A 72,089-nucleotide genomic window follows, 5' to 3' on the forward strand; every position below is an offset into this window, starting at 1 on the left:
TCCTTCAAAGGCAGTAGTGGACCTGCTCTCCTGATCCACAGGCATTTTGCTTCCATTTTTGAGTTTTAGAAAAGAAACAGATGATAACCATAATGTGGCTCTTGATGTCAGGTTAACAAATGTAACAGTGGTAGAAAAGTGTTTATTTGTGTAGTCATTTTACATTGAAAACTGGGGAATGGGAGGGACGTCATTAGAGCAAAATGGCTGTTTGATGCAGGGCCACCCTGTACTGTGGAAAAATTGGGTTTTTTTTCTTTGGTTCTTGTTAGATACTGAGTTGCTGCCTCTATTTATATCTGTGGGTCAGGTCTGAACTGTGACTTACATCAAGGGACGATGAATGTGGAAGGTCTCTTGACTTTGTGGCTGCTGGCATTCTGAGGCCAGGTATCACTCTTGTGGGCTCAGGAGTGCCCTGCCGTCCTTATCATCTTCTGGATCATTTCCTTTGAGGTACAGCTGGTCATCAACAAAATCTCTTAGTGATGAGAGTTTTCTTCCTATAAATTCAGAACTGCTGTGGTGTACCTGTCGGTGTCAATGCAGCATTTGAAACTGGCTGGGAGAAGGAGTGTAGAACAGAAGGACTGTTAACTCTGCCAGGTCACAGGTTCATGTCTAACCATACGAATAGGATGTTCCAATGTTTACTATTGGCAAGTGCAGTGTCACTCTGCTAAGACTTTTGGGGCGTAGCTCAGAAACTTGGTTCTGCAAAACTGTAAGTTAACGGTGTGTGTTGCCAGCTTCACCACACAATGGAGTGATCACACTTTCCTTTAATTAAAGTGCTTAAAGCAAAAAGATAAGCTAAACAGTTCTTTAGCAATAACATAAATAAAAGCACTGGTAGGTTTTAAACATGAAAGCTGAAGAAATCATGGTTTAAAAGGAAAGGAAGCCTTAGCACAGCAAGGGAGCGGACTGCATCTTCTTCTTGTTCCAGGTTCTGGAAATGCTGATTGTAGCCAGCTTCCCTTAGCAAGCAGAGGTCCCACCATTTTTGAGAGGCCGGCTCCTGCCTGCATAAGTCCATCAACATCTGAAATGTTTTACCCATCACCAACCAGGTAGAAAGTTAAAATTAACCTGTGTGAAGAAACTCCTGATGCATTTGCATGAAACTGCACAGTCCTGCTTCTTTTAATGTAGTTAGCTGGTAGCTAGCCAAAGATACACGAATATATTTTTCCACAATAGTTGCATATAGACTGCCTTTTTTCTCCCTTCCTCCTAATTTTCATTCCCATTTTCGAATGCTATCTATATTTTGTGTCTCTTTCATCCCATCTGTCAATCTGCAAGCACTGTATCTACTGCACACCTACATTTGCTTTTTGTCAAGGCATCCAAATTCTAAAAATCCAAACCAAATATTTACAGGTAATCTACTGATCTGGAAGCCAACAACTTTTTTAGAATCAGGTTGAAGGCTATATGCTTCCCCAGAGAAAAGACATAGATATTGATGTGTTTATGCTTTGCAATAATAATATTTGTCCATGTGAGAAAGTGTGAAGTTTTTTTTCTCCTGCCACACCATATGGCTTATGACTATTTACAATCCAAACAGTAACAGCTGCTCCTGTATAAGAGAATCCATTCCTGTGAGCTGGAGATGCGCTGAGTAGGGAATGACAAAGTATATGTCCACAGATGTATTCCAAATATCCTCATTTACCACTCAACATCCTGTCTATTTTTCCACTCTTGGAAACCACTGGAACTTTTTTCATATATGGTTAGCTGATGGGGAGACCACTGACAGCTTTGTTTTAGACTTTGGGAACAGACAAAGAAGCTATGTTCAATAATGAGTATCCAAATGGGAGAAGGGAAGGATGTTTTGGTTGGGTTCTCAGCAAAATGAAAATGTGAATCATGCTCTTAAGCCCTTTCAAAGAAAAAATCAGTTGACTCTCTCAATCAATAAATTAGAAGTTTCTAGTTGGAAGAATAAACCAGGTAGTCTCTAGGCCTTTAGAATGTGTGTCATTTCATGCCCTTCATTGATGGTATGCTTAAAGCTTGGAATTCCATTTTACGAAGATACATTTTGCATTTCTCAGCTAGTATCAGTCATTTTGGACTCCTATCAATAACCTGTTTGAGCCTCTTTTTTTCCTGCATTTTTCTGCTGACCATTTTGGTAATTCCTGAATTTTGTATCAGGCATTATAAGAAAAGAGTTACCATTGTCATTCCTGTCAACAGCAGGAGGACAGTGTCCACATATTATACAACTGAGCTACATGCCTGGCCTTTACCTATAGTACTCTTATTGAAAATGGCATTTAAACAATGTCTGTGCCTGTCAGCAGGTTCTCTCATATTTGCACCAAGTTACTCATGTACCTGCTCTTTCCCTATAGGTTAGACAATTCACGCATTATATTTATTATGACTTATCTCACTAAAGCATGGTCCAGGGAGGATGAAACATTCAGGGGCGTATTCCCTGGGCTTATTCTTCCTGTCACACAATAATCTAATAATGCTCATTAACAAAGAAGAATTGCAGGTTTCTTGCAATGTATGCTTTATCTGCCGTGAAGCTTTGCTGGTAAATAAAACCCACTGGACTTCGTCCGACTTCATAGTATATTAAAAGGTGGCTATGAATAGAAGTGATCACACTTTCTAGCAGCATTTGCTGTTACACTGGAGCCTTCTCATTGAAAAGCCTTAAAATTAAACTAGATTAATTCCCTGACAGCATATAATGATTTCTAACATTTGCATTTCATTTTTTTTAATGTATCTGTGGTTCTCCTGTGTCACTGGGAATTTTTCATGTGAAGGCTAGAGCTACCATAGAAACAAAAGGACTGAGAGGAACTTTCTGAGTCTTACTGGTAATTATGTTGGCAGTCCCAAACCTCACTGTTTTAGCAACCCTTTAATTTGGATACTCTTGTGGTCTTCTCACAGAGGCATGTTTTTAACTCAAATAGTTTGTGCTTGGTGTGAGCAAGTCTCCATCTCAGACTCCACTTACTAAGGTCAACAGTCTCTGCTCCTCTCCTCGTGTATGATAGATGCTCTGCTGCTGTGATTACACTGGCTGCTTATGATTTCTTTTTCATGAAGTGAAAATGCAGTGCAGTGGCCAGAAATGTTTTGAAGAATAGACCCCCACAAGAATGAATACACCCTTGTGACCACTGGGAACAACCTTTAGGGAACATCCCATCTGCCATTTCAGCATATGAATAAAGTGGAGCACCAGGTAGATACAGGTTAAATATCTTTATTCTAGGGCCCAAGCAATGCTGCTTATAGTTAATGCAAAATCTTTATAAATGTAAGGGCTGTAATATGCCACCGTGTAGTTGTGATTCCATAATTCATGTGCTGAGTCAGCTCATTCCCACGTGAAGAAAGGAGTTACTTGAGAACACGCTCCTTGGTGTGAATTTCATCTCACTTGTCACAGATAAAATGGAATTATTTGTATGAAATATTTGTATGAAAAGTCATGAGTGCAGGCTTAATCTACATCAGTGCTACAGGAAAGAACTTCCAACATATTTCTACCAGAAAAAAAAAAAAATGATGATAGGTGCTGTCTTCTGCCCCATTTCTGCTTCACTAGTAGAGACAAATTACTTCAGCTTTCTTGGATCAATGCAGCTGTGCCCGGGTTAAACTTGGAACTGCATGGTGAGAGATCAATATAAACCAACTGACAACAAAAATGGCAGATGGGAAAAATTTCTCTGTATAAACTACAGCTATGTTTTGTCATGTCCTTTGCTTGCCAAAGCTGTTCTGTAAGCAGTAACAATGGGTTGCATAAACAAATTTAAGGGATTGATGGAATTTGATTTCATGCTTTGTTCTTGCTAGCTGTCTGCTGTATTAAGTAGAGAATCCATTTCAATACTAACAATGCAAAATTCTAGAAATAGCTGTGAGTTTTACTTCTAGGGTGCTGCTTAGGGATAGGTGGGCTTCTTGGTAACTTTGTGTTAGAGCAATCATGTCAAGAAATCACTTAGAGAATAAAATTGTTTTGCTGACCTGTGACATGATTCGATGCCTTCAATACCAGATATTGAAGCCTCTGCTCCTCCTCCAGTCCTGTTCTTGGGTTATACAACACTGAGATGAGAATTCGCTTTTGAAAGCTGTCTCTGCTTCCTATCAGGGAACCCATGAGCAGAGACTGAATTTACACCCATTTCTTTCTGCTGCCCCATGGCTTTAGAAACACTGTAGAAATAAAATTGCATAGGGTCTGTGCTTTACTATCAGCTTTGCAAGCCACTGAAATGAGTCTCGTCTGCACAAAGCCAGCCTTGCATACTAAAATTGCTTAGCTTCGGGACTTCGTAGGTGTTGTCTGCATTTTGGCTTCAGACCAGCAAGCCAGAATCTAAAAGAGTAATCTCCCAAATCCCATGTGCTTGCTTTAGCATAGCAAGTTAGAGCAAGAAGCTGTGTTTGGACAGCATCCCAGTGAGATACTATGGAAAGTATGGAACCAGTTTATGACAGAAACCTGTACCCTGATGTGAATCCTGTCCTGGTGCTGCTGAAGCACACCTCTCAGAAGCCTCCTCCTGGAAGTTAGACTCATTGATTTGCCCGGAGACCTCTACCAGGACCTAAGTGAGTGATCTGAATGCACTTAGCAATAACCTTGCAAAAGCACGTCCATTAGCATCGGACAAACATCTCCAACAGCGACTGTTTGTATGGTTTTTAACTGGCATGCCAGAAAAGGCTGAGCAAGGGATGAGGTAAGAGGCCATTTGGGGAGGTCTTCTCTGCATTCTACTCAAAAGCAAAGAAAGTCCTCTTCCCTCTATCTCCTGTCTGTAAGAGATCTTCTTTGCTGTGTTTCTGCAGGATGATGGTATGAGGGCTCGTTTTGTTGGAAAATACAAGGTAGGGAGAATAAGACAGTGCAACAGCAAAATCTTGCAAGAGAAGAATTAAAGCGCAAATCCTGTGTCTTCCTCCTTTCCCCTCCAGAAATGCCCCACTCTTAGTTCTGCCAAAGAGTATGGATCCCGGCAGCAGAGAAAGCTCAGCAACACTGAGACTCTGAGATCCTCGAGAGAGCCTCAGGCCCCATTGTACCATAGGAGAAGCATTTTGGGACAAGAGAGGGTCTGACAGGCTGGGAGCTGTGCACAGGCATTTTAGATTTAAAATGCACTTGAACTATCATCCTAGGTTAATTCCTGCAACATGAATTGCATCTTATAGTGCCATTGATCGCATTATTTCTGCAATTTCATTCCTCTTATTGTGAATTTTATCTGAAAAAAATAAAATGAAAATAAAAAATGTACTGTCCCCCACTTTGTGCTGTCACAGGATAAACTTACTTTCTCCAATACTTTACTAAACCGGTGGTGCAGATCCTCTGTTAAAAACCTGCAGCTGTTACAGGAATTTCAAACGTATATCTTCAAAATCCATCTTTTGCCTCTTGATTTTATAGTCTTCTAAGCCATTACTTCAAAAAGAGATGTTACCTATTTTTTATTTCTTGGGTTCAGTAGTTTAGTGATAAATGAATCTCAAGAGAGAAAATAGCTAAAGATGATGAATAGAAGAAAAATGTTCATTATTAGCTCAGGCAGAAAATTAATCCCTTTTCAGAAATTCAGGAAGTTGATAATAGTGGATTTTTTTTTTATATATAGATAGATGATTACCCTCATGACAAATCTATCACTTTGCCTTCTCAAACAAGTATGATATGTTTTGTCTTTTTTTTACTCTTGACAAGGGAATTCATGACATAATGTCACCCTGTTGGAAAATGTGTATGTTTCTGGTAATTACTGGAAATTATGATGTTCTTAATTTCCATATTACGCAGGGTGGTTGTGATTAAAAAGTTAGACATTGACATGCAAGACAGTGTTAGGATAAGTCAGTTAGTTTCTCCTAGGTGTAGCAGGCATTTCTCTGTGAGGAGACACACTACCACCCATGTGTGCTATTTTTTTAACTGTTTAACAGCAATCCCTTTAAAATACAGACCTGTGATCCCTCACAGATGCTGAATTTCTTTGCTATCTTCAGTGGAAGTGCCTCATCCCTCATGTAATTTTTTACCTGATCAGGAACTCTGGGATACTTTTTATTATTGCTACACAAAGCAAAAAATGAAAGAACTGTCTCGTTATCCATTTCCAGGTCTATATGTATTATTTTCAGAGACACAGAGGTGAAACTTCATCTAAGCACGTATCCCCCTACAGTGATGTGCTGCATTTGAAACTCAGGCAGAAAACAAGATGTCATACTGTCTTTCTTATCTGTAAATCAAAACAGTATCTCTGCCTTCTTAGACATACCCTGCCACTGGACTGCATTAGTATTTCTCTCCAAATTGTTCTGTTACAAAGTCAAAGCCAAGAGTGACAGAACCACTCTGTCACCATGTGTACTGGTGACTCCTCACACTTAATGAGTGAAGTCACCACTTGTATTAAACCTTGCCCAGCCCTTTTTAACTCCCCAGCCACATTTAACATGTCACATCTGGCCACCCTTAGGTGTGGTCGTCATCTTTATTCCAAAAGTGTGATGCTTACCTAAAATGTTTGCCAAAGCAGAAGAGCAAAGCAAAGCCAAGATTTAAGGTTCCCTTGGGAAATGGAAAGAGAGGCTGGCAGCACAGACCCCAAAGGGGTCCTCCTGAAAACCACTGAGAGCGAAGTATTCAGTAAAAGAGGAGGAATCAGAAGAAGGGCTGATCTACTCATGAATGTGCCAGAACAAGGCAAGGTTTGGGTTAATGGGTTGCTGCAACACAGGCAACCCGTTAAAGCTTTCTGAACTTAGAAAAGGGCTTTTTTCTAACTGCTCATGGTAGAAAAGTAATCTTTTAATACAGTGAGAATTTAAAGCATTGCAACACATTTTTCACTCTCAAAGTAGGAGGAAAAGCCTAACTCCTGAGAATCATCATAAATTCACAAACTAAAAATAACTAAATAAAAAGGAATCACAGCATCTTTTTGTTTTCTGCCCCCTTTCCTTCCATTTTGCACCTTGTTTTACCAGTGTTTTTAGTCTAAAATTACTAATTGTAAAAAAAATTTATTACCACAGAAAATACAAACCTCTGCAATGTCAGGTTCTTAGCAAATAGAAATATTTTGTAAAGATAGGATGTGCTTATTGAAAAAAATTGCAGTTGACTTGACTCCCTTCTTGAAAGTGGTCCCTTCAAAAACATGCAAAATGCAGATAATGCCCCCCTTGGTAGTCTCTTCCCATGGACTATGGTTAAGGAGTTTAAGTCCTGTGGGCTCAGGATGCAAGATGAAAGCCTGTTACATAGACTAGACTACAGGATAACCTGGGTTGATTTTTATAGCATGTGACCCAGAGTCTTCTAAAATTCCCTCTCCAAAGGGAAAGGAAGAGGAAAGAAATCTTGTGTTAAGTGCCTAGATTAAATTCTAATAAGCTACTATGTTATAATTGAATGATTGATAAAGGAATAGCACACTATAAAATGATGTGAAAAAGATGAATACTGTTCACCAAGATTTATATGCTAATAAAGGGCAGTTTTTGCTCTAAATTAATTATGAAATCCCCCTCCTGCAAATGACTGAATAGGCTCAAGTTGCTTCTTCCTAGAGTTTCTTTGCCGTTGGTTATCTTTTAACAAGAAAGTTCATTATGTGCAATGTAATGGTATAATGAAAAGCAAGAGAAGGAATTGTCATCAGTTCAAGAGGGTTTGGGTTTTTTTAATCTTGACAAGCTTTCTGGGAGTTTCATGTAGCTTTCAAACATCCAAAAATTGTATTTAGATCTTGGATGCAATGTACAAAAATTTCAAACAGATATTTTTAGCCTGAGCACCAGTGAAGACGAGTGGAGCCCTTACATATGCTCTGGAAACTGATGTGTGATGATCCCTGCCTCTGCTCCAGCAAGGTGTGTGCTGGATCATTTTGACTTATTGAAAAGGTTTTTTCAGGTACAACTGACAAAAACAGGATCTTTTTCATATTATTCCTATGAAACTGTAGACCACAAGGAACTGTCAGGGTGGAGTTGGTGGAAACATAGGATAACTGAGCCAGAGAAAGACAAAAACCCTCCATCTAGTCCTTTACTGGGAAGAGGTGGTAGCAGGAAGCAGGTGGTACAACATAAACAGGACAGATGTGTGCCAACTCTCTCAAAACGTTTCCCTTTCTCCTGCAAGGCCCTCATTTGCAAAGGCACCTTGCTTTCGCACAACTTTTGTCTGATCTCAACCTCTCTCATCTAGCATCAGAGGCCTTTTGGTCCTACCAAAGGCTGCTTAAAACTTGTGCTGCCTGAAAGAAGCCCTTCTTTATTTTTCTGAAGCATCTGTTCACCATCTAATTTCAAAGCATAGCTGGAAATCTTTTTTGTTTGGTTTTGCTCTTTTTTCCCCATGACAGTGCTTTTAAATTTCTTAATCACTTTGTTGTTGTTTAATTTGTAAATTTTTAGATGTGGTCCTTTTCCTTTTTTTCTTTTCAGAGTAAGAATACAACTTCAGATGCTGTATGACAACATATATAAAAAATTTATTAGTTAATAATACTTTAAAAAACCCTAACAACCCAACATTCTTATTCCATTTAAATCAGTGTAATGATCTGGACCTGTGTTGTTTCACCAAACAAAAAAGCACAAGAAAGCAATCAGTTCTTTGGGAAGATGAAATAGTTAACCCTGATGGATTTTCACACATCAGATGTGGTCAATTTTTTTAGGGTATTTTTTTCCCCTAACAATACCAGTCCCCTGTCTGATGGTGGGATGCTTGCCATGACACTATAATTCCTGACATACAGAGATATATGTGCTCCTTCAGGCATAGTAGAATAGCTTTGGTTTTCCTTTCCAATCCCTTACTTCCCTCTCCAGCCCCCCCACTTTTTTCTTCATCCGTATTTATACCAACAATGATGAAATGAGGAAAACTACCTCCTGTGGTTTACTTTAGGGCCTAAGAAACTGGAGTAAATATCCAGGCGGGTTACATTTTTCAGTTTATGTGGATTTTTTTATTCTCTCAATTTACAGACTGAAGTCAAGAAACACCTTCCTCTGACAGCCAACCACAATTCAAGGCTCTTAGAGAAGAAAGGAAGGGCAACAAAGCTGGTGAAGAGGCTGGAGCCCAAATCTTATGAAGAATGTCTGAGGGAGTTGGGGTTGTTTAGCCTGGAGAAAAGGAGTCTAAGGGGAGACCTTATCATTCTCTACAACTACCTGAAAGGAGATTTGTAGCCAGGTGGGGGTTGGTTTCTTCTCCCAAGTAAAAAGTGACAGGAAACATGAGAGGAAATGACCTCAAGTTGTGACAGGGGAGGTTTAGTTTAGATATTAGGAAAAAAATATTCATGGAAAGGGTTGCAAAGCATTGGAACAGATTGCCCAGGGAAGTGGTTGAGTCATGATCCCTGGAAGTGTTCAGAGAACATGTGGATATGGCGCTTAAGAATATGGTTTCATGATGAACATGTTGATGGTGCTAGGTTGACAGTTGGACTTGATCTTATAGGTCTTTCCGACCCTAAATATTCTATGATTCTATGATTCTGAGAACTTCTTCTTCCCCTTCCTTCTTCCCCCACCTTTTCCCTCTTGAAATCACTGGTCCAGACAGTCTCATCTCAGCCAAACACATCTTTTAAATTGCATGCAAACATACCTTTCAGGTCTTTTTGAACTCATTTTTCAAGGAAAAGGATTGGAAAATTCACAGTCCTTAGAGTGGGTGGGAAAAGCCTTGAGAAAGAGATATCGAAATACATCAAGCTGAACTTATGTCAGAGACTGCTTCCCCTGAGTACCTTCTGAGCTGTGTTAAAACTGAAAGTTGCATCTTATTTCTCCTTAAATAATATTTTTGTACCAAATATTTTACTTCTCTTGCTAGATATCTGGGGATAAAATCTCCTTTTAAAAAATGCTAATAATTATGAAAATAACATGTAGGTTTCACAATTCTCAGAAATGTTTGAACTCGGGAAAATTCATGCTCCAAGAACAAGAAATACAGATGATGTTAGTCTAGAAAGTAGAAGTAACTGAAGCTGTAAACGTATGAAGATCAAGAAGTTCCACTAGAGGTATTCTTGCAATATGACAGTTGCTATTCTTCCCTTTGTAACAGATGCCTGTGGTAGAAGAGACAGGCTTCGATATATACACTCAGATACTGTAAAACTCGTCCTACTGAATCCAGGAATCCTGAGAATTCAATTGAGAGGTTGGGAAAAAATCTGTGAATGTTGAGTTACAGCTGTAGAAAGTAAGAATTCTGCATCTATCATCAGCGCAATAGTTTGGAGGGGAGGAAATCTCGTCTAAAAGCAAGTACAACAAGTATGATTTGCCTGAGTTTATCCTTTGAACTTAGAGAAAAATGTTCTCCACCTAGGTGAGCAAGAGCCAGCTGCCTTCTTGCTTATACACATGCATGTCTGATCCTGTAGAGTGGGCAGAAACTGAGCTGATGCACTGAGCAAGTGTAATTTAAACAACAGGTTTAATTACAGTCCTTGAACTGGAGTGTCAGGTTTGTGACAAACGTGTGGTAATTTCCACTGCACTTTATAGTCAGCAAATGTCGATCAACAGGTGCTTCTTACTTGGTATTTTTGAAGTTTTGATTTAAAATAACTGAGATCAAAGCAGCTCTAAGAACAAGATATGCATGCATTAGATTCTAAAAGTTTATTCATTTTATCAGTTTGTTGTTTTTCACAGTACACAGTAGCAACAGACATTGAAAAACAACTGCTATGACAAGATAATACGATTTTAAAAGCCAATACCATTGAGTGCTGGAAAAAGAATGAGAGAAATTAATAGCTTTTGTACAGACTTAAAATTTGTGTGTGGTGACAGTTGTTTTCCTGGATATCAGTGGTATGTCAATAATTGCATTCTATTCAGGGGATATATCATCAAACCATTCTAAAGACTAAGAGTGATACATTTGCATTAATCAGTCAGAGCTGTATTCCTACACCATGTGGAAAATCTGCCCTTAAATCTTCCTTTTAGTTTACAGTATGAAGGAAACCTCTTATATTAAAATTATTTTGCCTCTGTAAACAGAGAATAATGTTATTAATGCAAAAAAAAAGAGTAAAAACTGATGCACAAGCAGTTTCTTTTTAGAAGCCATTTTCTAAACATTTCATTTGTTTTATGTCCACTACCTACCCTAAAAGTGAATGGCAAAGTGGGAATTATATTTTAGAAAGAAACCTTTTTTCCTCATTAAAATATACTTTATGCCTTTTTACGAGGCTCTCTGGAGAATGAAAGCAAATCGTTGATTCTCAGGAGAACTTTCATTTGCTTAAAAGTTAGTTGTTTTCATTTTTTTGTAGAACAAGGTAGTTTAAAAGAAGTTATTCAAGCAGAATGGGTTGTTGAATTCCTGTTCCTTTGTTTTTCCCAGTATCTTTTGCTTTTCCAGAAGACTCTCTAAAAAACCCCCTCCATGTATTTGAGTGTTTTTCTGGTACTGTTAAATCAGTATTAGAAATAAATAAATTATTGAAGGAGATATTTTGAAATTCAAAAAACGTCAATTTTATTTTGTCCCTTCTAATTCAGGTACGCTTTTTCTGTTCCCTCAATTTTTCTTCCTTCTCCCCCTCCCCTAAACCTCTGCAGCATTTCAAAGACTTATATTGACAACTGCAGGATTTTTGCCTTGTTTCTATAGTCCAATATTGGAATTCAAGAAATAAGTTGTATCTAATCTGTTCAATTTAGATACCTCTGATGTCAAAACCCGAGTGAGATACACTGAATACCATCTTGGTCTCCTCAAGATAAGAAGGCACTTTTTGTTGTCTTGTATCTGCCCCTATGATTTCTATAATGCCTCATTCATAGAAAATAAAAGGGCTCATCTCCTATGTTTTTAAATTAATCACTTCTGTTTTCAAAAAAAGAAACATTCACTGAACAAAAAATTTACTATGTGTTAATTCTCTGCTCTTTTTCTTTGGCAAATTTTAGACAACCTTGCCAATTTTTATCATATATGAAAAATAACATTTTGGTTTTATTTTTTCAGCTATGTTGGTCAAAACCTATGAAATAACTGAATATAAAACATATATTTCATTTATACATTAGTAGATTTTTGCTTTTCTATTTGCAACATGAGGATAAGAAATTCCAATAATCGGTTATTGAATACAGGCCCTGATAGCAAGAAAATGAGAGCTTCATGAGCCCTACTGAATGGGATCCATTGCAGTCAATCACAGGGAAAGAGCTGTGGGTCCCATTCTGCAGTCCCCCAGCCTGGTTTTTATACCTTTCCACCTGCAAATTCCCATCCTCACTAAGTGTCTTGGCAATCCATAACTGACAGAATTGAGCACTATTTTTCAGTGCATTGGTTCCAACCATTCCCGACTCCACTCCCCTGGAGGGATCCCCTCCAAGAACTTTTATGTCAGTTCTGCCCCAGAGTATCCTGTATGAAAATGAGGCTTGAATTTTTCCCTGTGTATAAAATGTTGTGAACTTGTCCCAAGACTTAACAATTGCTTAACTCCATGAACAGGGCCCCCTCAAGTCCAGCTCTTCTCGGGATGACTCCAGAAAGAGAAGCTGCAGTTCATGCTGCTCCACCACAGGGAGAATGGAGCGATGTATGGTCCCTCCAGGCTTTCTGCTTCTCTTAAAGGCACTGATCAAAATGCAGCTGTGGAACCAGAAGACTTGGGGGATGATGCTGTAGAGGTATTCATGACTTCCTATTGCAAAGTGGAGGAAAGATCTTCATGAAAGAGCCACAGCAGGACTATGTGCTGGTTTTGCATTCTAATAATATTTGTGTTTCTCCTTGAGAGCCGATGAAAGCAATAATTCCATTAGATACCAGTGATCTCTTTCTGTAACATATCAATCCTGTTAAGTGTTCATCCAGAAGGAATTAAAAAAAAAAACTGGCTGATTAAGAAAGACCCAGTTGTCTGATGTTATAAATACTGGCCTATGGCTTTGCTCTTAGTGACCTAAGAGTTGAATTTTTATTAGCAGTGCTTCCCCAATAAAGCTATTTTCCCTCAAACCTCACATATTAAATTGATTATGCACTATGTAATTTTAAAAGTATGCAGTTGCTGTTGACTTATATGGTCAGACTGCCTGCCAACTCAGCAATTTCCATCCTAAAATAACAGATCCAAAAAAACCCCCAAGTCCCACAGTCGGCTGCTTTATGTTGTAATGAGTCAGCTACAGATCTGTGCAACCACTGATTTTAGCTTATTTGTCCAAAAGGACAAGCAAAAACATGCAATTTCATAGCAATTATAATCAGTGAAGAACTCCACATGGAAATGGTCAGCAGAAATATCAAGAAAAGAATTTAGACCAGGGAACATTTTCTGCTGTTTTCTGTGTGTGCTCAGTTACTCTCTATAGCTACATATATATGTTTCCAGTAAACAATTAAGTGACAATCACTGACCTTATTGGCCAGTTTTAGGAAAAGAAAAAGATGATAAAAAGCCGAACCGAAACAAAACAAAAAAAGAAATACCCAAACCTGATGAAGTCAATGAAGTGACTGAAGGTTTGCAACTAAGTGTGTAGTTAAGCGAATGGATGCTGGCAAGTCAGTGCAAGTTTTAGTAGTGTCTCTTAATACCGTAACAAAATGAATGAAAAATTTTCTATGCATGGTTATTTGAGATGTAAATCAGACAGGCCTGTGTGTGTCATGTGTGATACTTTACTACTTTACAGCACACAGACTAATGGAGAGCAGTAGTAAGTATGGCAAATGTACAGTCGTAACAAAAAGCAAGAAAACATAAAGAGGCATCCCACAAAGCAAAATAAGGCTGCCACGCTCTTCATGTGTATAATATGCATCTTGGTATTAATTACAAAGGAGTAAGAGAAGAAATTAGTCTATGCTTACTTCTAGTAATTCAAGATATAGAACTTGCTGATCTCTTCAGGATATTATTATATGGCTACCTGTGTTGACCACTCAAAACCTACTGCACCATAGTGCTACAGTCCGTTCTTTGTGACTGGAACACAAAAAGCTGTAGGATAAATGCAGAGAAAGAAGTGATATTCTTGTAGTTCTCTAGTGGTAGCAGGAAACACAACAAAAATTCCAACCTATGTAGTATAGCTTGTATGGCACAGGAAGCCCATCTCTGTTATCTTCCCTTTTGGCATTATGAAGGGCAGCAGGCACTGAGGGCCTTTTTTGTTGTGAAAGAGCCAACAAACATCTGACAACCACTGCAGATGCTGACTTTCATCATTCCAATTACTTATGACCATAATCATGTGTGACTTTGTCCTTTTAAGGTGATCTATAGAACCTCATACTTAACTTGTGTATTGTTTCTGTTAATGATGCATAGTTAAGCCTAGAGCAATAATGTAATGAGATGAATCCAACAGAGTTCATTTGTGGGGCCTGTGAAAGAACCATCTTTAACAGACCTTGCATTTAATGAGAATACGGTATTGATTAAATTAGATCCACAATGGCATAAACAATAACACCGAATTTCCGAAGTGTGCTGATTGAGCTACTACTTCAGATTTAGGCTCTAGGGCTAGAAATGGGGTGAATGCATATCCATAAATAGTCTTTGCATGGCATCAGTACTAATTAGTGTAATTATATGCCAATGTCATTTGCTTAATTTATGAGCTGGCAGCATGGCTGAAAGTAGGGGTTTTTTCTTGCCTTTTCTGTTTCAAATTTGGTTATTAGGATGAGATCGTTAGTTTACAATTAAGTCACTTTATTTCCTCTAGCTCTAATATTAATGGAACACTTCATCATAGGAGCCCATATCTTGCCATTCTGGTAAATAGAGGGAGGAACTCCTATGGGGTTTAGCTTCCCACTCCATCATTAAAGCTGCAGGAGGAATTTCTTACATGTGTTATATGAGACAATGAGGCAATTTCTTACTAAGTCATTTTTGTACTCACATTCCCATCTCCATGCCTCCAGTGGCTCTTTGGATCTTCCACTCAATCCTCTGCCAACACAATCCATCAGATCAGATGTGGAACAAGGCTTTGCTTTGCAGGGAGGGGAAAAGTGAAAGTGGCTCTATGACAGTTTTACCAATCCAAATCAGCCCTAAACATTCAATTCTAGGATATGTGTCTGGCAGCAGTTGACATCAGGTCCCTCTGATTAAAGCTTTTTCTCCTTGGTGTGGAAGAGGAATAAGGGAGGAGACCTGTTCTTTGGATCACCCTAAACTGTGAGTGTGCCACATAAATAAACCCCTGTTGTTATCACCATGTGATGCTTAAAAACAAAAAAGTAAAAAAAAAACCATAAAAAGGTAGGAGAGATTCCTTTTTTCCCCACCTATATTAAAAAAAAAAATAAAAAAATTGGCTCAGAGTTTTTTTATTATTGGTACAGCAGGATGTGTCTGAGCAATCCTGCTCTCTCTCCATGCCATTCCCCTCTAGCGGTGGATCAGAGGAGGAGCACTGCTACCTTCCTGCAAAAGCTGCTGCAGAGCACAGCAAGCTCCTTGCTATGGAACTGGGCAGCAAATGTTTTGAGTCGCCTTTTAGGATGCAAGTTTAGAAGCAGTTGTTTTAAATGCTGTATTTTCCGGGTAAGTAATCGTATCCTTTCAAAGGTTTTCTTCTTTTGCCCCCTGAAACTAGATAATCTACAACTGTATACCACTGTTTTAAAGTACATACTTCCCTTTTACAGTTCTCTTTGCCAGCAGTATCCACTCAGAGCACGAGGCATGCTATTACAATAAAACACTGTATTTTAATCCAAATTCACTAGTTGTGTCTTTTATCCTTCTAAGTCATTCTAGATATGTTTTAAAAGAATCCCAAACCTAATGCACCCAAGAATGTGTGCTATGGCTTTTTACCACCGTAGCTGTGTTTCATTTACACACAGGGATATATGTCCCTGCATATAAACTCCGTGCCTGAACCTTATGAACTGGATATCTTGAGTTCATTGAAAAATCCCGTGTGGTTCCTAATAGAAGCCCTGGGCAGCTGCAGTGGGTGACCATGTGAGAATGTGTCAGAGCAGGACTGTTGCCAAGGCTGGCCTCCTTCCACCCTCTCTCTTTGCCCATCAGCCTCTGGAGGAAGGTGCACACTGGAGAGCTTTGCCCCTTGACAGCAGGATTAACTATTTTCTTGATTTGCTGGGGTGGGCAGGACTGCAGAAAGGCTGGAGCTGAGCAGCTGACAGGGCTCTGAAAGCGGTTAAATGGAGGGCTGGGTATATTGCCTGAGAGTGGAAGTCTTGTCCTGGCACTCCTTCGTTCATCCCACATTCCAGCCTCCTGCATTCATCTCAGATGTCTTCCAGAAACCTTCCCAGGAGAAACAGCTGTCTCATGCTTAAGAGAGGAAATACTGAAAGCTCCTGAGATATTAGGTCTTGGAGGATTAAGGCAATCTCTCCCCTTTGGCAATGCAAACAGTGTTTAACTCATCTCTTGCCACTGTCAGGGTCAGAAGAACTACTGTAAAATTTTTTGTTTGTTTGAATAAAGGATGGTACGTTTTGTAGGCTCTCAGTGGTCCTAAAAGTGGACAGCTCTTCGGTATGAAATCATACAGCTTAACAGGATTTGAAAAGCCATGTTGAGAAAAGGATGGCAGTTGATGTGATATTGGCACGTGGGCTCAGATTTTGAAGGTCTCTAAGGTACCTAAAGGTTGTTCAACTAAAGGTGGCCCTTTAGTGGTTCTTTTAAGTGTCCACTAATAGTTAGGACATTGATAGATCATTTAGCAAATATCAATTTTTGACCCTTTGAGACCCTAAATAGCTTAAAAATAAGAACTGTGTCTCTTTCTGTCCTACAATGGCTGAAGTTCTTACTCTAATGTCATTGGAAGGGAGAGACAAATATTAGTCTGGTATAGGGCTGACTCCTAGGGATCACTCACAGACAGAAGTAGCAACCTGACAGGAGTCTGGCAGAGAGAGGCTGAAGCCTGAATGTCCACATGCATGGATTTTTTCATGCTTGTGTTGATGCAAACAGGCAACTTCTGAGTTGGACTTGCAGCAGATTAATGCTAATTGTTAAATAAAGTGGTTAGATTTTTAAGTAGATATTTTGAGTCATAGATGTATGTTCCCATTCTCATAAGAGTATGGGTCAGCTTGTGTTAACACTTACAGTGCTGTAAATCTAGAGTAGCTTCCTTGAGGCAGTGGCTTCAGTATAGATTTTACCAGAGTGTAAAGGGGAACAGATACCCTGAAGAAGGGTGTTAAGACATGGAAGGGAAATTAATTGCTGTGGTATACTCAGTAATTTTGCTAGAGGTAGGTAGGATGCAGAGGAGGCAGAGGTGACTCTTTAGAAAAATAAACAGCAGTTGTTCTTAAAAATAGACATCAAACATCCCTAACTAAATGGATATGAAGCACTTTTCCTTCTCTAAATTTCTTCCAACTTGCTTGCTTCACACATTTGACAGGATTTTGAGGATAGCTGCATCTGCTGTAACCTCTAGCATATCATTTAATCAGTTTTCAGTGTTGTTCCCAGGTCGCTGCTGTTAAGTGTTTGTAGGAGTAGCAGCTGTATACCTGGCACTTGAGGATAACAGCTTGGACAACTCTAAGGCATCTTAAAAATCAATATGTTTTCAAAGCAGCATTTAGGAAGTGAATCTGCCAGGTTCAGGTAAAGCAGAGATTTTGGGGAAATTTGGACAGAAGAGGTAATATGGGGCAAAAGACAAGGAACCTCCAAAAACCTTGGAGGCAGTAGGGCTGGGAGGAAAGGTGGGTGGGCAGGGAAGGGGGCAAGAAGTTAAGAGAAAGCTTAACAAGGGGCAAGAAGTTAAGAGAAAGCTTAACAAGGGGAAGATAAATTAAAAGGACCCAGAATTACACTGAGCTTGGAAGATGCTGACGTGTTATGATTCTGAAGGAAATCTAATGGTGAGCAAAAAAAGACATGGAGGGGAGAGGAAGGAAAAGAGGTGATCAAATTTTCAGGCAAGAAACAAGTACTGTTTATTTGGCAGCACTTTGATTTATATGTCTTCATGCTCATGGGAAGTTAGAAAGGAAGAATGGAGGCTGCAGTAATGAAAACAGGAATATGTGTTAGAGATGAAGTAAAGGATTGCACTGTAAGGATGGAGAGGAAAGGGTGAATTTTGAAGAGGATAAAGAGAATACTGTCAAGACTTGGAGATGGTTTGAATGTGGCTAAGGGGAAAGGAATCGAACACAACCCCCAAATGTGGGCTGGAGTAGTAGAAAGAGGAATAGTATTGTCAGCAGAACTAGGAAAGTTTTGTGGGGAAAGGTGAATTTGTTTTGGCCATATCCCATCAAAAATGACAAAGAATTACACACTTTCTTGGTTAGCTTATTCACACTTAAACAATGAATTTCTTTTTTCGTGGAATTAACAGAGTGTTAGCTTCCAGCAACTGAAACAGTTGCCAGGTAATTTAAACTACTCTTAGGTAGATCTGTAAAAGGCCTCACATTTCATAGCTCTGTTGGAATGGTTGTTAGTTCTTTATTATATAGGTCTTTCATATACCAGTGAGGTAGGAGAAAAGGGAAAGTGTAATTTGAAGATCCTGGAAGTTGGTAAGGAAATGTAAGGCGAAATGCTAGTACCTTAAGTAGATAGTCTGTATATGCAATGTGCTCTAAGATGACCCTGCTTGAGCAGAGAGGTTGGACCAAGTGATCCACTGTGATCCCTTCCAACCTTACCCATTCTGTGATTAGTTGCAAGTTGGTACTGCATTTGTTTGTGCATTCCATGGGCCTTGGCCTTCCTTGTCTCCTTTCTACTTACAATGACAACCTCTCTGTATTCATTCCAAGTGTCCTGACCTTGATTCCATCTCCTGTGTATTTCCTGCTTATGCTTGAGTAATGACAAGAGTCCTTTATTCATCCAGTTATGATGGCTAGTATTACTCTTGATGCCTTCCTGGACCACAGTTCAGGAAAAAGCTGTTTCTTGGCCCCTACTGATACAGCTACATAGAGCCATTTGTTCCAAGAATTTTTACAGTAACACAAAAATTACCAGTTTTAGTATATATCTGAAAGTCATGGCTCTTTCTTTCAGGATTGACTGCAAAGTTTGTTTTCTGCAAGCTGTCAGGTCCAGGGCATCCATGAGAAATCATCTCCTAATGAACCATTATGGACTACCCAAGTGGGAGAGTGTGACAGGTGTTTGACAGACATTCATCAAGAAAGTGGCAGCATCATGACTCAGCTGATAAATAGCATTGAAACTATGAGTTGCCAATATTATCTTGGCATTCACAAAACTAAAAAATCAGTGAATTACTCATTTCTTCCCCTCTCTGAGCCTCTTCTTTTGCCATCCTCTGCTCCCAAAGTGGGATGGTGCTGCTGGTGCCAACCTGGCTGTTCTTTCTTGGGAGGTGAGAGCAACCCCTGCTCCTGAGGAAGGCTTGAGGGCAGCCACACTTTTCTTCCATTCCTTCTGTCAGGCCCCATGCAAAATGAAGTCCCCCAGGAACATGCCTGGATCCTAGCAAAAGCACATAGTTTTAGAAGCAGAGGAGTTAGTATGGGAAAGAGATTCCTTTGTCAGTGGGATACTCATAGTAACCAATCTACGGTGTGACAGTATAGATCTAAATTCTTGAGGAATGTGGTGCCTTTTATTAACAAACAGATGAACATACTACTGCTTTTCAATGTCTCAATGCAAAAGAGAGACTGTAGTGTGGTGGAGTTAAAATGTATTTATAAACCTAATGCTTCCTCCAGCTGGGAGCTGGAGCAATTTCTATAGTTTGTTAGCTACCGAAGGACAGTAGTGCCTGATCTGCGATAAGAGAAAATTGTTCATGTGATATGTCTGGAATACAGATTGTATCCTTTATTTTTAAACTATTAGAGGAAGGACATGTACATGCGGGGTGGAAGGAAGTAAAAAAAAGTCAAAGTTTTAGGAAAGGCAGTCCACCTCCTGCCCCTCCCCTCAGCAAATATTTCCTTCTGCAACATCAAGGCCAGTTTCCATCATTTATCAGCAGTTCTGGCTAACCAGGAGGGTCCTGGTCAACTGGAGGTCAGCAAATGTGACACCTAGCTACAAGAAAGGTCAGAAGAAAAATCTGGGGAACTACAGGCCTGTCAGTCTGACCTGGGTGCCAAGGAAGGTCATGGAATAGATCATCCTGAGTACCATCATATGACATGTACAGGACAACCAGGGGATCAGGCCCAGCCAGCATGAGTTTGTGAAAGGCAGGTCCTGCTTGTCCAACCCTTTCTCCTGTGGTGACTCACTTCATGGATGAGGGACAGGCTGTGACTCTTACCCAACAGGACTTTCGTAAAGCCTTTGACAGTTTCCCACAGTATTCTCTCAGAGAAACTGACTGCTCATGGCTTGGACAGGTACAATCTTTGCTGGGTTAAAAACTGGTTGGATGGTTGGGCCTCAAGGGTGATGGTGAATGGAGTTACATCCAGCTGGTGACCAGTCACAAGTGGTGTTCCCCAGGGCTCACTGTTGGGCCCAGTCCTGTTTAATATCTTTATCAATGATCTGGACCAGGGGATCGAGTGCCCCCTTAGTAAGTTTGGAGATAAAGCTAAGTTGGGCAGAGTATCAATCTGCTGGAGGATATAAGGGATCTGCAGAGGGATCTGGACAGGCTGGATCGAGGGGCCAAGGCCAACTGTATGAGGTTCAATAAGGCAAAGTGCTGTGTCCTGCACTTTGGTGACTTTCAGGCTTTGGAACAGGCTGTCCAGGGAAGTAGATGTGTGACCATCCCTGGAGGTGTTTAACATTTGCGATCATTTAGAGATGGACTTGGTAGTGTTAGGGTAGCAGTTGGACTCAATGGTCTTAAAGGTCTTTTCCAACCTTATGAAATCTATTATTCTATGATCAGGAGTTTTGGTTTCCTAGACAGTATTAAGTGCTATCATCAACTTACAGTATTCATTGTTATTATTATTTTTGAAAACTGAGCCAGAAACTACCATTTTTAAACCAAGCATTGTTTGCTAATCAGGGTATTATATTTCATTTAAGGAAATCACAGTCTAATTTCCTGCTAAGCAGTCTATTATATTGGGGTGGGGAGGAAACTGTAACTGCTGCTTCTGCTACCATTGTTTTAAACTGCTTGTCTGAATTTTCAATAGATAAAGTTTGGGGTTATCTGTTTCATATGTATGTAATGATTAGGAGAAGGTGCTTTAGAAGGTTCTGATGACTTTTCTCATGAACGAGACTGTGCTGTTGCACCCCTTCTGAGACACTGTGAAGAATTTGTGGCAGTCAAAAGAGCAGAGAGCAAATAAAAGCAACAGCTGTGGAGAGCATCAGCAGCAAAGGTCTTCCATTACCCTTTCAGCTGCAGGTTGAAAGTTATTCAGAACGTGATAGCTGAACACTTATTTTCTTTGTAGCAATTACTCTCAACATAAGTTCCTTCTAGGACATAATTGGGTCACTTGCAGTGGGTTTTGCTATCTGTCTCCTATGAAGTCTTGCATGAAATGTATAAATGGGTCAAGAACATTAAAATCTTGTGGGGAACAGTTTTTAGGCTTAGATCAGGATGTGTGAGTATGTGCTCACAGAGACCGGGTTTAAGAAGTGCAGCCCTGCATTCACAGACTGTCTGCTGCAGCAGGGAGGTCTGTGCATACTAAGACAGATTGACTTCTTTCCACCTGGACAGTAATAAGAATACAGGAACATGCTGGGGTAGCCAGAAAAAATTGAAACTAGATTGCTCTATACTTGCTGCTGAGAAATGCAGAAGAAGAGCATCTCCATTCATTTAACAATTCTCCACTCAGGCATTCAACTAAGGAGGCATGAGGGAGTGCAGCTTTACTCTTGTTAGAAGCAAAACAGCCCTTATCCCCTGACTTTAAACCAGTGCTCTTTGGCAGTATTGCTTCTGCTTGGCTTAAGCAATAGCTCCTTTCTTGTTTCCTTCCAGTTTTAGTATTGTGCACCTAAATATAGCTTTGCTTATCATAGTCATCCAATCCTTTACAAGAAAAAGGCTGATATTTTTTAAGCAAAATCATTATCTAAAGCAATTCAATTTCAAAGCTCAAACCATCAAATTCATTGATTTCTTGTCTTACTGAATTTCCAGGTTGACTTGTCAGATCACTTCCAAACATTGCTTTGGGGGAATATTTGGGAACCAGAGCTTAATTTGTACTTGCAGTGTCCAGGACCAGAGCTGAATGATACAGCCATGTTTTAACCACTACCTCTACCTCTAGGGTACCTATCTCTACCTTTCGCTGTCACATTGCAGCCTGTGCTCTGCTTCGTGTTCTCTCATTGTAGTGACTCAGCTTCCAGCTTGGTTCTAGTGCACAGGTCTTAATGCTAGAGAATCACTGGTATCACCTGCACAACACAGTGCCAGGAATTTTGTCATGGAACCCCTTCAGTCTATGGTTTATGTTGGAGCAGTGCTAGGGGTCCCAGATGCAGTCTGGTGGAGAGGGTTCATCTTTGTCCATCTCTTATGTTATGGAAGAACAGTTGTGAAACCACAAATAGTTCAGCACTTTGATTGCATTGGTTAGTAAAGACTGAAATGGATAAAGACGAAGAGTGAGTCAGCACATTCATCGTTCTACAGACAGAATTCGTCAGGAATTACATTTAGGATGGCTGAGCAATAGTGGCTGCCTTGGCCAGCTCTGTCTCTTAACCGTGCGCATGTATGCATATGTATATGCACACATATACACACCCTCAGCCTTTGATAGAAATAAAATTTGTGATGCTTGCTTGGCTCCTTTACCTACGTTTAAGTGCTTCCAGGTATAACATATGGTTCTGGGGAACACAGTAACATCACTGTGCCAGCTGAGATCTGTGAGCAGTTGCCATCCTCTACTAAAGCAAACGTGCTCTTTGTCCTGATGAGATGCCATTTCTCATTTACATCAGTCCTCTTGCAGTACTGCATCCTTCAGGCTGGGGTCCTAGGAAGGCAGTGGAAGGACGGCTTCAGCAGAGGATATGGCTCATTTGGCTTCTGGATGTCCAGGTGCCACTATAGATCCCATTTTTCAGGAGATGCCCGAAAAAATTGTGTATATTTACTATAAAAGAAAGAGATGCTTTAAAGAAATAGGAATGTGGCTTGCTTGTGTGATCTGTATAGTGAAGTAAGTGAACATGAGCACTAATGAGCAAAGTGTAAAGCAAGGTTTGGAAAACATGCAAATCCAATGAATGGTATGTCAGATTTCAGATGAGAAAAAGAAGAGGGAACAAAGATGTGAGTGTTTTCTCTCAAGGCAGTATTGTTACTGTGCTTGGTGAAAAGGAAGAACTGTTCTGAAATGCTGAAGCAGTCCAGACCCAAATGCATTAATTCCATGTTCAGAGGCTATATTATTGTTTGGGTTTATTTTTTGCAACCCACCTGCATGTCAGTGGCAAATCCTGCATTATTAAAAGTTGCTCTTTCTCTCACTGGCAGTGCCATGGAGCAGCAGAAGGCTGTGCTTGGGTTCACTGAGCTGGAACAGCATATTGATATAAACAGGCCTGGGACCTGCTGAAAGAGATGCCTGCTTGGCAATAACACCACCTTGAGTTCAGACGGGATGTACATCTGTGCCTCATTGATAATGTAATAACCTTCATTACATTTTTGGCTGAGACCACCTGTGCACAGCCCGAGATGTCAGCCCAGGGCAACTATTTTGATTGAGGTGATATTAACAACTCTCATTAAAACTGATGACTAGAGCAGTGCCCAATAGCAGTGCTGTACTAAAGCGTCTGTCAGCATTTCTATTACAGAAGCTCTATTTTCAGGAGTTAATAACTCGGCCATAAAAGTTTGCCTACCTCTGAGCTGAAACTTGAATACAAAATATCAGACTGGGGTTTCTTCAAAGAAAGATAACATCTAACTTTCACTTTTTTTTTTTTTTCCTGAGTCTGCTTGTCCTTTGTTAACAGTGCAGTGGCATTTATCTGGCAACTGTAAGATGCCAAAAAAGTCATCTGTCTTCCTAGGCTGTAATGGGAGAGCTGGAAATGCCTGAAAAGTCTTGGGAGTCCATTGGAGGAGGCATCCTCTGTCTGCCCTGAGAGGAACTGAAGCAGGCTACTACCTAACCTTTAACATTAGACACTGTGCTACAGTATAATATTGTGATTATCTTATTTGTACTTGAGCTTTGGCCCTTTTTTTTTCAGATATAGGCTCTATAGTAGTTTATCTGTCTGGATAATTATTGTCTCAGTAATAATGAAGGAATAAGTATTTCAGATAAAATATTCAAGGTTAAATTTCTGTAGACATGCTTATTTTAAAATACAAATATCATCTTCATACTAAGTTTTGTACTTTCAAGCGGGCATTTAAGTAATTTCCAAAACTTAGGCATTCTGATTTTGGAATATAAATTTTTCTACTGAGCTATTCCTGAATTATTTTCAATTTAAATATAGTTGCCAGTGGGGACAAGCCTAAAAGACACTTACATTCATTTAAACATGTAAAGTTAATGCATAAATACCGACCTTGAAAATGTCATCTTTCCCATGCTTAACTTTACTGGCAAGTAACATTAATATGTTTCAAGGGATTAAATTGCAATATTTAATTATACAATTCCTTACAGACACAAAATGATCCCACTAAATCAGTGGGGACTGCAAGACTGCAAATATGTGTCAGCAAAGAAGAATGTGGATAAACAGCAATTATGACACAGATCTGACAAGTCAAAAATCCAGCTGAGCTCTAGAAGTTTATATTTTGGCATCTGGCTCTTTGCCAACACCAGTGTTTCATACTTGACACCTTACATGGACAGTGTGTACTTTTGAGAATATTCTTGCACAATTATATGCAACTTGGCAAGCCAATGTCCGCCTTGGGGAAAGGAGAGGGTGGGAGAGAGAAAGAGTAGAGAACAAATAATGGGAACATTATTGATGCCTCTTATTAGTCATAAATTATATAATCACATAATAATTTAAGTTGAAAGGAGTTTATGGAAACCATTTAGTTCCAACTGCCTGCTTGAAGCAGGGCTAACTTCAAAGGTGCATCAGGTCCTGTTCACTTTTGACTATCTTCAGGGATGCTGATTCTGCTAATTCCCTGTATGTCCCTTTCACTGCTGGACCACTGTCACTGTAAAGAATTTTGTCCTTGTGTCTAATCAGTTTTTCTTGTTGCAATTTATGACTACTGGCTCTTGTTCTGCTGTTGTTCATCTCTGAGAAAGGTTTGGCTCTGTCTTCTCTATGATCTGGCTTTAGGTAGGTGAGGACTTGTTAGGTTGCCCTTCTGCTTTCTTTTGTCCAGGGTAAGCAAACGTGGCAATGTTAGGCTTGGGCCCATCCTCTGCTGCATTTCTCACTACTTTATGAGTATTCCTCTTGTGATGTTTGGCCAAATTGGCCACAGTGGTTTGGATGTGATTTCAGGTGCTAGAGAAAAGAGAAAAAACTTCTTTCTAGACCTGCTGGTTATTATCTTGCTCATGTAATCTGGTATAAAGCTAGTCTCCATCACTGCAAGGGTGCATTGCTGGCCCACATTCCACTTGATGTTCAATACGAGCCCACATTGCTTTTCTGCAAGGCTGCTAGTTGGGCAGGTCAGGCTGTCAAAGTGCCACCTTTAGTCTCTCAGTATATTGATGAGTGATATTTTAATTTTGGGGATTTTGTTTTTTTGAGTTTTTTGGGGGGGTTGTTTGTTTGGGGGGGAGGTCGTTGTTTTGCCTTTTTTTTTTTTTAAGAAAACAATGCAGATGTGAGGACAGACAGGAAAATTAGTTCCTTTAGTCTATGGAATTAAGGCAGTCAATGAAAGAAGGTAACCTCACTTGTGAGTCATATTCATTCTATAACCACTTAACACATGTGTATAAAGTTTCATCATCTATAAAATCTGGGTTTTATACAGATGGGTAAAACAGGATAAGCATCCTTTCCATGAATGTAACTTAAAGCAAAGTACAAGGCTATGCTAATTAAGCATTCCTCCAAATATTTTAGCAAGGTAGGGGGATAAGCATTATGACAAATGTAGTAGGGATAGGAAAAGTGAGACGATGGTTCAGCTTTTTCCAGAGGTCCATGCAGTGAGTCATTAGGAAAAGCAATCTTTCTTCTTAGTGATGTAGCCATCTGTCACCTAAGCTATTCCATACATGTATTTTAAATCTAGTATCTCTACACTTTTAATAAAAATCATTTGAAGATGGTTTGAGGAATGTATGAGTGTTCTGCATATTTAAGTTACAAATTAACCAAGTTGTTCCTATTTTTGGCTAAAAAAACAAACACTTAGGAGAGGATAAATAACCTATAAATACCTATAAGTCTCCGTAAAATCAAAAAGTGTTTTCCATTTTTGCAAATGAAAGTAGGATTTATCTCTCAGTGTTAGAATGACTATTTTCTGGAGAAATCAATCTAAATAATGCCTTTCTGATCAGTCCTTCCCAGAGCAAATAGGTTGTGCTCAGTGTATTGGGTGGTTTAGATTAGTTCACACGGAGTCTACCAGCCAAACCAGAGAGGTGGGAAAGCAGATCAGTTGTTTGTCAATCCTCTGTGGCTGAGTGTGGCCAACAAGCTGTTCATGATGGCAGCAGATGTTCCTGCCTTTGCCTTATGCCAAGTTGCTCTGTGGACTTAGTTCATGGGCCATTCTTCCCAGCTGCAAATTCCAGTGCAGGCGAAAGCCTTTCAAAGCAGAGAAATTGGATGCTGGGGCATCAAGACCTGGCACTAGTCGGTGTTTCTAGATAGGTGAATGATAGAATAACAGTAATCTACAATGTAGCAATGCAGATACAGGAATTGCTTTCCTTTCCAGACTTTTCCCCAGTGCTGTTCTCCTTTGTTTCACTGTATAAACAGTGAGGTTTTCACGGCTGGACCCCATTAAAATTTGCACTTCACAATGTCCATGTTTCTTTTGATGTAGGCCATGGATGTTCAGGGACAAGGTTCCTCAAGGCCATGATCCAGCCATGTGGAACAAATGCTGGATTTGAAAAAGCAAATCATAATATAAGAAGATTTTTTAATTTATACTTCTTTTATCCAGAGAAATCATGGTTTTGTTAATGAAGGGCTTCACAAACAACAAATTTAAGACTAAGGTCAGCTCTGTTGCAGAGATTATCTCAAGAGGGAAACAAACTTAATCATGTGCATCAGTGAGTATGACAGAAGTGCAAACTCCTCTCTGGAAGCTCTACATCCCCTCTGAGCCTCTGAAAGGCAAGCATGTCTTGAAGCCATATGGAAAGCATGTGTGTAGCCTGCTCCTGCCTTGCCATGGGGAGCAAGCAAGGCTGCACTGTCTGGAACAGAGCTCTGCTCAGGGAGATGTGACTCAGACTGTGGGGCTAGAGCCTGCACCCCAGGAGAATGGGCTCAAAAAATCACAGTCTTAAGTAAAGAGATCATAATTTATTTTAATTTGGGGGGTTTGAAGTGTTTTGGTATTTTTTGAAGAAAATTTTTTTTAAAAAAGTAACTGGATGGCATGTTGCTCATAATTTTAAAAGAAATAGGCCATTTTTCCAATTGATTATGTAACCTTGCTATAATAAATACACTCATTGTTTCATGTTTAAGCATGGAAAGTCAAATGGCTAGTTTTATAATGCCAGTTTTTTGCATATTAGAGGAAGAGAAATGGACCCATCTTAAATTTTATATTCCCTTTTGTGTGACTTTTTTCAGCGTATATCAGTTAGTAATGATTTGTCTATTTTGTTTTTAAAAGTCAGAAAACATCATGCAACATTTCAGAAATAAAACTTTCTTTTTTTTTTTACATATTTTACTGCGAGGCATGCTGATTAGTTTCATAGAGGAGGAAGGCAGAAAGCACACATGGATGCTCCTGTGGAAATATGATGACAGTATTTCTACATCTATTATTGTGAGGACATTTTTAAATATATGACACTTTTCAGTTTTCATATGTGGAAATTTTGAAATCCCATTTGGGACTTTTGGCTTTTACTCATACTTGGGAGAAACCTAAGAGTGGTTATACTGCTGAACGGGATTCCAGTTCCTTTGAAGCTCCATTCCTGATTTTCAAAACTGAAACAGTGTTTAAATCCATTTTGAAAATAGGACTTTGGTTGTAAGACCATTGAACTGCTTCTGGAATGTATTGTCTTTCAACTATTCTACAAGAGAATCACAGGGTCTGGTTAGAACACATTTAAAATGTACAGTGTGTCTGGCATCTAATGGCAGCACTTAAAATTTTATTTTTTTAAGAGGATACATAGCAAACCCCATCTTTTTTCTTTAAAATTGGTCAGTTATGCAAGTCTTAATTTTTCCACATACTTACTGACAGTTTGACTGAATCTTAAGTAAGCCTTGCAAGGGAATCAATTCCTCTTTTTTATGCACCCTGTTAAGAGTGATTTGATTATCTCTCTGGCTGAAAAAAAAATTAGTCCTGAATGGAAAACAGATCTACATTAAAGAGCATTACATCAGAATCACTGATACGCTAGAAATGAGTCAGCTGGGAAGTAAATTTTCAAATAAAATATGATGGAATTACAAGCAATTAACTTCTTCCTTTCAGTAACAGAGATATACAAGATGCACATTCTGTTCTTTGAAAATACCTCACACTGTTAGTTGGAGAATAAGATAGGAATAGTGTGCACTAAAGAGTGGAATACACAGCCAACAAGGAAATATGTGCTGCACAGCACCAGAGACTTTTGCTTCTACCTAACTGTGTAAGCAATAGATGTTCAGTCAGTTCAATGGTCATCACTGCTTCCTCCTCCAGTTGAAAATATGGCCTAGCAGTTCTAATCATGCTGGTGCCTTGATAGCATCATATCACACTCTAAATCGTGTTTTAGATTTGCTCTTACTGTGCAAGAGACTAGAACTCTGCAGAGCCAACACATATTTGTAATTCATATAGTACAACTCTTACTCAGAATTGAGCAGGGTTTGGTACAAACCAAAAAAATTACTTACATCATGAGCATTTTTACCTCTCTAAGATAACAAGGAGAACAAAGTAGTTAAGACAACTTCTTAGTAACCATCAACTGTATTTAAAAATACCATAGAAAGGTAGGTTTTCCATAGCCCTGTCTCATTTTAAACGTATGTGTGATCTAATTTTCTTCATGAAAGGAAGCCTCATTTTAGCAAATTAAAATGCAGTATGTCAGTATCTCGAAATTTAAAAACCATGTAAAGCATACTGTAATTGTTATCCAAGGAGGATGTATTTAAGGATCAGCTTATGCCAGAGGTGACGAAGCAAAGCACAGAGAATTTTGCTGTAGCTAGTCATTCACTTTGAAGCTGCCCTTGACTCTTTCACCTTCCTTAAAAGAGTCAAAGAATAAAGTTACACTGCTATGCTATTTTAGTTCATTGTTTTGGCATTTTCACGTAAAATGAAGTCTTTTCTTGGCATCTGGGACAACAGTGACAAAAATTAAAATTGAATCATCTAGATATATGTTGAGTTCAAAAAGTCATTAGCAGAGATGGACAACCACTTTGTTGATTGCTTTTGGATGGTCTGCTTGGGACAGGACAAGACTGTGGGAGGCAATAAGCCTAATTTTAGAGGAAATGAGGCTGTGAATCAAAGCTTGACTCCCTGCAGGAGGTATGAGTTACATCCAGTGACTAAAACCACATGAAGGATAGGGAGCCAAATAGCTGACAAAAGTGGAAAAAAGATTTTTTTTGATTCATTGTAAGAGAAATAATGAAAGCTAAAAAGATTTTGGAAAGCTGGGGCAAGAGTCACTGGGAAAGTTTCTTCGTTTTCTTCAGAGCTGTTGGAAAAGTGGGAGCAAAATCCGATCTAGTCAGCTACCACTTTCATTTTTTTAAGTCCATTGATCATAAATATTGTGATGGTGTTAAGAGAATTTATGTTGCACAAGATTCTTGTAATCGAAGTTATTGTATTGGCCAGGAGGGGATGTGTTCTTTAGAGGATCCAAAATTTTATTTTGAGAACCTGCCAGCATCCCTTAAATGATGTCAGATTTTTATGTATGCCAGAAATGACTGCAGACTACCACGGGACCATCTTTGTCTTAGAATCAACCAGATTTTTTTTTTTTTTTTTTTTTTTTGGTGGCTTATTTGTCTTCACCTAACACTGGAGTATCAAAAATGTTGATTGGTAGAATTAATAGATTACCAGTATCTTGAACCATTTGAGTGATGGGTTGTCGAGGGTCAGTTAAGGAAGTAGATTGATAGATAGCTCTTCCATCTCTTAAAATCCAGATCACCCCAAATCAATAGGAATGGAAAGTTAGCTTTTGATGGTTGTATTCATCATGTTCTTGAATTCATTTTTGATCATGTTAAAGGTGCGTTCCTTGGTTTTGACTCACTGGCACTACTGCTGACAGTCTCATGATGGCAGGGGAGCACAAAAGCGAGAGAGACAATGTTGTCTTGGGGGTGAGATAGGGATGTGCTGTTAGCACTCAGATAAGTCTTTCTGCATTACTTATGTAAAAGGAAGAAAACTGTTACCTGAATGCAGGTAACAAGCTGGGTTTTTTAAGAAAATATACTGTGCTATTATCATTAATTTAGGGGAAGAACAAAGAGCAATGGAATGATGTGGCTGTTGTGCCATCACAAGAACTAGAGTTACTGGATATCTGTAGGATCAGGGAAGAGCACTTACCTTCTCCCTGAGAAATCTACATTTTCCATCATTTAGATTAGATAATGAAAGTTTTGTGTGGAAAAATACATCAACTGTCACATAAATTTTGCTTGGTCATAGTGAGCTGGCTGCACCAGCCCTGACCAGGTTGTGTGATGAGTGGCCCATTGCAAGCCCTGATAAATCTGCCATGATAAATTCACAAGCTAATCGGCTCAGTGTTACACCACATACTCAAGTGAGTCTTTTTTCCTATTCTAACATAACTAGAGCCCAAACTTGCAGGATACAGCACTTAAGGATGAGTTAAATTGTAGTAACATAAATAGTTGAATTGAGATGACCCACATTTTTATTGTTAAATACGTGTAATTGTCCTGTTGGACTGACACCACAGCTCTTTCCAGCATCTTGTCAGAACAAGGCATTGGTTTATTAATCAGCAAACCATGTATGGGTATGTCTACACTACACTTGTAACCATATCATTACATCCAGCTGTAAGACTACTGGTTTTGTCCACCATTATGGGGCTTTTATTTCTTATTTTATTAGTTGTCTGGTTGAAGGAATTTTTGTTTCATGCATGTTGAACCACATTAGAGTGGCTGAGGAATACCCCTGATGTTTAATTCCATTTGTAACTACCTTCAGTGATGGGATCCTGTCCACAGTCAAGTTGCCAGTACTAACAACATACATTCTTTCAACTTTTCAAAAAGTCGATACTCAATAAAGAGTGGCTTTTTAGTTTTGACTGACAAAGGTAGTGTAGAAGAATAAAGATAATAAACCAGATCATTAATTTTTGTCGACCATTTCACCAAAACTTTCTATATCCTGTATACCAATGCATATCCATATGTAGAATACTGATTTTGGTATTGAAGATTTTCTGGGGAAAAAAAGTCCTCATTTTCAATGGGAAACATTTATTTTACCCCAAGACAAATGGTCTGTGTGCTTGTTTTTTCATGCATTAACTTCAGAAATAGGTACCTTTATTTTATTTATATTTTTTGAAGGATTTCTATCATCTCAGCATTTCTAAAGACAAAGGGATGATGTGTGTTGATTAGAACTCTGTCTGTTTTTATTAGGTAGCAGCAATGCCAAATGATTTGAAAGCAGGTTAGTACCTTAGAGGCAGCTATCAGAAAGGTTTTCTTCCTTTATTCATTTATAGACCACATGACACAAAGGACAAATAAGCATTGTATTCTCTATTGTATTCTGCAGTGTTTTAACAGTCTTGTAATTTCAATCTCTGCTTGCTTAACAATATAGCAATTTTTTAAAATTCAGAATATACATACATTTGGACATGCATGTAGAAGTCACATTTATTTGCTGTATTAAGACTATCATGAGCATCATTGCAATTACTGCTGTGAGAAAACCAAAAATTGTCAGGTCTGCAAGAGATGTAATCTTTTTCAGACTGTCAAAGCTAAGGTGAATTTAAATCTGAGAGCTTTCAAAACAGTTACTGGTGACACTTTAAAATTTATGACAGAAAGACAGATTATAAAGTGCTGCCTAAAGGGACAGCACCAAAATGAGGCACTATGTTTGTGTTTTCACAGTCTATGCAATGCCAGCCTCCTCTCAGGAGGGTCCAATGCAGTGTTAATAATGTGAGATCGCTGCAGACAGTTCTCTGGCTTCCTTAGAATAAATTTCAACCTGAACTAGATGGTTTGAAAACATGCAATTTACCCAAGCAGTCTATAACCTCTTCTTTTTCCTAATCTGATCTGAATTCTCACCCCTTTGTCACTCACCTTAATCATATTAGACACTTGATAGCAGTTAATATTGTTAGTGAAACAGAAACAACAAAATCTTTATATACATCAGTGGTCTCTGTAGTGCGTGTTTGCTTTAGGTTTCTCCCGAAGTGTTGATCAAAGCATTTCCTGGTCCCTACAGTTAATCTACTGTGCTATCTTGTTAGGCCTCCAAACACAGGAAGTTTACAGCTCAGGTTGTACCTTGATTCAAGTATAAGATATGTAAGTACAGGGAAGGTATTTGCCCAGTCTTAAGCCAGTAATTACTCCATAGAGTAACTTACATTTTGACTGATGTATCTCTGAGTCTTGCTTAAAAAAATACAGCTTTTCACTTTTGCCTGCATCATTATTTACTGCTGTTCTTTGCATGCCAAAGCTTATCTGGTAAGATAATTTTATAAAGGTATTATGTAAGGAATCCAGGAAAAAAACATGTTTTCTTTTTGAAATGGCTGATGCTTCTGTTTATTCTTTGGGGACTGGAAATTACATCCCTAAGAAAAAAAAAGTCCCTTTTGGAAGAGTTGTTCCTACCTGTTGTACAAAAATGCAGTGTTCTAATTTGGCTACTGCAGTAGTTTTCTAAGCCAGCAGATCTTCTGTCAGTCACGTAAGGTTGTGCAAGCACTCAGAGCAAACCTCACTGGAGAAGCACTGCCCCACACTCTCAGGAAAATATTACTGAATTCCATTATATGAAAAGTTAAGTGTTCTTCATGCACGAAGACCTCTTTGCAAATGTTTTCCATTATCCGAACTGTTGGCCCAGATACACTGGCAAAAGAAACAGTGGGAGTGTAGAACAAGTGGTGAATATTGTTGTCTCCGTTTGGTTTATTACATTTCTCATGATATTTGGTATTTTTACTAATCCGTAGTTGCTGAATATAGTGATTACCTGGGAAAGACAGCTTTCATTTAAATAAAATTAATGAAAAGTTGCATTTATTGCTGTTGCAAAGACTTTGAAAACATATACTTGGGAGATGCAAAACTTTAAATAGAAAAAGAGACCTGAAATCTACCTTTCACACAGCTATTTAAGCCGCTGTAGGACATTGGGAAGTGCAAGATACAATCTTTGAGAGTGGGATGTCCACAGTCTAAGGGTATATACAACACAGACCAGTTGTTCCTTGCTGGCTCCTGAGAGTAGCACATAAAACAGTGGTAGCCAACTCACTATCTATGCAAAACCTCTTTTGCCAAGTGAGATGGGAACAGATGAAGGAGGGACCAGGCACTTGCAGATAACATCAGATCCATGTTAAAAGTGATATGCAGCATCCTCCTACTCTTTTAAAATAACTTTGAAATTCAGAAAGTGGTGATGTTTTCAGAAATGGAAGAATTCAAACTTTTAAATACTAAGCCGGTAAGATTTAGTTGGGAAGATAATGTAGTTGATGTTGTGTCTGTTTGCTAGGACCAAAACAAGACCAAAAAAATAAATCTTAAAACATAGGCTCAATGCAGTGAGTGTTGTGGGTGAGCAGGGCAATTTCCAAAATCCAGCTGAATACTTCAAGAACCGGTGTTGTTTTGACCTGACGCAGGAATTGCCGGCAGGGAGCAGGAATCCCCCGGGCAGCGCTATTCCTCTGTCCCAGTTCTGAACCCGTGCTCCAGGGGGCCCTGCGAGGCCAAAAGTGATGTTCCCTCCGCTCACCATCTGCAAGCCGGGGGGTTGTGCTGCTGCAAGGACCGTGAAACCCCGCTCTGCAGCCCCCTATTTAATAAAGTATCTTGGAGCTGCGTCTTCTGCCCAGGTCCTGCACACTTCCAAGAGTCACCGTGTGCTTTTACCTCTGCACTGATCAGGGCCAGCGGGATGCTGCTCCGGTTGGGAACAGTTGCTGCATTGTACCCTGGAGAGGATTAGGTTTCTGTGCTGAATGCAGAAGTTTCACTTAATCATACATAAATATCAGTTTATATGTCACCTTTAAACTCCTTCAGAAGTCCTTAAATGCTACATCACAGATTGTTGTAGGAGTGATGGTTTATTTAGAGAGAAGTATTTTATTTCCAAATAAGAAGACAGCCAACACGAAGAGCAGTGAAGTCTCTGTGTGCTGTGTTTGCATGTTTGTGATTGTTTCCAGAGTAAAAAAAAAAAAAAAATTAAGTTAAAAATGACCCATCAGGGGCTTGTAGTGCTTGTGATTTATTTTATGGTTGTGGACTGTGGTAGAAAGAAAGCAAGTTTTTAGTTATATGTTTTATATATATGTTTTAGTTACATGTTTTAGTTATATAGTTATATATGATCTTACTGCTTAACAGGTTTAAAAACAATTGTAGTGCCCCTTTTAGAGGATTCCTGATCTGTGTCACATTCTATCCTGTATCTATGCTGCTCTCCTTTTCCCACAGTCTTCCAGGTGCACCTGCAAAACTGATACACATTGCAAAGGGTGAGAGCAGCTGATTCAGTTATTTGTAAAACGTTTGAACTGTCCAACACCTCTTGCTTCCTTTAACTAAAGTGTGTTTCCATATCCCAAATGAACGGAAATTCAGACTTCCACCTTTTCTTTTTGCTGCTTAGGTTTCAGCTGTACTTGGTCATGTGACCTCTAACACTGTACAAGAAAAGCACCCTGTCCTTTTAACAGTTCCTGTCATTAAGACAGGAACTCTTCTTCAAGGAGAAAATGGGAAGTTTTAACCAGCAATACTCCCTGCAACAGGAGAAGAGACTTGAAATGAAGCCTCTCGGAGTTTGGCTAACCTCAAGAGTAACAGACTTATTTCTTGATAAGCTATAGTTACTTCAAAAAACAGTGATTTGGAAGTTGTAGTTTGGACGTTGAAGGTAAAGATTTTTTCTTTCATAGGCAGTCTCTAGATTTTCCATACACAAGTAGACACAAGACAGCTTTCTGAAGTAAGGGGAGGGAATGCAATGAGTCAGGCTTGCCTGTTATATATAGTTGGTTTTGTGCACTAAGATCAATAGTAAATGTGACAGGCCACAGAGTAAGACTTAACTTCTTCAGCTACCTGCAGATGTATATAAAATGCAGGTTGGATGGAGCTTAAAAGTTATAAAACTGTTTAGTCTTAACAACAGTGATCATTCTTGCTTCAAAGCCCTGCAAAAATATCCATGTGGCAGACTTGGATCGCCACTTAAAGATGCAGTTAGACACTGCCGTGGTTGTAGTCATGGCCTGTTTCCACAGGGCACTATTACTAAGCTTATAAAAACCATGCCCAGCTTTATTTAGTATTACAAGGCTTTAACTTCATGCCAGCAGAACCGCATAAGCCTGTTTCCCCACACACCCCCATGAGAAGGAGAGGAAGTTTATAAAGGGGGCTCAGCTCTTATTAATGAAGACCTGAACTATGCCGACAAATCCCACTTCTCAGGGACATTAGGACAGTGTTTTGGCTATGGCTCCACATCCAGGAGCAGCACTGTTTGAATTACACCTCCCATAGAGCAGCCTGCCTTCTTTCCTCTTTTCCACCTTAGGCTATGCCAAAAGTATTCGTGTGGCTTCCTGATGTACCTGATCACATAAGTGATCCAGCCAGAAAAATAGCCTAGAATATTTTTTTTCAGGTTTTTTTTCTCCCTGCACAGATCAGGTCTTGAAACATTTCACCACACAGCTGCATAAATAGTTGGCTTTGGCTGAGCAGTTTGAGGGGAGTGGCGCGGGCATCAATATCCAAAGAAGAAGGGGAGCCAGGACTGCTTAAACTATCCTTGCCATTAGAGAAATGCTCCAAGAATCACAGTCCCAGCTGCATGCAGTGCAAAAGCACAGGTCAAAAGCACAGGCTAGCTGCCTTCAGTGTTCATGAAGAACCTGTACAAAATTGGGAAACTGTTGCATACAAATATGAGGCTCACCCTGATCTGTTCCTTTTGTGCTAGCTGTTCTCAATGTTGTGGTTGTTCAACATAGGATGCCATCAAGAAGTAGCTTTGTGCCTCTTAAAAAGCAACCTCCAGATGTAAATAAAATGACCTTTGGAATGGGTGGTGCAAGCTCTGAGGTCCCACAAACATCCATCCTACTTACTATGCCATTAAGATCAGGTCTGTGCAGCACCAGATCCAGATCAACTGACAACATAGATGTGTCTCATATCAGACTCAATAGGTTTAGTTACTCCATTAGCCTGCAAAATAACCTGCAAAACAGCATGTATTTCAGACTTCTGTTTATGCTGGATTGAGAGGACAGACTGTAACATCTGCCAGAACAAAGAAGTTATCCTTCAGAAATACTTTAAAACGAATTAGAACCAGAAATGAAGGTTTAGGCAGATTCAGTGGTTTATTTGGTACTTTGTGCCCTACAACCAGAGTTAGCACACTGTGTGACAACAACCTGATATTCTGCACAAGAACTACAACATGACTAAGAGAAAAAAAAAATCATAGAATCTTCCCTGCTAGATTTAGTTGGTTAAAATCTAGCTAACAAACTTCAAACCACCAGTAGCTCACGAAGTCTAGCATGTTTTCTCTGCTTTTTTTTAATGCCTCAGACTTACAAAACTGCTCTGAGGCAGCTGAATAAAAAGTACTAAGAGCTTCTTGTTTTGTTTTTGTAGTGCTCCTCTTCTACAAAGGGCGAGATGGTTAATTTTGGTAGCTACAGCAACTGAGAGCAGCATCTCTGTATCTTAATGAGTCAGTGAGTGCGTGTATTTTTTAGGTACCCAAGAAAAAGCTTTTTACATGATGAGTTAAGCAGTTTTCTAATTGAGGTTCTTGAAGATGTCTCTGGAGGTAATTGTACTGCAGTCTGTGTGGACATTGAATACCTGCCGGGTGTCTGCATCCAACTGAACAGGGTGTTCTGCAGAATCCTTCTGGAAGGAAAACTGGTTACAGGGGTCTGTTTGAACACTTGGGATGATGGCAGAAAGGAACAGACTAAATTTTTATGGAGTACCATCCTACAGGTCCCAGAAAGCAATTTGCAAACATTGAAGAAATGTCAGGGAAAAGAGAGGCAACAAGGTCCATCCATCTCCGAAAGCATCTGTGAAAAATTACATAGCCCAGATGGCTAAAATGATTTTCACATTCATTGCACATGTAGTCTGGGCTTAGCTATCTCCAGTGCAGTAATTCTGCTGATCTATGGTAGTTATTCCCCCCTCAGTGCATGAACATGTCTCCCATCCACATAAATAAGAGTTATGTCTTTGTATCCAGGGAGAGGGGATTTTATTTGTCTAGTGCTGAAGCAGCTTCTCACAGGACTGTTTTCCTCCCAGATTCCCAGTTTTCTTCAGCTCTCTTGACCTGTGTTTTCTTTGTTTTCAACTGTTTGGACTTTTATATTTTAGGTAATAAATGTTAGTAAATTATGGAGAAGGTGACATGACTAGAAATGGGGTCCTTAGTAGGTCCAGCCACCTCAACCTAAAATATGAGAGGTGGCTAGAAAGAGAGAAAAAAATCTGGAAAGTTTTACAGCATAGAAGTAATTTTATTTTATATGATGATATCACCACATTTTCCCCTCTCCTTTCCCCTGGTACCTATCAGTGAGAGCTTTGTTTTGCTATATGTGGGAAAGTTACATTTTTATTTACAGGGCTTTTGTCAATTGCTTTTAAAATCTCTGTCACAAGGTATTATTCAAGCAGTGCCAGTGATGTCTATGGCTATTACTGCTAAAAAGCATCTAAGCCGTGGAGCATGGGTTTCTTTTGTATATGAGTTTAGGCAGTTTAATTAATGGAGTGCAATACTAATGACCAGGGTATCTCAGTCTATATAGGCACTGCTGCTGTACTAGCAACACCTGGGTCACATTTTGACACCCCCCATTTATTGTCCAAGACTGTTGCTGAGAAGGTGGAACTGATGTTTGTTCAACATTAGGTTTGATGTACCAGGGTTTTCTGAAGCACAGGTTTGTCAAGTTGGAATAGTCAATTTTTGCTATTTGTTCTTCCCCTGTGGATTTTACTTAGTTATTGCCATGATGTGACAAGGTTAGGAGTGTTCTTCTCCCTATGAGCTTCTGGAAGTGTTGCTGATATGTCTGCTTCTTGACCTCTCATTATTTCTTGGGGGAAAGGGGAGAGATGGGAAGAGGAGAGGCAGCGACAAAATTTTAATTATTTTTAATTATTTTTTTTTTTAATTTTTAAAATTTGTCTTCATTCCTCTGATATTGTTATAAACCAGGCCCTCAACCACTCCAAACTGTTTCCTTCTGTGTGACAGAAGCTGTCATATGACTTCCTCATAATGCTATTTCTCTTTACCTTTTCTATCTCTTCTCTTTCCAGACAACAGTTTTCTTGACATGCTCACTTCCCGGTTAATGAAACAAATTGGCACACAGCCATCTTGGGAAACAATTGTATAACTGAACATACCAGGGATAAGGCAGGGGAGGTTTCAGTAGCCTAAAGTCAGCAGCAATGTGAGAGTAATGAGCTCCTGGACAGCACTGCATGCCTGCTAGCTTCCCCCCATCTGGCTCCTGCATGAATTGGGGTTGGCTAAAGCCACTGGGAAGGGGCTGTACTTGTACTGTGAGCGCTCCATAAGGTGCTTGGTCACTGTAGCTGTAGAATAACTTTGCATCGGGATATGGGTAAATCCTGCTCTTTTGCATTCTCTGTGCTGATGAAAGGCAGTTTTCCTTCAACTTCTTATGATGCTGGACAAGCGCCCTGTTTGCCTGGCCCCTCCCCAGGTTATCAGGGGCAGCAGAAGAAGCAGATTAGGGCCATTCACACCAGCAGTTTCCTTAGTGCCTTTGCAAGACTGATAACCTCTGGTGGAGAGGCAGTGACGCCAGCAGGCAGCAATCTCTTCCCCGGGGAGGGCTGCCTGCCCTGCAAGTGTGTTTACCCCCACAGGTGTGGCTCCTGGAAACCCTGTCTCTCCCTCTGGTTTTTGGCGCCTGCAGTAGTCTCCCAGGCTGGTCATCATGGCTTGTCCAGCTCCAGCCATCCTCCCTGGGGAGCCACTTCTGGACAAGATCTTGTGGAAGTGTTGCTCAATAGCAGCCTCATCCTTCATAGGTACTGTTATGGAGCTGCCAAGGGGGGATGTGCTGAGCCAGCCTGTCTGTGGCAGATGACAGCCCTCACTCCTATTTCCTCTCTGCTGCCTGGCAGCCTGTGGGGAAAGGTGTTGGCTTCAGAAAACAACATGGGCCAGGTGAGAAAACAAGAAGAGACATGGGAACAGCTAGGTTTAATTTCTGAGCCTGAGCACTTCAATGCTGCCAGTCAAAAGGCAGGGCACAACCTGAATAGCCCGGGATGGGTGGCAGGGGAGGGTGCCTACCCCCATGTGCCCCAGCATGCTGCCGCAAGAACGTGCTGCAGCACAACCAGAGCCGTGCGAGGCAGATGCCTTCACCGGCCCAGCTGGCTGTGCCTGGCTGAGTCCCTTTCCACAAAGGCAGCACTAAGTACAGGCATGCCCTTAATCTCCTGTCCTCACCTTCAGGGAAGTTACGAAAGCAAAGTCCTACTTCGTTTGAGGATTTATGAGCACGGCTGTGAGTGTATATTAGCTTGCTTGGCCCAGGATATAGTGAGCCACTGAGGAGTGTTTACTGAAGTGTACCCTGGCATCCTTATCCTTCCTTTGCAGCTGCTATTTACCAGACAGCATTTGTGGTGAATGTAGCTGGCAGGAAACATCGTCTAGGAATGAACTGGATGAGTTAAAGAATTTTTCACACTAACATTGTTACAGGCATTTGAAAATGTTTCACATGAGAGCATATTTTTGTAACACTGAATTAAATTAACATTGCATGAAGCTGGCTCAACTAAATCAGATTTACCATCAAAATGTTTGGTATTTTTGTTTTGGGTCCCTGCCTTGTTTACAGCTCCTCTGTGTTACACTCTGTGTTGCAGAGATATCATCTCCATCCACTCTATTGACACGTACACACGTGGCGGCAGCAGGGCTAATTCATCAGCACTGCGATGCAGGGTGGGAGGGACAGGAGGGGGTGGGCAGTGTTTGGAATGTGGTGTGAGATTTAGACTTTTTCTTGGCAATTAAAGAAACTGATTATGAAAATGTACATATTCCTGTTTTAGTCAAAACGGCCTGCTCTGACACTATTTCTTTTAGAAACTCAGATTGCTTAACTAGAATGACAATGTCTTCTTTAAAAACTGTCAGAATAAAGAAGCAGGATTGTTTCTTCCATAAGCTGTTCTGAGATTCGGAAATCGCTTTCTCCATTCTGGGATTTAACTTGCCAGTCGGGTATAATTATTTTTCTTGTAGTTTGGTAACCCATGACTGGAACTTTTTCTTTTTTTAATTATCATTCCAGAAACTGAGAAAACTGTTTAAAAATAGATAGAAAAGAGACCAGAACCCACAAAAAACAGACATCCATTAATATGCATGTCATCCCACCATGATGATTCTTTCTTTGTAGGTTGTGCAATCTACCCCTTCCTTTACCCATTGCCTTTGTTTTCTAATTAGATCTTTGTTTAGATTTCATGTAGGACTGTTATTCTCTATTTTGTTGAGAAAGTTCCTAGCAGATTGTGGCTGCTACAGCTGTATGGGAACAAACTGTTTTTGTTGAGTTAGTTATTTGAATTGGGACTTTCTAAAACCCTCTCCTTGTCATCAATCTAATAGAGACGTTCCAACAGTGTATTAGTCATTACAGGGGGGATATGAAGCAGAGTATAGTTTTGGAGACGCCCTTCCAGTGAAAGACAGTGAGCTTTAAACCTCCTCACAGATGTGCAGAGCTGTACTAGCCATGCTTAACTCCCTAGCATGCTTAATGGGCTTTTTGCCTATAAATCCCCATGTGCCATTGAGATATTGGATCTTTATAGAAGGGCTGGATTTAATGGGAAGCCTGGATGTCTCTGATTTATCTCACAGCTCCCTCCCTCAGCGTTGCTTATGGGGGTGGGTGGAGTGCGCTGCTCCGACACTGACTTCTGTTGCCACCCTAGTAAAAGCAGCAGAGGGGGAAGATCTCCCTGCCCCGCACCCAGAAGCAAGCTAAGAGCTGGGGCTTTGTCTCCACAGCTCTGACAGCAGCATGGCCATGAAATAGATGAAGTAAACAAACCAACAATACAGGCATTTTTGTACAGAATAGGTCTATTATTCTTTCTGACAGCATGACTTGGATTTTGAGTTTTCATTCTTTGTATTGTTCCTTATTTAAAAAGAAAGAGAAAGCAGAACAAGGAGTAATACAAATGAGACAGCCTAGGGCTTGTGCTTGCCTATAGGATATTCTTAAGGTCCCGTTGGCACTACAAATTGGAACCATTTTGTAACCCAGTCCCTGAGCCCAGCTATATTTTTAAAGCAGTCAGATTCATTTGCCCAGGACTGCTATGCAGACTAATAACCAAGAGGCCATAACCAATCCCCTATCAAGACCAGTTCATTGATCATTCAATGTACAGAGTTTTCCTTAGCCGGAAAACGGTGTTCACAGTCATACAGAGTAGCATGTGTGTATTGGCTCCCCTCTTCATTTCAGCCCTAGGTGGGATTTAGACAGGAGGATGGTGGGTGGGCTGCAGCACAAATGCTTATGGCTGCTCCTTGACATGCTGAGCAGTGAGCCCTGTTTGCAGCAGGCTGCCAGGCTGGGGTCTGCCCTGATTGTTGGTGCTGGGCAGGGTCTTCTGGAGGGAGCCCATGATCAGAGGGCTTCTGGAAAGGTGCATAAAGCTGTCAGGGCTTTCAGACAGCATTTCATTGCAAGTCTCACACTCAATAAGGCTTAAAAAATTGGCATTAGATAAATTCTGAGTACTTTCTCGTCCTTTGGACTGTAATCCATACTGTCTGCTGGACACAGAAAAGCCAAGATTGATTCTGGTAGATAACCTTTTCCTCCTTACTCCAGCAAAGGCTGCCTATGCCTGAGAAACGGGGTGGAGATGTTTCACAGCTGCATCAAAAGAATACGGAGTTACACATTCCTAAAAGCACACAAACTCCCTGTCAAGGCATAAGTATTTTGTCTAATGTGGATGAGGAAGCCTTCTGGGGCATTCCCTGGTCTGGGGGAGGTATGGCTGCAGGGAAGCCCTTCCTGTGGAACAGGAGTGGGAGCATCTGTTCAAACCCTCACACTCTCCTCACACTGATTTTTTTGGATCTTGACACCCATAGCAAGGGACAAGCAATAAAACCATCATCACTGAAATGAGATGCACTGTTATCATAATCATATTAGCAATCCTGATCCTGCTTCTGGAAAGAGCACATCAGGAACACTAGGTAGAAAATGTTTTTATGTTTAAAAATTGTTAGTTACTGACTGCATGTGTGAGAGACATAATTTCTTGAGTTTTTTCCATGCTATTTCTGGTTTTATCTCTGCATTTGTGATTTTCCAAGGGAACACATGGAGTAAATCCTTATTCCACTTTCAAGACTATGTGTAAACCTCAGTTTAACTGGGCAGTCTGGAAGATCTTTCATTCCACTAGACGCCATTTCTGTTTACACATCTGTAGCATTTAAACATTGAAGAATTGTTTAAATGCATTTAACATTTAATGCATTTATGTTTATGTTTAAATGCATAAACAATGCATAGATTTATGTTTAAAGGCATAAACATTGTGCAACCACCTCAGTTCATGGTCTTAAACTTAAATAATTGGAGGTTTTGGCCTGAAACTAACAAACTGACATTGGAGGAATTAAAGAGAACCACAGAGCATCTCCCCATTATTGACAGGTAATAGATAACAGAATAACTTTATTGACAGATAAATGAATTAGTGGCTGAGAGTCACATCCATTAATGGCAACCAGCAAACCAGCTTCCTGACTTAGTCTCTCAATACAGTTTGAGAAGCCAATGCCTGGATGCCCAGGAGTGTTGTTCTTTTGCAGCAGGAGGTAGGAAAACGGGGCATACAAGCAGCAAGAAGAAGAGGGTGCATGAGAAAAGGAGGAGGCATGAGGAACTCTGGTAGGCAAGTCAGCTGCAGTAAAAAATCTTTGTCTGAGAGACATGGAAAAATGAGGAAGAGAGCTCATAAAGGCATTCAGCAAGAGAGGCAAATGGGAACAGACACAGTTCCTGCTACAGGAGGGCATTAAAGTGTCCTTGTCAGGAAATATGGAGGGATAAGATGAGGGAACACACAAATATTGTATCCAGGACAGGCTGTGGCATCCAATGATGGTCAAGGAATGGATGCACAATAGGAGGAAAAGGGTCACACGTGGACTAATAACTCATGATCACAGACCCAGGTATGTGCGACACAGGGATGCAGAGAAGCCCACACTGGGAGGAAGTGGGGTATATACAGAATTGCTGGCACAGGGACACCATGTTCAGCTGCAGGAACATCTTGTGTGGCCCTGGGAGAAGTTCAGTCCCTTTCTCCCAATGTCTTTATTGTCCAGTGCATATCAGAGGCAGCATATGCAGTGAGACTGTCCTCAGCAGTGCACTACACGAGATTGATGGCAATGCAATTTCCTCAGGAAATATGTTATGCATTTGTTATTTTCAATGGATATAAGGTGGGAAAAACAGCTAAAGGTAATTCACTGGCTTACTTCCTTCTCATACTCAGAATGTGGAAGCTTAAACCTTTCGGCAGAGGTTGTAAAGCTTTGCTTTCAGTGGGGAAATTGATCAACTTGACAACCCAAAGTTGTCTCTGTCTGACCTTGCCATGCGAATAAGACAGAGTGCCTAGTCTTTTTGTCCATTTTCTGCTATTGATTTCCTAGGGGGGGGTAGTTGTACCAGATTTTTGGATGCACACGCATGTCTAACTGGATATTTGGTATTAAACATATATAAAACTCACCCACAAACATGAAGCAGATGGAAGTCTTGTTAAGAAGGATTTAGTCCCTCTGTGGCCATATACAAGCATTTGAAATACTTGAATCAGACTGAATCATGAGGTTAAAAATAGATTGTTAAAGTCTTCATATTTACTTTCTAAATTTTAAACCCTGTGCAGGCATAAGGAAGCATTTAAAGTTTTCTCACTTTAATCATTTTCTCTGATACCAGAAGGAGTAAACAAGGGGGTTTTCTTTCCTTGTCTTTTAATGAAAACAGGAGATCTCAAGACTTTAAATGAAATCCTGAGAATAGGCAACAGCTTGTTTCCTGCTTCCTTCCCATGTTTTTCCTGCCAGGGATCCTCAGCTGTTGGGCACAGCCCCTGACCCTCCTGCACCCTCAGCCCACCTGCTGTCCTTTCCCTCAGTGCTTCTGCCTCTTGCCTCCCTTGGACATTGTGCTCAGTCTGCTCCTGCTCACTTTGGCCCCAAGGCCACTGGCACTGAGTAGAAATGTGGTTGTAAATTCCTGACCTAGAGCATGAGGACTGTGGCTGTTTGTAATATGCATCTCACTCAATCTCAGCCATCATTCCTCTTCCCACAGCAGTAGGGATGGTTGCTGGGGTTGGGATGTTGTGCAGCTCTAGCCTGTGTTGTTTGTCCCTGCAGTATGAGGTCAGGCTCTCTTTCTCCTCGTGTAGACCAGACCCTCCAGGAACTGCCCAATTTAATAGCTGCAGATGGAAATGCCACCCATAGCCACTGGAAAGAGCTGCTGCTGCCAGAGCACAGCTTTGCTTTGCAAATACAGGAATTGCTGAGCTGCAAAGGTGAGCTTATGCAAGTAATAGAGTGTGAGGCAATTATTTAAAATCACTGCAGTCACCATCATCTGTAGAAAATGGTTTTCTGCTCTTTCAGTACTCTAAAATAGCAATGCCATTTTTTGCTCTTGTGAGAAAGACATCAAGACATTTTCAACCTGAAAGACAAAGTCTAAGAGTATCAGTGATTTACAACAGTGTGGGGAGACTTCATATATGGCACTCCATCTCAGAATTATTTTACTCCTTTTGAACTCATAGGGATATACGTCTTTGATAGAGTATTTTGGTTTTTAATTTGCTTCCAAATAGAATTAAAAAGGTATTTTAGAAAATCATATACAGGGACCTTTCTAAAGGCCTAATGTTTAAAATCTTCCATGAAGTGTGTGCAGGCATATGCCTAAGGGAAATTTGTCTGCGTATGTATATCTAGTAACAAGTCACAATTTTCAAAACATCTGCTTGCTTTCTGCATTCCAAGTTCACCTTCATTTGCTCAGTTACAAAGCTTCTGCTGTATTTAGTCCTAGATAAGATTCAGAGGGCCACAGCAAATTGGCAGTACAATCCTTATCAGCTGTTTTTATAACCAGCAGAACTTGGGTTGGTCCAGGCTGGAGGGGAAGCTGTGAAGGAGCCAGCACAGGCTGGGCACCAGGGCCAAAACCACGACCTCCAGGTGGGAGGTACCCTCAGGGTGGTGGTGGGGTGATGTTGGGATGATGCCAGGGAGCAGTTTAAGAGGCTGCTCCCCTCTCAAGTCAGAGAGCTCTTGCATTCCAGGTGCAGACCTGCCACACCGGTGTTTTAGCAGTCGGCAACAGTGGGTAGCCGGCACGCAGTGGTGGAAGTGACACATGTCTAGCAGAAAAGGAAAAAGGTGTTTGTCAAAGGGAGGGCTGCAGCTGGGTGGCTCTGCCTTTGTTTGAACTATAGTGCTGGGGAGTCAGCAAGGTCTTTAGCTCAGCTCCTCTGAGCCTTTGTACGTATCCGTCAATATATTTTTTCATACTTCAGGGAGTGGTTACCCAGAGTTTTTAGGAGGCATGGCTCTTCCTCGGGCATGAGGCTGGCTTGCTGATGCTTTTCATCTGAAGTATGAAGTGCTGCTTTGATGGCTGATGGGGTTTTTCACCTTGGTGGGTCTGGAAGTTGATGGAGAAGTGAGTGGCACAGATGTTTTGGAGAACAGTCAAGGCTGTAAAGAAGAATTAACTTAATAATCCCTATCTAGGCAGTTGCTGTTCTATGCGGTCAGATGGTAAGTCACTCAGATCACTCCATCCTCATACATTTCTGTAGCTGTATTTTCAAACTACATTCAGATTACATTCATGCTTTTTAGAAATCTATCAAATGGTTAATTATAGCTGAATTTAGTAGTTACTGGCATTGAATATTTGATTGAAAATGAATAGTTACTTTCAAACTGGTTTCCTCCTGAGAAATAGAAGCAATATATCTGATATTACTGTATGTGAACAGTTCTGCTACTTACTCTCCTCCTATCATGAAAGGTAAGACATTCAATTAGTTATCCTTACAGGTAGGATTTTAGTCTTATACTTTTAATTTATCCCTTAGAATAAAATTTGTGGATAAATATGAAGGTGAGGAATGTTTAAATTGAATGGAAAGAGACTAATAAATACAAATTTTGAGCAGTAGGATGTGGATAAAAAGTCGTGCAGGGTTTTTTTTCTCTCTCTGCTTTAAATACAAGTGAAAACTTGCTTCTTGAATTTAGCTTGAATTCAGATTGTTTCTCTCTTGCTACATCTTCTAATTAGTCACCTATTCACATTGTTTTAGAGCCAAGAGAAACTGAATATTGCTCCTATGTATTCACTTAGTCTAGATCTAATTTTCTGTTCAGGGCACCCGTGTTGGAGAACATAAAAAAACTTCAGTGATTCACTGGGTGACTGAAGCTGTTAGTACTTCCCAGGGATGGTACCAGAAATGAAATCTCAATTAAGAGTGACTTTCCCTTACAAAGTAAAGCCTTTGAATCAGAGTATACCTCTAAGCCTTTTGTCTGCCAAATGGGTGGGGGTAATTCCGTTGAGAAAATGCAGTCAAGATGTGAAAAAAAGTGCCCAGGGGCATCCAAGGCCTGTTTCCAATGATGCACGGATGTTAGCAACATGCTGAGCCTTAAGATCCCAGAGCACAATAAAACAGAATATTCCCTTCTCACTCTCTGGGAATTAAATTAGGTGTCAAACCAAAGGGCTTTAGGAAAATGAGAAAATGTTTGATTTTCAGTTGGAACTTTTGCATGATTTACAAACTTTCTGTATGTGAAAGCGGGTGAAAATATTGTTCTTTGTTGGCATGAAATGAGGATTTGTCACTATTTTTTGTGGCAGTGCCTTTTATATAAGCCAGTTGTAACTTTTAACTCAGAAGCTGTTCAGTTATATGCCTAGTTTTCAAAAAAACTGACTAATCTTCAACAAAGTGAATTCTAAAAATTTTGAAAGTACAAAGTATAATTTACAGTACTTTACAGTATATACTTTATAACAGATGGTATAAAATTGAGCTTAAGATTCTTAATTACTAGAATTATGTGTATAACTGAACCAAGTTATTTTAAAAGTTCCAGAAGAGACTCCTGTTCCAACTAAATAAGTGGGTTTCCACAAGTCTAATCATCTCACATATTGGGGTAATATTCTGTTATGGAAGAATTTTAAATGAAAAAAACAATCTGGATTGTTCAGTTTCACTGTTCCTTCAGTGGTGATAAATACAGAATGCATCCCCATTGACAAGTACTGAAAATATATGTTCAAAGTCCCTATGCTTTCAGAAGACTCATTAGGGAAAATTATGTTTCCAGAAGTAGGACTCAAGTCATTCTGTTTGCTGAAGACTTGTGATATTTGCATCAGTGGGAACTGCTGTGCCCTAAAGGGACTGATGCTAAATTTCTCTGAACACAGAAAATAGACAAAGTGAAAAAAATTAAATACATTGTAGTGGTTCTGTACATTTGATTTAAATGAATTTGAAATATACCTCTTGAACATTGTATGAACATATCACTTTGGAGGGAGAATTATATATCTACTAAGTGCAGATTGTCTGTTTTAAGATAAAATAATAAAAAAATAAAGAAACTAGGCATTATTCTATGATTCTTCATAACATCTGAAGAACATCTTTAACACTTTCAATTTTCTTCCTCTTACAGTCTGTTGTAAATAGGCAGTATTCTTGATCTCTGCTGCATATGTTTAGGTTAGGTTTCCTGAATAATGAGAATTCTTCTTTAAGCAATTCTCCCCCAATACATTTTTTGTATCTTTTTATGCTAGCTGGGTTTATTCATTATTTAAAATATGCTGAAATTTTATTTTCATGGACTGTAAAATAAAGAAGACTAAAATTCCCTGCTTTCTTCTCCATTTCCATTAAAAAAAAATAAATTGTCCGTATAACTTCATGTGTTTATAGAAGGGCAAGGAAATGTCAACTGTCATAAATTCTTAGGTTGAAGATCTTCCAACTGAGCTAGCACTAACTCCTAGGCAGTTGTTTTTTTTAGAAGGACATGTTTTGTAGACCTAATAACTAGGCCTCTGGGTTATTTAAGGTATTCTTCTCTGGATTCTTCATAACTGGTTCAGATCTTTTTTGAAGTGCAGTGTCAGCAATAAGTTTCATAGTCCAGATGACGGAGGTCTTGCAATGCTGGGGAAAGCAAAAGATTTATTTTACGTGCCATCTGTTAGTAAATCTTTATATAATGATTGCTTTTCTGTGACAGCAAGAAAGAAGTTGACTCATGTTCAGCCTGAAGCCCGCAGATCCTTTCATGAGAACTGCCGCAGGGCCAGCTATCTCCCATCTCCTGCTCATTCTCCAACTTATTTCTCCCCAAGTGAAGTATTTTGCTGCAATATGTCCTTTTTGCATACTGCTTCCCCTTTGTCTTAGCCCATTTCTCCAATTTCCATATCCATCTGTATATCTAATCATGCTTTCCAATATGCCTGAAGCTCCTTCTAGCTTTCTGCAATCTGAAAACTCAGAAATCAGGTTGAATCATCATCGGAGGACATGGTTCTCTCTTACTCACTCATGATTTTCAGGACTTTCTGCTGGCCTCTCCAGGCTTGGGCACTTCTTGTGGGTTGCTGCTAAGTGTCATGATCTGGAGAGGATGGTTACTGAGGCCCTGCAAGAGCCTCAAAACAGATGTCCTGGTTACAAGATTCAAAATGTGAATAGTTCCTAAACAAGAATGTTCTAAAAATATTGAATAGTGTCAAAGTACCTTGACGCATCTTTCCAATTTGATGAGGAACCACTGATAAATACTTTTTGATATGGTTTCCCTGTCATGCACTGACATGCACTGACAGTTTCCTATGGGCCATTCTCTTCAGGAATATGCCATGTGAAGCAGCATTGGGAACGATATAAAAACGGAAATGCATTTCATCTCCCTCCTTCTTATTTGTAAGGTATATCATTGTTCTACTGTACAAAAATTAACTCTATTTGACAATAATTTACAACGTTTCTCACAAAGGCAAGTGACTTCAAAATTTTTATGTGCTTACAAATAGTGTGTGTGATTCTTTGTTCCTGAGCATTTTTTCCTGGAAATTTAGGTTAGACTGAAACGTCAGTGGGGACCCTGTGAAACCTACTTTTGGCTCATAAAGATAAGCTTTTACTCACCTTTTTCCTATCTTCTGCAACATTAACCATCTGTACTGTTGTGTCTGGATCTATGCTACTGACCTTGCCAGATTTGTGTGGCAAGAAGATTTTGGTGTCTGCAGTTGAGACAGATAGAGGGCAGAGGCATAGTGGAGCAGGGTGATGATGTAGGGCAGCCCTGCAGGGGCTAGCGAGCCTGCAGCAAGCCAGACCACTCAGGTGACTTCTTTGTGGATGAGAAGGACTCAGTTTCTCTCCCTGTCTTGTGCCCAGGCTGCATCTGCCATGACCACTTTCTTTCACCTGCATACCAAAGATATGCTTAGTGGCCTGTGGCATTTGTGTCTCAGCATCATTTTGGTAGTTAGGTCTTTCTGTTTTATGTGATACTATTCATAAACAATCCTTATTCAACCTGCTTTATAACTGATGCAGTCATCCATAGGAGGTGTTGAACAGTATCAGAACTTATGTTATTTTCCCTTCTTATTAATGCCCCCAAACTAACTGGGCTTTCTGCTCTGTCTTTCCAGAGTTTGGGACTAGTGTAGGTTACCTTTGAAATAAACTGCAGGCGTCTCCCTTGCCTATAATTCCCAAAGAAGCTGTACACTTTCTGCAGTTGTATTTCAGTTTTGTGAATTCACAGAAAGTTTCTCTTATGCAGGTTAAATCAAATACTTTATTACACATTAAGATACACAGTTCCTCCTGGCTTATTCCTCATGGCTATTTTATTAGCACATGGGCTTTTAATATGGTGGACAGAGTGAGCTGCTCTTGTTTCTGTCCCTCTTGTGACCTTACAGTGAACCCCAGTTTTTTCCCTTCTTCCCCTCTTCAGAGTTTGTGCTTTTTTTTTTTCCTTTCCATCACTTCCATGGGTTTTGGCTGCTGTCTACATTGTTTGAGTTGGGAGGGAAGAATTTAGTTCACTTTGTTGTTTTCTGTCTTTCTTCATTAGATGGATAACAGTAGAATAGCAGGGAATCTGTCATGAAGCCATTATCCTGTGATCAAAGAAGTCAAAGCATTCTTGGCAGTGTCCTCTGCACAGCCTCTGCATCCAGCCCAAACATGTCCATATGCATGTATGCCCACATGTCCATGTGTACCCCTCTCCTTTGCCTGGTCTTTTACACTAGCGGGTAGGGTCCAAGGTGATGCTGAGGGAGTCCCTGTGCCTTCTCATTTAGCCCAATTATTGTCCAAATTTGTCTAGCTTTTCCTAGAAAACCATGTGTTTGTTTCTGGGCATTTCCAGTTCCATTTTTTGAAGGAAGAGAAGATTTTTGCCCCTCCTAAAAAAGGCCAGAACTATGCATGGAGGGAGGTCACTAAGGAGGCTCAGCACCTGGAGAGGGGCATGAGCTCTTCCCACACACACAGAGTGTGCCTGGGCTCCTGATAAATTGAAGAGCAAACAACAGCAAGGGAAGAGGCTCAATATTCTAACCAAGGGAAACAAACTTCTAGGTAGTTTTTTAAAAAAACTTGGAAGATGTCTTAAAAGATGTCTTGTGATGTCTTAAAAGAGCGTTTGTCATTTCCTTGAAAATATTACTGCCACCTCCTCCACTTAATTGCTTCTTCCTCCGTACTTTAAAGATGGAGCAGTTTAGTGCAGTGTATGTGTATTTGAGGGCCTCTATGCTACTTAGTCAACTAACTGTTAGGACTTTGTCATGAGAACCGACTACTAAACTGCCCCAGAATAACTAATTATCCCACATATTTTTTGCTTGCAACAGTCCCATGCATTGCCTGTGGCTTCCATTAGTATGTACCATTGTTTAATGGCATATTCTGCATATTTAACCATTGATCTGGCACTGTAACTTATCTAGTAGTTTCAGCCTCTGGTTGAAACTCAGAAAAAGTGATTTGCAATCTTTCTTAAAGATGTCTAGGCACAGAGGCAAATCAGTGTGGTGAATTTAAGGCTATTAAAACTAAGAAATTTTCTTGATGGCTTTATAAGGACTGCATTAAGATACTTAGTAAGGCTTCAGAAGTCCATGAACCACAAGCGGAAAACCACAGCTTCGGAAACAATCTGTTAGGAATTAGTGGTGAATTCACAGTGTTTGTTACCTTCATTGCTGCTAGTAAATAAGAGGAAGCATCTGCTATCTATTTAAGCAGTGAAGATTAGCAGCAGAGGTTTCAAAAGCAATTTTCTACTCCATTGATGTTGGTCTGGAAAGGACTTTGGGAGCTAGATTATTCTAAATGTCTCATTTCTCATTCTCCCCTTTCACCATACTGTCATATAGTTTTCAATATGAGGAGGTAACACGAAATCCAGAAAGATGTGAGAGCCTGAAATGAAGAGATATCATTGTGATTCTTATAAATCTACATTAGTGCAGTTGTAGTTAAATACTCCGTGATTCTCCATCTTTAATACCATGTTAGTAAATGATGGCCATGGGTTCCTGTGATATAGTATCCACTACTTCTATAGTTATCATTAATACAATTTTGTATGGGAAATACAATTGAAATATGACTATCTGTCCCTATGCTACCTCCCACAATGATCATTGTGCTGATGAAGTTCTCCAGACTATAATGCTTTTAGTTTAAATATATCAAGTTTCCTCACAGAAAGACTTGACTTTAAAATTATTTGATATTTCAGTTTCTTTTGAAACTGCATTTTGCATGCACTTTATAGTACAGAAATATTACTTTCCAGCAAACACTCCCACGTCTTCACATGATTTGGGGCTTTATTACAAAGCATTTCCCCTTCCCATTTAGAAGAGTGTCTCCTTAGAGCTGTGTATTTTCTGTGGTTGTTGCTGTAATGTGTTTAGCAGGTTTATTTCTGTTATGCTTCATTGTGTTAAAGATGTGTCCAGCAAAACAGATCACTTCCTAAAATATCTTTGCTTTCCTAGAGTCATGGAGCATGTGATGTGCAGTCTGGACTGGTACATGATTATTTACAGCACAAGGAGTACAGCGTGGTCCAGTCGGCAGTGCCCTGGACCACAACTTAGGAAGATCCTGATTTCATTTTTGGCTCTATTACTTATTTGCCATGTTTCTCATTGCAAATAACTTCATCTTTGTGCCTCTTCACCCTCTATTTCTGACTCAGATGTAGAGTGAAAATGTTCTTAATCTATATGCACTATTTAGTATAATAGGAAAGATCTTGTTTAGGTGAGGTGTCCAAATGCTTCTGTAATTAAAACTAAATTCATGCTAAATAATATTAAAGTAACAAAACTTTTTAAGAAACTGGAACAACATAAAAGATGTATTTGGGCAGACACTTGTCATGAAAAATTTCATCATGGTCCCACTACCTGTCATTTCCTAATTCTGTATTAATTCCTGTCCTATTTACTTCTAGACTTTCCAGAATCCTGTGTGTAGACAAAGCTCCCATTTTACTTCTATGTTCCTCTGACTTTGGTAACTCTAATTTTGGTAACATTGCCACTCATTATTACTGCAAGAATTGTAATATCTTGACTTGTGGATGGCTGTCATTGTGGCAGTTCAGGCAGTAAGAACAACTTGCTTTAAAAAGAGGGAGCTCCCTTTCACAGCTGCCGAGGTAATTGTCAGCTGTCATGAAGTCCAAGCACTGATGATTTTAGATTGAGTTTGTTTTTTAACAGAGAAGATGGGGGGGGAAAGGAAAAAAAGCTCTTTTCAGAAGCTTTGGTCATTTCTTTTATCCATGTCAATACTAGTTTTCTGTGTTTTGTGCAAATTGTGTTGGTTTTCAGACATTTTAAAGCAAGCATAAACAGCTAATACAGAGAGGCTGCAGAAATGGAGGACTGGGATTTCAGAGGAGACCTTGTGTCTGTTCAGTGCAACAGGGAGAACGGACTAGTTCTCCCCATCCTGCCTGGGTATTGAAGGAGAAAGGAAACTTTTTACTGCTCCTTTCCACTGCTCTTTTTTCCGGAGAAGTGAGTGGGTGATTTACAATTGGTATTGTACCTTGTGCATTAGGACTGTGTTTAGGCCTTTCTTGCAGGGAAATGAGATACATAAAATGTAAGTTGACAACTTCATTTCTCTTTCAAAATTTGTATTTGAGAGGGGGGAGTTTTCCTACCAGTGGAGTCTTTAGTTACAATTACTGCATCTTTAAAGTTACAAAACTCACTCTGACTTTTGTGGTAAGGCAGAAATGTAGAAAGGGTTTCCCTTTTTTCACCCTCTGATATAAAATCCTACTCCAAAAAAATATTCCAAACTTTTCCAAATGACTTTTGCTGCAGAAAGCTCTAGCACAAAGAGTCCTTTGTTTTACAGGAATATTTAAACCTGTGGTAAACTCTTGCTCTTTTGTGTTGTTTTTTTTCCCCCAGACAGGTGCCAAGGAGCTCTTTGACATTTGTAGAACAGATGGGATGCCATTTTACTGTTGGATCTAATTGACAAAACCTTAGTCACTCTCACTCTCTCCATGCATCCTGCCTCGGAAAGTGTGGGCTGTGGAGTTTTAGACAGCACTTTTTTCCTCATCAGCAGCTCACTTAACTCACTGCCAGATGAAGAGTGAGAGCGATAACTCGCTAACTGATCTGGGAAACCTTTTGGGAATTCATACCTTCTTGCTTCTGAATTTGCCATTTTGGCTGGTTAGTCACTTGCTGTTGACTTGGTTACCATACATTGCATTACATACATCTGTAGCCACAGATGTTATTGTGTGCATCTATTTTAATATAAACAGCAGTGCTGCCTGTCTATGAAATCCCATAATGACATAGGTAATTGAATATGTGTACAAAACATGGAGATGTCTGTGAAATGCTGTCTCTAGGGATGTGTGAATGCACATCTCTCCATGCCTCCTCCCCATTTCAGACTCGCAAAGGAAGGATTCTGCAAATGTCCAGTTTTGAGATTTCAGACCCAGTGATGGTCTTATTTCCAAAAGGTCTTAGAGAAGAATGTATGCCCCAATCATTTCTGCTAATCTTGGCACGCCACCATGATGCTCAGTTCTTGCACATACATGTCTCATACAAAAAACACAGAGCAACTATTTTGATTGTAGCTTCTGCTAAAGGTTGTACACTCCTTGGCAGATCTGGTTTACACAAGAAAGCCACATTTGCAGTGTGCTTCCAGTATTTAAATCCTGAAAGACACATATGCTTCCTCAGAAATTGCTGCTTTGGAGAAAGAAGGTGATGATTTCACTTTCAGAAAGGTAGCTGTAATTAATAGCGATCGTCACTGGATATGACCAAGAGGGGTAGGAATATCCAAACAAATATTTAATGCATTTCAGTTGGAGTATAAATGAACTAACAAACCTCTTGCCCTTGAGCAGCTGTAATTTTTAAGATCATTCCTATGAAGCATACTGAGTTTGAGATTCTTGGCTTCCTTGTGCAGCAGCCTGTCCCTCTGGCAACTGCCATCCTCAGTCATATCAGTTACATGCTGCCACAGACACTTAAACATCTTGTGCAAATGTTAATATTAAAAGCAGGCCAGGTGGTAGCAAACTCTGGGATAGATCTTCAGTTCACTATCAAAATCACAAGATTTACAAGTAACCTGTATAAAAATTCTCCAGTTCTCCAAGTGATAATGATTTCTGCGGCACTGGCATATAAAGAATTTTAATGCCCTTTTGTGGTATTCTTGATACCTGTAAACTCTAACTTGCAGCATTGTATGTTGGCCTTTTGGCATGAATGCCATTCAGATGTCCTTTTGAGTGAGTGCTAGCTGCTGTGAACTGGGCTTTCACAGTCTGGTTTTAAAGAACTAAAAATACAAAAAAAGTAATTTAGAAAAAAAAAAAAAAAGGACTGTAGAAACCTTAAGAGGTTATTTAGCCAACTGCAAGACCCAGAGCAGAATTAGTTGTACCGAAACAATGGGATGTTGTTGGGAGGCTCTGAAGAACAGGCTAGACAGTGATGAAGGCACTACACTGACCCCAGGCAATCAATTCCACTGCTCTTATGAACCTTGCAGTTAGAAAGCTGTTTCTAGTGTTTAACTGAACATCGCCCCTGCTGCAATTAAACCTGTTCATTCTTGCCCTATCCCCAGTAGATAGAGAAGTTTGTTTTTCTTAGCGAAGCAAAGCTTTTATGTGTTTGAAAATTATTATCCTATTCTCTGGCAATCTTCTTTTGTCTTGGATAAAGCATCCTCATCCTTTCAATCTCTGCTTGTAAACAACTCATTTACATGGTTGTCTTCTACATTTTCTCCCATTAGTCCATGTCAATTTTGATGTCTAGGGCATGCTGGGTCAAAATACAACCCAGTACTCCAGGTGAAGACTTGGGCTTGGTGAGCAGCTTATAGATTGCTACACCTTGCATGTGGTTCTGTATCCTACTGCCTGTACTAGTATGTCCTACTATGAAACTTGCTGTTCTGCAGCAAGATGACATTTTTGATTCATGTTCATGAGTTGTCTGTCATCTGTAAATTTAGTGAGCATATTCTCTATTCTGCTGACCAGTCTGTTAATTAAAATATTGAAGAACAGATCCCTGCAAAACCCCATTCAATATATTCTTTCCCTTTAGCCACCAGCAACTGAAAACTAATCTCTGAAAGTGCTTTTTTAACCAGTTGTGTACCACTTTTTAATGGTATCAGCTGTGTCGGATAAGATAGAAATCTTATTAAATTCAATATGTATTTCATCTGCTGCTACTTCTTATCCACTACCAATTATCCTCCAAAGAAGGAAATTAGATTGACTTGACACAATTAATTCTTGTCAAATCCATTTGGCTGTTTAAAAACTCTTACAGGATAATAAGGTGGAAAAAGAAACATTATATAACTCATTTGTATGTCTTGCCAGCCCTATGATTGCCTTCCCTTAGCCTTCTCTTAGCCTTCTTGAACCTTCCTCTTCCTGAGCCTCATTTGTAATTACCGTGGCACAGAAGTGAGAACAAGAGATGGGGGCAGCAGTCATTATTGCTGCCAAAATCTTTGTATCTTAAAGCCAAGCTTGGGCATTCTTGGAGGAATGTGAACAGGTTACGCTTATTTGAAGACACCAGGCACACTACATACTCTAGTATGGTTTGGCCCTTTGACACTGCCATGACTTGTCTGTCATACATGAAGCCTGTTACAGTCCTTTCTCATACATCCATATAAAACAATTCAGCTATTTAACCTCTGTTACTAGGTACATGCACACTTCTTTAGGAAATAGTAGGTGCTAAAATAGTTTAAAACTCTCCCTCGCTGAAATCTAGTTACAGATTAGGATAATACTGTGCATGTTTGGGGGTGCTGTGAATAACTAGGTCCTTTGAATTACTTTCTGGTTGCAGACAAACATAAACACTAGCTGGGCAAGTACAGGCAATAGAAGGCATAAGTTTGATACATTAAAAACTGCTTTAAGTAACTACCCAAGAGTACAATTATATTTCCTTTCTATTCATAAGAATTCCATATCTGTTAGTATGTACCCAGAAGATACGAGGAGTTAAAAAGGTATCACAACATGATATTTTTTAGGAGGTAAGGAGTTTATCTTTTTGGCAAGTCAAAAGGTAGTCTTTTCTTAGCTGTGTCTGCTCATGAAGTTTACACATACAAATATAATAAATAAATAATAATATACAATAATATAATATTTTTTTCTCCGGGAGTTTTAGATTTCTGTATAAAAACATGAACTTTGGGGAGTAATGAAAATCATCCACATGAGGCCCAATACCTTGCTGGCATCTTACCACGTGCTTATGGATTCCCTAAATGCCTCATGTGTAACCATGGGGAACCTAAGGGCCACATAGGCTTTTCAGACTTCTTAGGCAATTGCTCAGATAGCATACCCCTTAGAATTATCCGTTAAAACCACACAAAATAATTCATGTAGCTGCAAGTCATGTGAAATTAAGTCATGGATTGTATCTAGTCCAGAGCCCTGTGGGCTCACCGCCCATCCCTGATGCTGCCTCCTCAGTGGTAGAGACAGCAGATAATATAAAGTGACTCCATAATGTCACTTGGCTTGTCCTCAAAACACAGAGTCACTCTTGCTCTCTCTCATACTCCCCTCACCAATATAGCAAATTTTTTTCATTCCTTTTAATTCATTTTCACACATTCTGTCCTCAATGACAAACAGCAATGACTTTGAAATTTGTATACGCAAATAATGTCATCGTTTCATGAGCCAGTATTTCAGGGCTTAAAAACACATATATTTATCTCATTGCCCCGAGTTACACCCTCTTGAGCTTTCTTCAGCAATCTGAGTTTCCCCTTGGTGTTTACACACCCTTCATGCTTTCAGATAATCGCTGCATCCTTTCCAGTCCCTTTAACCTTCATCTAGCCAAGCAACAGTTGTTTGTTTAAATTTATTCTCATAAATCACATCTTCCCACAGAAGTCAAAAGGAACATGTGATGCACTTCTGGGATCAAGTGTATTAGTAACTTTCAAAAACCCAAATCTCAATTACTTTTTGTTAGGCATATGTTGCTACAGGATACACATTGTACTGAAGAAGCACATTTGGCCTTCAAACAGAATTGCCTAATTATTAAATCCTTGCAAATGAACATTCATTTTTTCTGAGAACTAGAGATACCAGCCTACTCTACATATACTTAAACAAAACAACTTTATCAACATGGAGCCAATGCAGTAACCTCACTGCCCTCAAGGGCTGTTGTGTCATCATCGATGCAGTTGGTTGAGTTGTGGAGGGTAAATTCCTCCCACTCACACCACCACAGCCTCAATAATCCTTCTGTTCATGAATTTCCCAAAATATTTATTGAGAGAATAGCTTGGAGGTATGTTTTCAGCAATGCTTAAGCCTGTTTTCACTTGTCTTTTTTTTTTTTTAATTACATTTTGGGAGTGGGTTGGCCAGTGCTTAAAAGCTGGAGTCTCAGATAGACGGCTTCCTCTCACTTTAATTAGTTTGACAGGCACTTCTACTTTCCAGCTGAGCTGCCCTAGCTGGAAGCAGCTGCTTGGTGGAATTACTCCCCCTCCTCACTGTGTTACAGAAGTAATAAGTGTCTTGTGTCCCTTCAATGAATTTACGGATGTAAAATGCACAGTGTGTGCCTGGCTGCATAGAGATGTTTCTCTCTTATCTCTATTACTTGATGAAGTTTTATGAAGTGAAACATGTCATTAACAATATAGGAAAAATGAAATGTACAGATCAGGTATAATTCTCCACTCCTTTCTTAACTCTTGTTAGGGAGTGTAGAGCAGGTTTTAATACATTTTTCCATGGCAATTCGAAACTCTGATTTGAGAGGAAGTCTGGAATGATTGATTGTACGGTTTGCAAGGTAGTGAAGAGTCTGGCTTCTCCAGAGGAGCACAGACTCTGTGAATCAAGCTCATGCCCATGTTTACAGCCACAGCTGAAATGAATACTTATCATCTTGACTACATTGTCACTGTCTTGTGAATGCTTCTGATTTCAGCACTGGCTTTATGATTTATTTAACATCCTACAACCTGCAGCCAGTGATGTAAAAAATTCAATTTGCTGCTGTTTTTTTTAAATAATGGAAATGTAAATTCTGGGGTTTATTTTCCAGTAAAAGGATGAAGATGTGACCTAAGTGCACCCTGATGACTTAGACAATTGAAGCTGAAGCACTCCAAAAGTCTCACTTTCCAAATTTCACTACATTTAAATACAAGTGTAATTTTCAGGTGTCTGACATCTGTGAGTTTTGAACACTTATCATTACAACAGAAACTGAAACACCATTTGCAACACAACTGCTTGCCTGCTTGCTTGTCAACTGCCATTTGCTTTCCCATAAATTATCTCTTTATGTACATATCTGGGCTTGCTGCGTGGCACACAGGTCAGCTAACCCAGGGTCAGCTAACCCAGGGTGCAGCTCTGGGATGGGGAGGACACCCATGTTTTAGTCTGATGTGGTACTCTGGAGAATGAGCAGGAAGCATTTAAAAGGAAAAATAGGGCAACTGTTTGCAAAGTGAGGGAAGAAAGCTGATGAGAGCTGTTTCTAAGAGCTGGAAGCAGGAGGAGAAGCTGGTGATGGAGCAGGAGTTACCCCAGCAGAAGCTGATCAGAAAGAAGAGGTTGAAGCCCGTATGTTGTTCTCAAGTGGCTGCAGAAGGGAGAATTGATCCTGGGCTGACATGATCTGCAAGGAAACATCAAATTATCACATCTGGTCACCTGTGGCTAGAGGTGGTCACCTGAGATCATCAGGCAGGTTTCTTTGGTCAGCTTCTGCATTAACTAGGCCCACCTACTCCTTCACTACTAATATATTTATGTTAGGACATAGTCTTAAAAGTGACACGTCTGAGCTCAGTTCTGAATCTTTGTGGAACTGAAAATCAGGCTTTGGTAGGGTCTGTTTGCTCCTTGTTCCGGCAGGTGGTGGTGAGAGGGAGTGCATTAACTTTTAAAGAAACACTTGAGGAAAAATTTGTGCTCTGTTATGTTTTGGGGTAACGTTTAATTGGGAAATAGATGTTAGGTGGAGTGTGGATGAGGTGACTTTTGGGTGGAAGTGATCTGTTCTGGAAGAGAAGTGAAGCAACTTTTCTTCTTTTGTTTTCTTCCAAGTTTCTACCATTGACATGTTTGTGTCACGTGTACCTTGCTGTAATATTTTGCCAAGGACAACTCTCTAAATTTTTATCTCTATATTAACAGCAGCACATAACTTTTTTTTTAAGATCTACATTTGCATTTCATATTTGGTTGCTTTTGCAAAGATACAATTAATGAGATTGAAATTAATGAAAGCTCTTGGGTTTCTTTTTCCAGGAAGTAATACTTTTTTAAAAAGCTAATTTCCCTTTCAAAGGGAGATGCAATAAGCATCATCTCTGAGGTGCATCCATTCTTATTTTAAAAATGTGTGCTGGTCGCAAAGTGAGTAGCAATGTGTTACTCTGTGAGGCTGGCCATCTCTCGGTGCACTTCCCAACTCTACAGCCAACTCGGTGTAATACTTATGTCAGCACTGACATAAGCACTGAGCATCTCCGAAATACCCAGCTATCATACACGATTAAGTTGAAGCTTATGCTGCTTTTATGATGTGCTTCAAGATCATCAGACTCCTTTTCATTAGTAATTCACTAAGAGTTTCAACAAAGGAATCAAAGGGTACTGCATTTGGAAGAAGGAGAGCCTGAAGTCCTATTCCCAGTTCTGAGGCTTGTTTTTCACCTTTTTCACTTCCACTGTTCTAAAATTATTTGGGATGAGAGCAGTCAAAGGACACTGAGCTAAATAGTTCTGTCTCTATGTGTTTTGTAAGTCTCTTATAAAAAAGATTTGTATGCATCCCTTCTAGCAGGCACTTACGAAAAGAACATAATCAGTTGAGTGAGCTCCTGTGAATGACAGTGCAGAGACTAGCCCTAGATATCCCAAAGGATGCTGAAATCCTTTTTAATTAAGGTTTAGAAATTTTAAAATAATTAAGGTTTAAAAAAAATTGTAAAAAGTGCTGCAGAAAGCTAAGAGAAAATGAATGCTATTTCGATGTTAACAGGAAATAACAAAGTATCAAAGCTGGCTTTGCCATGTGGCTAGAGAAGAAGGGATGCTGAGTTTGGGTGGAGAAGGCAGAAGTAAATAACATTAAGAAGAAAGAGTCTTAGTAAATTTTGGAAATTCTCCAGACAGTGCCTCTGCCTGACACTGCAGGAGGCAGCTGGAGTCCTGATCTGCAGGCAGTTTTGGAGTGCCGTGCTGTGCACCTAAGCAGGATCATGGCTGTGGTTTCCTTAGGGGTGTGCACTCCTCACCAGCCCCTTACCAGTTCCAGCTCCCAAAGCCCCTCCACTGGCTGAGCTGGTCCTACTGCCTCCCAGCACTGTTGTGCTCCACGGCAGAAAGGGGAACTGGGCAGGATATGAGAGACCTTTCTGGAGCACACCTGTGGCCAGGAAGGGAAGGATATTAACTTTCCTTTCTCCTTATGAGTCAAAATTACAATCCAGAAGGGCTGTGATACTTGCTATGGTTAGATTGTTTTCTTTATATGATTTGTCATGCAAAATCACAGCCACTGTATTTTAAACGAAGCCTGCCAAGCTTAGCAGTACTTCAGTGTCTACTGAGTGTGGTGCTAGCCCAAAACATTAAGGCTACTGGAATGATTTTCCTGGACATATACCTCTCCCTCCTTCTAATTTTTTAATCTAGTAAGGTACTGATATCTAGGGGAATAATGGATCAGGTGTAATGTGGAGAGTTCAGACTTTTATCAGAATAAAGCAATTCATTGCTCCTAACTGCTTTCTACTGATAGAATTAAACAGACTTAACTCCATCTGGTTTGTGTTAGGCATATTAGTGTGCCATTCTTGCTGTGATGTGATACTCGTAAGACTGGGAGCTGACAGCTAAGCCTCTAAAAGAATAAATAACAATTTCTGACTGTATAGGATAGAGTATATGGTCTAAATACTGTCTATTTTAAAGCCATAAGGATAAGTACTGTCTGTATCACTTTCAAAGTCAGGAATATTTTCTGTAGTTGTTTAACTGGCAGACGATGCTGAAACATGATCCTTTTGGAATATACAGAAGTCTGATGTGCAAATGCACATGATGGATCTTGCTCTCTTGTAGTATGCCTGTACATACTAGGACTGTCTGAGACAGAGCAACAGCCTGTCTGTCAGATCAGCTGATGGGTTGAGTGTGTGGGTCCCCATCCTGCCTCACAGTAGAGACTTTCTGAAGCAGCTGCCAGCATGTCTGCTCTCTGTTGGAGAGCAGTTGCTGGCTCCTTTGACTGATTCAGGTGATGTAGAGAAAACCACTCCAAAGGACCATGCTACCAGAAATAATAATATTATGTAAGTAATTCTTAGGGAAAATATTTTAAAAATGAAGTTCAGGTGAGAAGTAAAAGAAATGATGTTTTAGAAGGAAAATGTAGCAAGGACAATAAGATAAAATTGTTTCAGGATGGATATTGATGAGTTGATGGGATGGAGCCTGCAATGACTAAGGGTTGCATTTCCAATCAAAGGCTATGATGTGAAACTTTGCATGTTTCAATTTGATGACCTCCACCAAGGGGTAAGAGGGAAAGAGCTAAAAGAAGATGCAATCACTACTAATAGTGTGTTGCATTGTAATGTGATTGTGTTAAGAGTTTTAGTGCTTTTGCCAGTCACCTGTAGTGGCTAGCTGGAAATTTTATTTCTCCCTTTCCCTGCAGCCTCTGTGCATACAATGGCTTGCTTATTTATTTCTCTGACACTTTGATGTTCCAATTTAGACTTGATATACTGGGCAGGGTGTTGTTAGTGATGTTGAGAAACCTTATATATTTTGTTCATGCATGCAGAGTTAATTGCCAGGTCTCTTGAGCAGGAAGCCATTACCCTGAGGTCACCAATCAGGAACCCATGAAGTCTGGTGTCCATTTACTCTGTGGAGCATGATCCCCTTTCCAAGGCAACCTGATCTCTCCCTCTTGCATATAGTTTAAAGTTGATATCAAAGTGCTCGAGATTGTTTATGGTGTAGATCTGCTGGATCAAATGCCTTTGATGTGGAAGACAGCAGTTGTGATAGTCTGGTTATGATAGTGCATGTTGGCTTTTCTAGTTTATTTTGATGCATATTTCAATTTTTCGTTATTAAATGCTTTGTTGAAACCCTTGTGTCACTTTTGTATGACACTGTGGTGAGATGGTACACACTACTTTGGGACAGAAAGATTGTCATCTTTTGCCTAATGACCCAGGTGTTTGAAGTTTGTGCTTTTCACACAGAAAGAGTATGTCCTGCTGAAGGCCATCTCCCCAAACCATCAGTAAAGAAAGGAGAAAGATGAGCTTCTCTGTGGCCCACTTTAACCTGAAGCTAGGATTCTGCTCTGAGTATCCCTTTAGAATAAGATCTCTCTTGAACTTGGAGTGCTCTCCAAGTTGGTTAATCCTGCCTGGTTTGTAGATGTGGGGAACTGTACACCTACATATAACTGATGGTGTGATAGGAGGATATGCTCATATGCACAGTGCATCTGCCATAACTCGGCAAAACTAGATTGACCACATATGTGTCAACTGTCTCCATCTCCAGTTTAGAGATTTGCAGAGAACAACTGCAGGAGCTTCATAGCCACACTGTGAGTGTGACGCACTGGGGAATCATATCAGGATTGTTGCCCTCCTGCCTAGTGCTGCCCTCAAGGTGCACAATGACCGTTTTCCAAGATTTCCAAATGCTACACACCTCGTCAGAGCTTCTGTGATATGTCACAAAAATTTCAGAAAATTGACCAGATTTATTTCTTCCCAGTAGCTGTACAGAGGTCCAGCACAACATGCTTCTAGAAAGCAGTCTTTCGTGGTTGCTTGAGTTATCGTCTAGACAACAACAGATAGAACTGCAAACAAAAACTGTATTCTAACATGCCAAATCTCAAATAATTTGTAACTTTGTAACACAAATGAAATACTGCACTCATAGCTGGGCTTCAAAACCCTTGTAAGACTTGAGTTTCTGCTTGTTCTAAAACTCATACTCTTGTTGCAGCTGGTTTTGTAAAATACCCCTGTTCTGCAGGACATTGACATCATTAAAATAGAGGAACCCTGTGATATATAGAAGGAGGGCGTGGTTCTATTTGAGGTAAGAGCAGGGAATATTTTAGCATGCCATATTCATTGAATGTCTTGCAAAAATGGCATCTTGTGAAAGTCTGAAAATGAATAAATACTATAATTGCAAGACCATAGAAGATGGTAACTATTGTAAACTGGCATGGATTTGTTTTGATTCTCTCATGTCCATTTGTTTTTTAAAGCAACTGCTCCTGGAGTCAAGATCTTTCTTTCCTTATCTCCGTTTCTTATAATCAAAGGTTCTGTGTCTCAGATAAATTAAAGGCTGAGGGGAAGACTGTCACAGCCATGCATTATGCTATGCTGATGAAAGTTGCTGCCTCCACAAAAGGGATGATATCATGGCTCAGGAAGCAGCTCTTGGACCACCACAATTTATAATCTAGTTTCTGTTACCTGTACTGCAGGGCTGAAAAGTGTGGATATTCAGGACCTGCTTCTGTAAGTGGTGTAGTCATCATTGCACAGGAGCAATGACCTTGGTTGGCAGGGAGGGGCAAAGCAAATGGGAGTGATGCCTCTTGCACCTATTTGATCTTAATCTATTGCTGCCCAAGACACAACAAGGGGGTTTTAGACTTTGTGCTGCAAAGGTGTTGGTTCATTTGGGTTTTTTTCCTTAATATGCATCCATCTATAAAAAAGACAAAGTACAGCAGAGAGCGTGCATGAGGACCCCAGAATACTTAACTTCTGAGATCAAGTGTGCCTTGTTCAGATATTTTAAAGTAAGTTGATATTACTATTGTAAGTGGTTCAACATGAATTTCAGAGGGTCACTAAGTAAATTATCCCTGACTAATTAAACCAGTTTTGAGTTACGCAAGCCGTCTCAAGTACTGAGAGACTTCACTGACATGCCTGTATCCTCATACTTCATAGGATTATACTCATGTACAATTTAAAGGTCAATTAGAAGAGGTTTTATACCTGGCTTTGGTCTTTCATTATTTCTCATGTGCACATTTCTACATGATTGGTGGTTTCTTTACCACTTTCTCTCAGCATAATTTTCTTTTATTTTTTCTGCCTGTGCTCCCCACCTCCTTTTCTCTGTTCTGTGTGTGCTGTTCACCACTCCAGCAAAAGCTGCTGTAACACAGTGCTTTAAAAAGTCTTGTCCCTTTCTTTGTGTAGCAGTTGATGAGAAAGGAAGTGTTTTGACCAGCTTTTCTCTCCAGTGCTAGTAAAGTATGCAGTCCTAGCTTTGAGGACAGAAAAAGAGCATTTCTGAGAACATAGAGAGAAGATGAAGAGTGCAGTCACCCCACTTTTCCTCTATGCCTTCTCCAGATACTATTTTTAGCCCTGTTAGCAAATGGTATCATTTGTTGCTCCAGCCCTTCCATGCCACTGGTGCTGCGTGATCAGTGTGAGCCTTGTCAGCCGTAGGGCTGGTAAGCAGACTGAGGGGAGACCCTGGGGCTAAACTGGGAGCCTGGAGGGGAGCACAAGTTCTAGGCCAGGCTCTGAGATGCATTTGGGTGGTGCAGGGCACGTAACATACAGCCTGGCAGCAAGCAGGGCTGGAGGGATGTTGGATAATCTATTGACTGCTCATGGTGTGAGCTCTCAAAATCCATTTAAATACATCACTTCCTCCCCCTCCCCCCAACCTATGTAGGTACTTCCAATAAATGGCAGCTTGAAACAGTAGCTTTTCAAGAATCTAACCATTTCGAGGCTTAGGAATGAGCACTAAGAGGGAAGGATTTTCTTGCTGCTGATCACAGCAGAAGCTGGGAGTGAGGTGTGAGGTGGTGGACAGGCCCTTGGTCAGCATTCTCCCACTGAGCTCTGCTGCTCCTTCCATCCACGGGCACTGGGGTTTGGCCACTGTTACTTACTATGCCTTCCCCAACCAGTGCGTGTGTGTGCGCGATGTATGGGCACTTAGCAGTCTCCAAGAAGGATGCAGGAGCATCCCTGCTGCTGTCTGTAATTAGCAGTTATTTAATTTGACTATTAGGGGGTAGAGGAGAAGGGGGTAGTACCAGGAAGCATGAGGCACCGACGGAGGGGAGACAGCGTTCCCACAGTCCCTCCCCAGGGGCGATCGGTGACGGATCACCTCTCCTCAGGAGAACGATGCGGTCCTGGTACGCAAACTAAAAACCTGAACTACCCAGCGCCCCTTACCCTGCCTACCCTGCCGCGGGGCTGACACCACTTCCCGGCGGCTCTTCTGAGCGTTCAGAAAACGCTGCTGGCTCGCCAGCCGAGCTCCCGGCAGCGGGTAAAGCGCCGCAGGGGAGCCCGGGAAAGCAGCAACAAGCGCTACCTCGCTAACCCACACCGTGTCCCGAGACCGGCTCCCGGCTTTTGGGGTGGCGAAGCCGGGAACCCCGCCGGGCGGCGCTGGGGTCCTTTGTTGCCCCCGGCACCCGGCCACATGCGACGGGGGCGGCAGGAGGAGCTTTCACCGCCCTGCACCGCCTGGCCCCCTGGTGGGCCGAACAGTTTGAGGACGGCGGCGACGGCCGTCCCACGTTGTCCCGAGGGCGGCGGGGCCGAGCTGGCGGGGCAGGCATGCGGGGCGGGGCGGCCGGCCGCGGCGCCGAGGAGCCGCGCTAACTCCACCGCCGCCGGTCGCTGAGGGACGGAGGACGGCCCCGCCGCCGCGGCGGGAGACTGCCACCGTCGGAGGTGTTCGCAGCTGTGGCGACGTGCATGGGCATCCTGAGTGAGTCGGACGGGACAGGAGCTGGGAGCGCGGCGCCCGGGCAGCCTGCCGCGGGACGGCGGGGCCAAGGGGTGCCCGCCTGGTCTCCCCAGCACCTGCTCCGGAGTTGGCCCCAGCTGGAGCGTGCCCCCGTTCCAGCGTGCGGACGCGCACGTCCCAGAAAAACTGACTCCACGGCTAAAGCCAAGTGTTGCGTCGGTGACCATCGCCGTGTTGGAGTAGAGAGCTGTCAGGGCTGTCGTGCTAGAAGGGGCGGATCGGCCGCTCCGAGCATCGCCAAGGAGCGGGGTCCGGGCAGGGGCTGCCCACCGGCGGGGACACACCCGGGAGCGCCGGTTCAGCCGGATCAATGGGCGCATTGTCCTGGGTTGCTCCGGCGAGTTGCCGGATTCAGTGCAGTTTGGGCTGAAGGCGGTGTCGCTGCAGCCTTTGCATCCCACGCACGTGTTTCGGAGGGAAGTCTTACGCGTGGGGGGCACTCCCGCGAGTTCCCCGGGCACGGCCGCCCATCCCGCAGCGCTGCCCGGGGTCCCGCGGCATTCCCGGGCTCTGCCTTTGGAGCTCTTAGTCCCGGTAGTTTTTGTAGAGGCGAGTTGCTCGGTTACGGCTCGCGGAGTTTCTGCGCCGGTGATCTTCTGAGGAGGGGACTAATCCTCGTAATTCACTGGTTACAGACAAAAGAGATGGCCCCAGTAACGAGGGCTCAGGGAACTACGTTTAATGGGCACGTAGCGTACCGACAGGACGGACTGGATGGCAAACAGTAAAAATACAGGAAGAGTCAATCCTTTATTTCTACTTGCAGCGAGAGAATAATATTTACTTTAGGTGCAAGATGATAATTACCGCAGAGGACTGCCACTCGGCAGAAAAACAAATACTAATGTTATATACGTACTGGAGCTGGCCGCTTTCCAGGGATACAGGAATGTGGTAATCAACAGTGGAGTGCCTGTTTATTCATTTTAAAAGCAAATGAATAGGCTTGATGCACGTTAGGTTCTGTTGTTAACATTTAACTAGCAGACATTCAAGAATATTATGAGAAATACTTTTTGGGAAACTGCCGTGGATGATAATGAATAGTAAACCCGTAGGATCTAATTCAGAAGTGTTATAGAATTGAACAGAGAATTTAATTAGCATTTTATGCTGCATTTCTTTTTACCACATGGACTTTATTGTTAATATTCAAAGTCAGATTAAAAAACCTGCCTCATTCCTTTTCTTCATAGAAATTCTTCATTTAATAGCACCCAACTGCATACACTTTTTCACTGTTAATGATTTTAATCTAAGAATGCAAGCAGAGTCAGTTCTGCCAGTTTGTACGGAGCACACAGTTGGTACTTTATGAACAGTCTCTTTCTCTCTTTTTCTGGCAGGTCTCAGAACTGCATTTAGTAAAAGCAAAGTGCTATTGGATGCCCAGGAAGGAGTGTTTGAGGAGGCCAGACCAACAGCCTAGCATGCTGAAGCTCAGCACAGAAAAAGATCTGATTCTCACACAACTAATAATTTGAATAGGTTTCTTTTGGCTATACAGGCTAGTTTGCTTCCTGAGAAAACAGAGCTATTTAATTTTTATTTATCTTCTAATAAAACTATGCTGAAGTCATTTGTCTTAGAGTTGGTCAGTTTTACAGGAAGGCATCATCTTGTGACTGCGAAGTTGCTGGCTTATATTAGTTGCAAACATCACCCAGCACTATTCTCTCTTTTTTCGTTGGTGTTTTATGTTGCAACACAATTAAAAATATGGAAAGACACCTTTGTATTAGGTCTCATAAAATAACTTATTAGAGGGAAGACAGAAGCTCTTCTCACTGCAGGTTGTCAACCTTCTACAGATTTAGGTTTTTAAAGAGTTTCTGGTCTTTGGGGCTGTAAAATAAGGTCTTAATATGAACTGAATATAAACTTCTTTGGTGCTCTGTCACTGTTTGAAGGCAAGGAAGAGGTAACTCCAGTGCCATTTTCACTGCTCATCTTTGTAGTACTTAGAACTTAGTCCCTTTCAAGCCTGGGCTGCAAAAAGCAAGCAGTAAAGTAAACTTGTGGCTTCCAACTGGAAGTCTGTAGATGGTTGGTTGTGGTCCACGAGGCCTCATCAGAGACCTGTATAGCTGGCTTACTTCTTTTGCGTTGTCAATTATGTGAGAGTATGGGTCTTAAATTCCTGGGATTTATAGCAGTTCACGATCCAAACTGTCTAGGGAGCACAAAGGTAGACATTCACTGGGAATGGCTCTATGAGTGAAGAAGTAGGTGTAGTGATAGGTTGGCTAGGTTGGTCCTGCAACAGCTTGAATGCTACCAAAGAAGTGCATTAGCAGGGCGAGAGAGGCAGGAGAGGCAGACAAGATCTGCTCTTGTGAGACCCCATCTGGAGTACTGCATCCAGCTCTGAGGTCCTCAGCACAGGAAGGACACTGACCTGTTAGAGCAAGTCCAAGATAGCTGGGATGGATGGAGCACCTCTCCTGTGAGAAAAGACTAAGAGAATTGGGATGGTTCAGCCTGGAGAAGAGAATGCTTTGGGGTGACCTAATTGCAGCCTTTCAGTCCCTGCAGGGAGCCTACAAGAAAGGTGGAGAGAGACTTTTCTCAATGGCATGTAGTGACAGGACACAGAGGAATGGCTTTAAACTGGCAGAGAGTGGGTTTAGATTAGGTATTAGGAAGAAATTCTTTACTATGAGTGCTTAGGCACTGGCACAAGTTGCCCAAAGAAGCTGTGGATGCCCCATCCCTGGAAGTCCTCAAGGCCAGATTGGATGGGGGGGCTCTGAGCAGCCTGGTCTAGTGAAAGGTGTCCCTGCCCACGGCAGAGGGGTTGGAACTAGGTGATCTTTCAAGTTCCTTCCAACACAAACCATTCTATGATTCCGGGATCTTGGGAGGGAAAACTAGAATGAAATGAAGAAAGGTGATTGTCAAAAGTTTGTTGATTAAATGAAAGAGAAAATTGCATTCTTAAGCCATGATTGTAGGGTGATGCAGATTAGAAAGGATCTCAGGCAGCATCTAGCCTGTCCTCAAGCTGAAGCAGGCAGAGCTCTGAGGCCCGGTGAGGTTGCTTGGGGCTTTATCCAGTTGTGTCTTGAAAAACCTCTGGGGACTGAAACTGCACAGCCTCTCTGTGCAGCCTGTTCCACTACTTTGCTGTCCTTACGGTGAAAAAGATGTTCTTCATAAAAGTGATGAAATGCCTGATTCTGCCCTCCTCACACTGAGTAGTTAGAGCAGTGGGGAAGGTGTCACCTTCCTCCTGCTGCTCTTGCTGAAAAGCTTGTGGACCGTGGCGGTATCTGCCCTACGTGCTGGATTAGGGGAAGAGGCCATGGATATCAGCCCAGCTGATATTCACTACTGAAGTGACTTAAAATACCAGTTGAGCCCCTCTCACTCAGCGGAGAAATATATTTCATTCTTTGTGTATTTTTAATTAGCTTCCTTAAAATAGGACCTCATTAGCAGGAACCTGTGATGGCAGATCCCAGGTCCTGAGGGGAAGCAAATAGCTGTCAAGTGCTGCTTGTAAGCAGCATATTTTATGGACTTTGAAGTCACATAATAACTCTTTACACTTATATACTGAGTGTACTTGCAGCTGTATATGATCTTGCTGAAGTAAATGTGGCTTTTCCCTTTTGCGCTTTTCTAATGTGATATTCCATAGGTGCAGCTGTGATATAGGTACCTCAAAGCTATTTGTGCTGTTAATGGAGCTCATTAGATAACAAAATTATACCTAAAAACTTTTGGTTAGTCTGTAGCAAGCGCATGTTGGAATCTATTGGGTAATTATAATTTTCAAGGATTCAAAGCAACAGTGGATGGTGGAAGTGTATTAAGGGTTTAGAAAAAGGTGAATTGTGAGTAGTAATATAGAAATTCTCCGCATCGCCAAAAACTCAACCCCATAAAAAGGGATATTTTGGCACAGAATCATGTATTGATGTGGTGATAGCAAACGCTTTGTTGTTAAGAGTCTGAAGGTTTTTGTGATCAAATCTGTGATCAAATCGCAACATGAAGTGAAATTCGTGAACTTTATTCTTTTAAAGATGTGCTTTCAAAATATAGGCTATTGACCTTAATACCGTAAAGACACTCCAGGGCCTCTCTTGTTTATGGGAAGTTCTTCTCACAGAGGAGGAAATAGCTGGGTCAAATCCTGACATTAATGCAATCACTGGCAAAACTCTGATCAATTTTAATAGAGCAGGAATTTCACTGAAGGAAGCATCTTATTTTTGGGGGGAGCTTTTGTCTTCAATGGCCAAGATGCCAAAGATAGAGCAGACCTTGAAACAGATGCTATGAAATTAGAAGTCATTCCAGTTTTTTATTTCAAAGTGATAGTTTCTTGTTTCAAACAACTGAATCAATTAGAACAGCTGAAACAAAAATAAAATTATTTCTTTTTTGATAATATTTTGCAGTTATGCTAAGAGAAAACCAGTGTTTTCCCACCATCTGCTGTTAGCTAAAGAGAACAGAGTGTTTTGAGGACAATAAAGCTCACTTGGCTTTGTACTGGGAGCCCTGCTATTTAGATATATAATCTATCTTACTTTCAGTGCTTCAGTGACTATTTGAATTTCTTATCAAAGTAATAAAGAAACAAACTGAAAGAGAGAGAGATGCCAGCTTATAATGCTACTGGATAACATGTAATTACATACTGGCTAACATAGTTGGGGAGGGGGAACTTGATGCTAAGCCAGGGAACCTGGATATCTAAAGAGATCAGGGAAGTAGATCCCCGACTGATAAAAGCAGTCGTAGGAGGAGCTGTGCCAGCTCACACCAGCCTAAGATTTCTTCCAGGATTGCTCTTTCTTAAACCATTATTAGGTCACTGTGACCTGTGGAAATCTCTCTGCTCCATTCCTCTCCTAGTGTCTTGCTGGGTGACTCTTTCTCTGATGTCTGCTTGGCACAGAGAGGCCACTCCAGCTGAAACCATGGGTACTCAG

The sequence above is a fragment of the Manacus vitellinus genome, unplaced genomic scaffold (genome assembly GCF_001715985.3).
Source record: "Manacus vitellinus isolate BGI_N305 unplaced genomic scaffold, ASM171598v3 scaffold_4_pilon, whole genome shotgun sequence".
NCBI classification, from domain to species: Eukaryota; Metazoa; Chordata; class Aves; order Passeriformes; family Pipridae; genus Manacus; species Manacus vitellinus.